General features: G+C 44.9%; 7 non-coding genes and 1 pseudogene across 7 annotated transcripts; all 8 read left to right on the top strand.

Annotated features, from left to right (window-relative positions):
- The first annotated feature begins 14,825 nt into the window (after positions 1–14,825).
- LOC133398457 (5S ribosomal RNA) lies at positions 14,826–14,944 on the top strand (annotated as a pseudogene).
- A 16,036-nt stretch (positions 14,945–30,980) lies between these two features.
- Positions 30,981–31,053, top strand: trnak-uuu (transfer RNA lysine (anticodon UUU)). The gene has a single exon. It is a non-coding gene; the product is annotated as a tRNA-Lys (tRNA).
- Positions 31,054–31,306: 253 nt separating this feature from the next.
- trnak-uuu (transfer RNA lysine (anticodon UUU)) lies at positions 31,307–31,381 on the top strand. Its single transcript has one exon. It is a non-coding gene; the product is annotated as a tRNA-Lys (tRNA).
- Positions 31,382–31,646: 265 nt separating this feature from the next.
- Positions 31,647–31,719, top strand: trnak-uuu (transfer RNA lysine (anticodon UUU)). The gene has a single exon. It is a non-coding gene; the product is annotated as a tRNA-Lys (tRNA).
- A 240-nt stretch (positions 31,720–31,959) lies between these two features.
- trnak-uuu (transfer RNA lysine (anticodon UUU)) lies at positions 31,960–32,036 on the top strand. Its single transcript has one exon. It is a non-coding gene; the product is annotated as a tRNA-Lys (tRNA).
- Positions 32,037–32,307: 271 nt separating this feature from the next.
- Positions 32,308–32,380, top strand: trnak-uuu (transfer RNA lysine (anticodon UUU)). Its single transcript has one exon. It is a non-coding gene; the product is annotated as a tRNA-Lys (tRNA).
- An 838-nt stretch (positions 32,381–33,218) lies between these two features.
- On the top strand, positions 33,219–33,291 carry trnak-uuu (transfer RNA lysine (anticodon UUU)). Its single transcript has one exon. It is a non-coding gene; the product is annotated as a tRNA-Lys (tRNA).
- A 239-nt stretch (positions 33,292–33,530) lies between these two features.
- On the top strand, positions 33,531–33,605 carry trnak-uuu (transfer RNA lysine (anticodon UUU)). Its single transcript has one exon. It is a non-coding gene; the product is annotated as a tRNA-Lys (tRNA).
- The last annotated feature ends 38,484 nt before the right edge of the window (positions 33,606–72,089 follow it).

Below are 72,089 nucleotides of genomic sequence, written 5' to 3'. Positions count from 1 at the left end.
CGGAAATGTTTCAAGCCGCCATGTGATGTTCAGGGTCATGTTTCTAAGGACAATCCACAGACCCCATCTGGCGATCCTGATTTATCTCAAGTGCCCCCCTGTTATCAGGATATTATTATTATTCCAAGTCAAAGGCAAAATCCCTTCCACCCCACAGACCTTATGACTGTGCTATTGACTTGCTGCCTGGAACCACACCCTCACGAGGGAGGTTTTTCTCTCTTTCAGGGCCGGAACACAAGGCCATGAAGGAGTACGTGGAGGAATCACTGGCAGCCGGGATCATTCGCCCATCTTCATCCCCTGCGGGAGCAGGATTTTTCTTTGTGGACAAGAAAGACAAGACCCTGCGACCCTGTATCGATTACCGGGGTCTCAACGAGATCACGGTAAAAAACAGGTACCCTCTTCCTCTCATCTCCACCGCCTTTGAGTTCCTGGAGGGAGCCAAAGTTTTCACCAAACTGGACTTAAGAAATGCATATCATCTAGTCAGGATAAGGGAGGGGGATGAATGGAAAACAGCATTGAACACACCAACAGGACATTATGAATATTTGGTAATGCCTTTTGGGCTTACTAACGCTCCAGCTGTTTTCCAGAACCTTGTCAATGATGTCCTGCGTGACATGCTGAATGTTTGTTTTTGTTTATTTGGATGACATTTTGATTTTCTCCCCGGATGAGGAGACTCACATTATTCATGTCCGCTCTGTTTTGCAGCAGTTACTGCAGAATCAACTGTATGTTAAGGCTGAGAAATGTGAGTTCCACAAGGCGTCAGTTTCTTTTCTGGGTTTTGTGCTGGCTCAAGGTGAAGTCAAAATGGACCCTTGCAAAGTCGATGCAGTAATTAATTGGCCTACTCCCACGTCACGCAAAGATGTACAAAGGTTCTTAGGGTTCGCAAACTTCTACAGAAAATTCATCAGGAATTTCAGTTCTATAGCCTCTCCTTTGCATGATCTTACCTCGCCACACAAACCTTTTGCATGGAACCCGCTTTGTCAGGCAGCGTTTCAAAAACTTAAGTCGAGCTTTACCTCCGCTCCCATCCTTACTTTGCCAGATCTCCAACAGCAGTTTGTGGTAGAAGTCGATGCGTCTGATGCCGGAATAGGAGCAGTGCTCTCCCAGAAATCTCTCAAGGATCATAAATTACATCCTTGTGCTTTTCTCTCCAAAAAACTGACCCCAGCTGAGAAAGATTATGACATTGGTGACCGTGAACTGCTGGCAGTCAAGGTGGCTTTGATGGAGTGGAGGCACTGTCTAGAGGGGGCACAGACTCCGTTTTTAGTATGGGCAGATCACAAGAACCTTGAGTATATTAAGACTGCTAAAAGATTAAATGCGAGGCAGGCTAGATGGGCTCTGTTCTTTACTAAATTTAATTTCACGCTATCCTACCGACCCGGTTCTAAAAATGGTAAGCCAGATGCTTTGTCACGCATTTTCTCCGAAGAGAATTCTTTGTCCGACCCTAAGACTATTTTGCCCAAGTCATGTTTCATTTCCGCTTTTGTTTGGGACATTGAAACAGCGGTTAAAGGGGCTCTGAAAAACACTCCTAGCCCGGACGATTGCCCTGAAAACAGGCTTTATGTGGTTCCGACCTTAAGGGGAAGAGTCATCCACTGGGCTCACACGAACCGCACTGTATGTCACCCAGGCATTGCCAAGACTCAATCAGTGGTCGAACAGCGGTTTTGGTGGCCTAATGTTAGGAGGGATGTTATCGATTACGTCAATGCTTGCCAGGTATGTGCTGCCAACAAGCCCTCTCATCAACGTCCTTCTGGGGAGTTGCGACCCCTGCCAATACCACAACGTCCTTGGTCAGACATTTCCATAGATTTTGTGACAGGATTACCGGCCTCTAAAGGCAATACCACCATTCTTACAGTTGTTGACAGGTTCTCTAAGATGGCACACTTCATTGCACTTCCAAAACTCCCCTCAGCTAAAGACACTGCCGAGCTGATGATTAATCAGGTTTTCAAGTTCCATGGTTTCCCCAAGAATGTGGTGTCTGATAGGGGTCCCCAATTTATTTCGCAATTTTGGAAGGAGTTTTGCAATCTCATAGGTGCTACCGTCAGTCTGTCATCTGGGTTTCATCCTGAAACCAACGGCCAAACCGAGAGGCTGAACCAGGACCTGGAGACTGGGCTCCGATGTCTCGCTTCACAGGATCCGCGATCCTGCTCTCAGAAATTGGTTTGGGTCGAATTCTCCCACAATTCCCTCCCCTCTGCATTCACTGGTCTATCGCCTTTTCACGTTGTGCATGGTTACCAACCATCTCTGTTTCCTGTCATAGCCCCTGAGTCCACAGTTCCAGCGGCATTAACCTTGGTGAGACGCTGCAGGAGGACCTGGGAGTGAGCCCGACAGATGCTGCTGCGCCAGGGACGGTCCTACAAAGCCGCTGCTGACAGTCGGAGGACACCGGTCCCGAACTACAAAGTGGGTCAGCGAGTTTGGCTCTCGACCAAACATATTCCACTCCGGGTGGAGTCCAAGAAGCTCGCTCCCAGGTTCGCTGGGCCCTTCCCCATCACAAAGATCATCAACCCTGTCACCGTGAAGCTGAGGCTCCCAAGGTCGATGCGGATCCACCCTGCTTTTCATGTCAGCCTACTCAAACCAGCCCGGGAGTTCCCTCTGGTCCCGTCTTCCAGGCCCCCTCCTCCCCCCCGGTTTGTGGATGGGGGCCCTGTCTTCGCTGTGAAGCGGCTGTTGTCGTCTCGTCAGAGGGGGAGGGGGTTTCAATATCTGGTGGACTGGGAGGGCTATGGGCCTGAGGAACGTTCATGGGTACCGTCTGCGTTTATCATGGATGATTCGTTCATTTGGGACTTCCACGTTGCGCATCCAGGGGCCCCAGGGCCGTCTGGGGCCGGCCATTAAAGGGGGTACTGTCATGTATGTGTGTGTTCCAGGTTATGTCTTCCCCTCCCTGTTTCACACACTCCTGCTCCTGTGAGCATCTTCACCACCTGTGCCTCGTTCACCCTAATTACCTATTGTATTTAACCTCGTGTCTCATTCCCTCTCGTTGCCAGTTCGTTGTACCTTGTCGTCACGTTTCAGCATTCCTTGTCACAGACTCACAGTAAGACTTTGACCCTGTTCCGATTATCAACCTTGCCTCTTTGCCTCATGTTCTTGGATACTGTTGCCTTTCTTGGATTGCCTGCCTGTGTACCGACCTATGCCCGTCTATTAAACCTCTCTTTTTGGAAACTGTCCATTTGTTTTGGAGTCGTGCATTTTTGAGTCCTATCCTCTGTTCCGTTCATGACAGTGACCTGAATCTCCCAATACCAATTCAGGTTTTTCTACCAATTGACAATGTTTGTCAAAATGTCCTTGCATCCATCCATCCATTTTCTGAGCCGCTTCTCCTCACTAGGGTTGCGGGAGTGCTGGAGCCTATCCCAGCTATCATCGGGCAGGAGGCGGGGTACACCTCTAACAGGGCACATACAAACAAACACCCATTCACACTCACATTCACAACTAGGGGCAATTTAGAGTTGTCAATCAACCTACCTTGCATATTTCTGGGATGTGGGAGGAAACCGGAGTGCCCAGAGAAAACCCACACAGGCACGGGGAGAACATGCAAACTCCACACAGGCGGGGCCGGGGATTGAACCCTGGTCCTCAGAACTGTGAGACAGACGCCCTAACTAGTCGTCCACCGTGCAGCAAAATTTCCTTCCATCATATAAATATGGGGAGAATTCGTAGAAAAGTGAATGTCTCAGTGACAGATATTTCAAGTGTGAGAAAGGAAGCTTCTACCACAAGTGGCGCCTTTCTCCTGGGGGTTTCCCCACACTTAATACATCTTTTTAATTCACTTCGGAATTCTCCTAACAGTTCTTTCGGCGTGTACTAAAAATGCCTGAAAGAATTTTCTACACATAAATAACACTGTATTTGTGTCGTCCGGCAAGACCTTCCCTGGTCTCTAACCAGAGGGATCCTTCACTTCTATTATTTCCCTTTTAACATTGGTAAATCTTCCCTGACCGTCGTCAGAGGGTAACCTTCCCCAGTCATCACTGGGGGATAACCTTCTCCAATCTGTCGTGATTGGAGGCTAAACTTCCACAACCTTTATTGTAGGATTTCTCTATCTCATGAGTCACACAAAACTTATGATTTAGAAAAACTTACTTGTCTCGGACTCACAAATAATTTGGTAACTGTCAATGTGCAGAATTTTGTTAAAAAGGTCTCTGCTTACCTTAGTTTGCGAGCGCTCTATTTGTGAGTCCAGGCCAAGTAGTTGATGACCAAAATTAACCTCTCCTGTCGGACAAATCACGACGCAGGGTCACCATCTGTTAAGGACGTAATATAATGTCAATGTTCAATAGATCATGGAACCTTCAATCGTCCTTGCGTGTTTGTTTTCTTTTTCCAAAGAGAGAGGAAAAAACAAGACAGCAACGTGCTGAGTCTCAGGGTGCATTCAAACAACTGCCCACCAGAGTGCAGGTTCAGTGAATGACACACCTTGTTTATTTGAGCTAACTCCTTTTATACACGTCAGAAGGTTTCGTTATGACTGTTCAGCAGAAGTTTTGATATATGTTAAGCAGAAGGTACCTCTGGCCTTGGGTGTTATCAGAAAAGGGGAGTCCCCCTAAAACCATAATTCTTCAGTAATCTACCTTGGGTGCAATAAATAAGAAAAGGGAGTCATCCTAAGATGTGGGCACCCCTCTGGCCTTGGATGTTTTGGAAATGGAACTTAATTGTTAAAGAAAGGAACATAGCTTCATGAGTACAAATTGAACAATCCAACAGTACTCCTGTTTGTGCAATTAAAAAAAGACACTTGCTTCATGAAAATAAACTATAATTTAAACTCTGGAATGTATCTTCACTAGATACATAGACCAACTTGTTTCTAATACGTTTTATAATAGAAAACGAGACGCACGTCCCATTTAAAAAAACAAACAAACAAAAAAAAGAGACCCTCGTCTTAAAAGAGTGAAGATAGTTAGATGAATCCCAAAAGATACGTCTGGGCATGGTTTTGAAAAACAAAAACACAAGTCACGTGATGACCTCATTCTTTGCAGCTCTCAGCGAAGCCCTCAAGAAGCTGTCACACCCACCATCGACGTGGGGCCCGAAGAGATCATATTCACAGGTACGATCACAAATGACCTTTTTTGTTGCCCAAATGACACTCCATGACTTCCTTTGTTCCTACAGGTGACCCCGAACATGATGTCATGTGATAAAAACGCCAGGAAACATGATCTCACTTTGTTTTCACCAGATGTGACATCATTTTGTTTTTTGTTTTTCCCGAATGTGACATCAATGGGGACAGTTGGGCCGGGAGGTGGCGTCATCGGACAGGTGCGCTGGCACGTTGCCAAGTGATGACGTCAAAGGCAATCCATCATTTTGTAACTATCCCTACACTCTCTCTCTCTCTCTCGTAAGTTGTCGCTCTGCCAACTCCTCATTTGATCTGGCTCATATTAACGCCTTACGTACACCTAATTACAGATGTGCTCATGAGTTGGCAGCATGTTACAATGCAATTGCAAGTGAACTGTTTAAGAAGTTAACGGCAAGCGGGACGAAGGTGTTGGAATGTCTGCTCGGTTTAGTTTGCATTGTTCGGTAGCACTTACCTGGGGGAAGGAGCTGGAAGAAGACAATTATATATTACTCGTGCACTCACTGTAGTAGTCTCGCCACGCACTATTTGCATATCTGTTGTTGACCAATACTGGCCACTCATGCCAGTAGCATCTGCTCCAATTGCACACTGATTGAAGAGAATCTGCAACATTTGCACAATAAACATTGTCCCAGATTATCGTACTACTCGCTTGAAGTCTCGGCGCCCTTTGCACAATGGTCATTGCACCGGACTATTGCAATATTAGTCTTTCGAACTGCTCTAAATGCTAGAGGACTCTGCATCTTTTTGCACAATTGTCAAAAAAAATGTACTGGCATTACCAGATAACTAGCAACCCTTAATTGCTCAGTGACTGTTTTTTGTCAATGTCTTTATGTCTCAAAAGTGTTCACTGTCTGTTGTCGTACTAGAGCAGCTCCAACTACCAGAGACAAATTCCTTGTGTGTTTTTTGGACATACATGGCAAATAAAGATGATTATGTTTCTGAAGAGTTGGTGACCAGGATGTGGAGGGTCCAAGAGGATTTTGCATGCTCTTGTCTGAGTTTTGGCAGCGTGCAAGTTCTCAAAAGTTCTCTTTTGAAGAAGTTTGGTTTCGGTCAAATCTTCATAGGATGGATTCAGAGGTTATATTTGAGTGCTTTTAGTAGGATTAAAGGCGGCACGGTGGCGACTGGTTAGAGCGTCAGCCTCACAGTTCTGAGGACCCGGGTTCAATCCCCGGCCCAGCCTGTGTGGAGTTTGCATGTTTTCCCCGTGCCTGTGTGGGTTTTCCGGTTTCCTCCCACATCCCAAAAACATGCATTTATTGGAGACTCGAAATTGCCCATAGGCATGACTGTGAGTGCGAATGGTTGTTTCTATGTGCCCTGCGATTGGCTGGCAACCAGTTCAGGGTGTACCCCGCCTTCTGCCCGATGACAGCTGGGATAGGCTCCAGCACGCCCGCGACCCAAGTGAGGAGAAGCGGCTCAGAAAATGGATGGATGGATGGATAGTAGGATTAAAGTCAATGGGTTGCTGACGGGCCCCGTGAGGCTGGGGAGGTCGGTGAGACAGGGATGCCCTTTGTCCTCACTGCTTTACAGTCTTGTGGCGGAACCGCTGGCTGCCCTGCTCAAGCAGAATAATGATATTAGGGGTATTCTGACACCAGCAAACAATGAAGTTAGAATTCTTCAAGATGCAGATGACATAAATTTGTTAGTCAGGGATGTAGAGAGTCTTAAACTGGCTCTCCATGAACTGAATGTTTACTGCCAGGCCTCTGGCGCAAAGATAAATACTAATAAGACGACTATGGCTGTGTTTGGTGCGTCGCAGGCAACTCCGAGCACCTGGGGTTTTCGTGAGGCCGGGAACAGCGACAAAGTTCTGGGAGTCTTGTTGGGTAAGCTTGCGGAGGTATGTAATTGGAAAACATGGGAGAACATTTTGAATAAAATAGAAAGTCAACTTAACGTATGGAGGTTGAGAAATCTAACTCTGAAAGGTAAAGTCCTAGTGATAAACGCTTTGTGTATTTCAAAGTTGGTACATGCCCTGACTTACTGATTTGCCTGGTGACATTTTGAGTAAGTTCAAGGCAATTTTCAGCCGTTTCATGTGGAAGAGAGAAAAGGTTCTGGTGAGTCATGCTACGCTGATAGGGGATCATGGAGCGGGTGGTTTGGGGTTGATTGACATAGACATGAAGAAGAAGGAAACCCACGTTAAAAAAAAAGATGGCTGCCGGGGTGCAGCCACACAGTTTGGCAGGTCCTGTGCGTTTGCTTAAAAAGTCATCCAAAGATCAAATAGGACCATGGATTATGCTATCAACGTATTCCTTTGCTGTTTGGATAACCCTCTATCTTCTGCTAAGTTCAACATGTCCAAGAAAAAGGGGCATTCTAACCTTGTATCCAGCCAGATGGAGTCAGCACATGCTATTCACAAGGGTACTGGACTATGGCCATGCTAGGCCACCCCCAGGTGAGCAGGAACAGGCTGTCACAGGCAAACCACTCCTGGGTGTTTTTAATCTCTTGCTGATACTTCTTTTGGCTGGTGATGTTGAACTAAACCCTGGGCCACTGCTAGCTGGGCCTCCACCTCTGCTACCTGGGCCAACATCACTGCCAACTGGGCCTTTACCTCGAGCAGCCGGGCTAACACCAATGCTAGATCAGCTAACATCATTGCTAGCTAGGCCTCCACCTCTACCGGCTGGGCCTCCACCTCTGCTTGCTGGGCCTCTACCACTGCCACCTGGGCCAACACCACTGCTAGTTGGGCCTCCTCCACTGCGAGCTGGGCCTCCACCATTCCCGGCTGGGCCTCCACCACTGCTAGGTGGGCCTCCACCACTGCTAGCTGGGCCTCTACCACTGCCACCTGGGCCAACACCACTGCTAGTTGGGCCTCCATCACTGCTAGCTGGGCATCCACCACTGCTGGCCGGGCCTCCACCACTGCTAGCTTGGCCTCCACCACTGCTAGCTGGGCCTCCACCACTGCTAGCTGGGCCTCCACCTCTGCTAGCTGGGCCTCCACCACTGCTAGCTGGGCTTCCGCCTCTGCTGGTTGGGCCTCTGCCTCTGCTAGCTGGGCCTCTACCACTGCCACCTGGGCCAACACCACTGCTAGTTGGGCCTCCATCACTGCTAGCTGGGCCTCCACCACTGCTGCTCGGGCCTCCACCACTGCTGGCCAGGCCTCCACCACTGCTAGCTTGGCCTCCACCACTGCTAGCTGGGCCTCCACCTCTGCTAGCTGTACCTCCACCACTGCCGGCTGGGCCTCCACCACTGCCGGCTGGGCCTCCACCACTGCCGGCTGGGCCTCCACCACTGCCGGCTGGGCCTCCACCTCTGCCGGCTGGGCCTCCACCTCTGCCGGCTGGACCTCCACCTCTGCCGGCTGGGCCTCCACCTCTGCCGGCTGGGCCTCCACCTCTGCCGGCTGGGCCTCCACCACTGCCGGCTGGGCCTCCACCACTGCCGGCTGGGCCTCCACCACTGCCGGCTGGGCCCCCACCACTGCCGGCTGATGCGGAAGCTGGCAGCGTAAAGCTATATGCAAACATTGCCAATAAAAGAAACAGGGGGCTTCCAAACCCCGCAATACTAAAGCACCGGAAATGCAGGGTGTTCCAAACCGTTAATAACTCTAAATTAATATGGGACTCAACACGTAAACCAAAAGGCATTATTTGTGCACACTTAAATATACGAAGCATTTTAACAAAAAGTGATCAGGTCAATCACCTTCTCACTGACTCAAATATTGACTTCCTCTGCCTATCTGAGACATGGCTCCATGAATCTTCGCCCTCAGCAATACTATCTGTACCTGGTTATAAAATGTTTAGAAACGACAGACAGGGTTCTAAGGGAGGAGGTGTTATGATTTATGCCAAGGACACTTTTAATTGTAATGAAATACATGTTACAGATGAGAATGGATTAGAATTTCTTGGACTAACTGTTTCTTTGTCACAGCAAATGTCTTTTATTCTTGTAGTTATTTATAGGCCTCCCTCATCAAATGCCGCTGTTTATGAAAAGCTGGAAATTTTACTGAAACAACACAATCTTGCAAAAGAGGTGATAATAATGGGTGACCTAAATGTTAATTGGGAAGTTAACAAAGTTAGGAAAACATTGAAAAGGGTTATGGATGATATGGATATGACTCAGGTAATTAATGGCCCTACGAGAATTACAAACTCCACCCGAACTCAGATTGATCTAGCTTTTACTAATAGGCCAGAAAGGATCTTGAAGCCAAACAATATGCTCACAGGATTGTCTGATCACAATCTTATAATGGTCACAAGAAAATTAAATAAAAAGCGCTTCAAACACTTGGCCACCACTGAATCCAATAGGATACCAAGACATGAACAACAAAATTTCCAAGATTCTATCCAAGAAGTAAACTGGGATGTATTACTTGCTGGTAAAAATTTAGATGAGGATTGTTCTAAATTTGCCAACAAAATACAAAAAATTATTATACAATTTACACGGATAATTAAACTAAAAGCTAGAAAGAATGGCCTTCCTTGGTTAAACACATTTATTCTGAAACTGATGAAAGAACGCGATCATTCCTTGAAATTGTCGGTCAAATCAGGATACAATAGACACCACTTTATTTCACTGAGAAATAGGGTAGTGAAAGAAATAAGAAAATCTAAAGCTGACTTTTTCATTACTGCTTTGAATAGTGCGAAGGGCAATTCAAAAATAACCTGGAATTATATTAAAAAACTATTGGGTAACACACAAAATAACAAAACAAAACTAATGCAAATTAAATTAAATGGAAACATCCTGACGGAACTTCAAGTGATGGCTGATGCTTTTAACAACTACTTCATTGAATCTGTGTCAGAAATCTCTTCTAAGTTTGCAGTAAAACAAAGGAAGGAATACCCTGCATTGTCTGCAACGCAGTTCTTTACTATTACAAATATTACTGAGACCAAAGTTATCGATTTAATTCATTCACTCAAACCATCTAAGGCAAAGGATCTTTTTGGAATGGACACGAACATGCTCAAAGATCTATGTTCAACTCTTGCTACTCCTATTGCCTCAATCATTAATCTTTCAATTTCATCTGGTCACTTTCCAAAGGCCTGGAAATCTGCTATTGATACCTCTGTCTTTAAATCCGGTGACTCAAATTGTCTGAATAACTACCGACCTATAAGCATTCTTCCGGCCATTTCCAAAGTTGCAGAAAAATGGGTGTCAGAGCAGATTGTCCATTATTTAAACAGCAGCTCCCCCTCTCTCCACGCCATGCAGTTTGGTTTCAGATCCAAGCATTCCACTGAAATGGCTACATGCCTCTTCATTGAGAAAATAAAATCTTCTCTCGACAAGGGTGGAGTTGTAGGGGCGGTGTTCTTGGACCTCAGGAAAGCTTTCGATACAGTAAATCACTCTGTTCTTCTTACCAAGCTCTCAAAATTTAACTTCTCTCACAAAGCTGTGAGCTGGATTGAATCATATCTGCATGACCGAACACAATTTGTATCAGTTAACAACTACAGATCAGAGTCTCTTAGGCTAACCTCTGGAGTCCCTCAGGGATCAATATTAGGCCCCCTTTTATTTAGTCTTTATATCAACGATTTGCCCACTGTTTGTTCTGAAGCAGAGTGCGTAATGTATGCAGACGACACGGTTTTCTTTGTTCATGGTTGCTCCAAAGATACTGTTGCTGCTAAACTCACTAATACAATGTCCTGTGTCACAACTTGGTTGCAGGAGTGCTGTCTACAGCTAAACGTTTCTACAACTGTAGGCATGTATTTCACTAAAACAAATAGAGTATCACCTGACCCCGACATACTTGTTAATGGAGAAAGAAATGCAAATTGTCAGCCAATACAAATATCTTGGGTTAATAATAGATTCACAGCTTTCCTTTAAAGCCCATATTGACAAATTGTGTAAAAATATCAAATTAAACCTCGCAAATTTTCGTGCAATTCGAAATTAAATGTCAACTGAAGCCGCAAAAATTTACTTATATTCAATGATTCTTAGTCACTTTAACTATTGCATAACCAGTTGGTCCCAGGCTGGTCAGAATGCAAAAAAACCATTGGAAGTTTTGTACAAACAAGTAATTAATTATGGATAAAAAACCAAGGCACGATCATCACTGTGCAATTTAAAAAAAATACAGTCTTTTAAACTGGGACAGTCTTCACATATTTGCAGATTTAAATTTGATTTATAAAGTACTGCATGATTTGGCTCCAGCTCCTCTGGCTGAGTTCATCAGCCAAAGAAACAGCTCTGAGCGTGTCACTCGAGGCTCTGTCAGTGGTGACTGTCTCATTCCTCTGCGCAGGAGCACTTTCAGTAAGTCAGCCTGGTCAGTGAGGAGCGCTGGTGAGTGGAACTCAGTACCTGAGGAGGTTAAACTGCTTTCAACATACAAGGCCTTCACAAAAAAACTGAAAATGTGGTTAGTTAACACCTATAGCTGCCAACACTAAAAGACAAGTATGTTATGATGTTTTTTTTTTTTTTTTTTTTTGTTATGATCAAATGATTTGTGGTTTTATTCTCTCTTAATAGTATAGTAAGTCTTTATGTATCCTGTATTATATTGTCTTGTAGATGTATTTTACTGCTTTTTTACATCATGGCCAGGGGACTACAGATGAAAACTAGCCTTCTGGCTAATTCTGGCTTTTTTAACCATGTGTATTTCATGTGTTTTATGAAATTGCATTGTCCCCTTTCAAATAAACTGATTAATAAAATCTTTACGGCTAAAAATCATCAAAAAATGTTTGGACTTGTCCTTCACAGCCCCGTGGAAGGACTTTGTGATACCCACCCTGCGGGGGTTGGGGCATTTTGGTGACTATAACTTATGTCAAATGTTGCCGAGGTCATTGTTCCCCGCCCAAGATCCTTTTGAGAGGGAGGTTCTGGAGGCATGGTGGTCGCGCAGGCCATGGGTAAGAGCAGAGCCAAAATCACTGCAACAATTGCTGAAAGTTCCGCTGAGGTTCAACCCCGATCTCATGGGTGGAGGGCCAGGGAGTGGGGAGAGCGATACATTTGAGAGGGCAGGAATAAGAACTATTGGGGATTTATTAGATGGGAGCGGGAACTCTGACATTGTCAGGGTTCGGACTCTGTCCTCTTCCGCAGAGCGGTTGTTTTGCGCTTGGCTGGAAGAATCAGGGAATCCATACTCCGGAATTGGGGGTCTTTTCTGGAGGGTTCATCCTCTGGAGGGGACCCGGGGGCGGAGCGAGATGTAGTTTTTGTGCTGGTCGACGGGACAAGGTTTTTTGGTTTGTCGGAGTGTAGCACAAAACGACTTTACAGGGTTTTAATAGCCGGAGTGTTCCGGAGACCTGCAGCGGAACGCACATGGACACGGACGTTCCCTGCACTGACCATTACATCCATCTGGGCCAACATGTTCAATTGGTATACCGCACCAAAGTTCAGTAATACTGACTTCAAATTACGACACAGAATCATATTCCCTTGCACAACACTCAATGCAATTTCTCCTAGGGTTTATAGCAGGGACTGTATGGTGTGTAAAGAGGGACCCGAGGACTACGAACATCTTGTCCTCGGGTGCAGAGCCGTCCGTGAGTTCCGTTCTAGGTTGGAGGATCTCCTCGCAAGGAGGCTGGGCATGAGGCTTCCCCCCCCCCCGGTGGCGAGTGAGGCTGGTGATCATAATGTCGGGTTTTTCCTATTTGGTTTCGTTTCATCATCTTTCTCGTCGTCATTATCATTGCAGGCCATCAATAGACCAGCGATCTGGTTACTTCTGCTCGTCACACTGTCATCGTCACGAGGAATATCGACTTGCATGACAAGGGCACCGGCAATCATTGGCCGATCTTCAAGGCTCAAGTTGAATCCCACTTTACTCTCCGACATGCCTGCTCTGCCAGCCGTTTTGTGGACTGTATAGCAAAAAACAATGGCCTTGTGGGAGTTTCGCCGACTGGTCACCTCACTTTTTGTTTTTAGGTTTTTTATTTCATGTACATATTGTAAAAAAAAGAAAGCCCGATCTGTTCCGATGATATATTACTCGTGCACTCACTGTAGGAGTCTCGTCTCGCGCGAGCCACTTCCGAGGAATACAATACAGTCAGGTGAATGGCGGTATTAGTTGAAGTAGATGAGATTGAGTAAATTAAATCAGAATCAGCAGAATCAAAATCAGAATCCTCTTTATTGGCCGAGTATGTCAGAAACATACAAGGAATTTTTCTCCGGTAGTTGGAGCCCCTCTCGTGTGACAACGGACAGCCATTTGACAGAAAATACTTTGGAGACATAATCACAGTCACTGATCAATGAAAGGTTTCCGGTAATGTGGTCATGTCGATGCAAATTTTGTGTTATTTTTTTGACAATTGTGCAAATGATGCAGAGTCCTCTAGCAATTTAGAGCAATTTGAAATGACTGATCGAGCAATAATCTGGTACAGTGACAATTGTGCAAAACGTACAGAGACTTCGAGAAATTTAAGCAGTATAAAGCGAATTGTAGTGCGATAATCTGCAACAGTGTCCATTGTGCAAATGGTGCAGATACTTCTCAAGCACATGAGTGGCCAGTATTGGTCAACAACAGATATGCAAATTGTGTAGAGTGGCGAGACTACTACAGTGAATGCACGAATAATGTATAATTGGCCCGACAGAGATGGGACAACAATCTCAAGACAAATTGGCAGCATGTTACAATGCAATTGTAAGTGAACTGTTTAAGAAGTTAACGGCAAGCGGGACGAAGGTGTTGGAATGTCTGCTAGTTTTAGATTGCATTGTTCGATAGCACTTACCTGGGGGAAGGAGCTGGAAAAAGACAATTATATATTACTCGTGCACTTTCTGTCGAGGTCTCGCCACTCTGCACTATTTGCATATCTGTTGTTGACCAATACTGGCCACTCATGCCAGTAGCATCTTCTCCAATTGCACACTGATTGAAGAGAATCTGCAACATTTGCACAATAAACATTGTCCCAGATTATCGCACCACTCGCTTGAAGTCTCGGCGTCTTTTGCACAGTGGTCATTGCACCGGACTATTGCAATATTAGTCTTTCGAACTGCTCTAAATGCTAGAGGACTCTGTATCTTTTTGCACAATTGTCAAAAATTGTTTTTACCGGCATTACCAGATAACTAGCAACTCTTAATTGCTCAGTGACTGTTTTTTGTCAATGTCTTCATGTCTCAAAAGTGTTCTCTGTCAATTGACTGTCTGTTGTCGTACTAGAGCGACTCCAACTACCAGAGACAAATTCCTTGTGTTTTTGGACATACATGGCAAATAATGTTTCTGAAGAGGTGGTGACCAGGATGTGGACGGTCCAAGAGGATTTTGCATGCTCTTGTCTGAGTTTTGGCAGCGTGCAAGTTCTCAAATTCTCTAGTGTGTTTACTTTTCAAAATCTATGATCTGGTCAGACATTTGTAGTGTTGAGAATGAATTCTTATTATCCACACAAAAAAATCCAAAATAGACCAGCCAACAATTGGAGAATAAAGATGACGCGATCCGCTCGAGATATTTTTAAGCGAAATATGATATTTTTTAAATATAAAATGTTGCTTTTCAGGTAACCATGTGACTTACGGCCAAACTACCCTGAGAACGCCCGATCTCGTCCGATCTCGGAAGTTAAGCTGGGCCGAGCCTGGTTAGTACTTGAATGGGCGACTGCCTGGGAATACCAGGTGCTGTCAGCTTTTTCACTTTAGATTCTCGTGGAATCTTTTTCTTATCGGTGGTTGACCTAAATTATAATGCAGTCATTCGCTCTCTTATGACTTACCGTCTCTTTATTAGGAGACAGAATCTTCACGTACCTTATTTAAACATCCCGTTTCTCCTTTTCCAACAGTAAAAAAAAAAAAATCTATCCACACATATATCAATATATATATAAATAAATATATATATATATATATATATATATATATATATATATATATATATATATATAGTCGTATCACTCATGCCAGTCGCATCTGCTCCAATTGCACACAGATTGAAGAGAATCTGCAACATCCCAGATTATCGCACTACTCGCTTGAAGTCTCGGCGCTCTTTGCACAAAGGTTATTGCACTGGACTATTGTAATATTAGTCTTTCGAACTGCTCTAAATGCTCGAGGACTCTGCATCTTTTTGCACAATTGTCAAAAAAAAATGTACCGGCATTACCAGATAACTAGCAACCCTTAATTGCTCAGTGACTGTTTTTTGTCAATGTCTTTATGTCTCAAAAGTGTTCTCTGTCAATTGACTGTCTGTTGTCGTACGAGAGCGGATTCTGTTCCTAACTTTATGGACCGAATTTCAAGGCGCAGCCGAGGCGTAGAAGGGGTCCGGTATTATCATTGCATCTCTGGTTTTTGCAGATGATGTGGTTCTGTTGGCTTCATCAAGCCGTGATCTCCAACTCTCAATGGAGCAGTTCACAGCGGAGTGTGAAGCGGCTGGGATGAGAATCAGCACCTCCAAATCTGAGACCATAGTCCTCAGTCGGAAAAGGTTGGCGTGCCCTCTCCAGGTCGGAGATGAGATCCTGCCTCAAGTGGTGGAGTTCAAGTATCTTGGGGTCTTGTTCACGAGTGAGGGGAGAATGGAACGGGAGATTGACAAGCAGATCGGTGCAGCGTCTACAGTGATGCGGACATTGTATCGGTCCGTTGTGGTAAAGAAGGAGCTAAGCCGAAAGGCGAAGCTCTCGATTTACCGGTCGATATACGTTCCTACCCTCACCTATGGTCAAGAGCTGTGGTTCGTGACCGAAAGAACAACATCCCGGATACAAGCGGCCAAAATTTGTTTCCTCCGCAGGGTGTCCAGGCTCTCCCTTAGAGATAGGGCGAGAAGCTCGGTCATCCGGGACTGATCTCAGAGTAGAGCCGCTGCTCCTCCACATCGAGAGGAGCCAGATGAGGTGGCCGGGGAATCTGATTCGGATGCCTCCCGGACGCCTCCCCGGTGAGGTGTTCCGGGCATGTCCCACCGGGAGGAGACCCCGGGGACGACCCAGGATACGCCGGAGAGACTACGTCTTTCGGCTGGCCTGGGAAAGCCTTGGGATCCCCCCGGAAAAGCTGGATGAAGTGGCTGGGGAGAGGGAAGTCTGGGCATCCCTGCTTAAGCTACTGGCCCCACGACCTGACCTCGGCTAAGCGGTAGAAAATGGATGGTGACATTCATTCTACAGTGGTTAGGGTTGATCCAATGTTGCAAAGTCCATCCATCCATTTTCTGAGCCGCTTCTCCTCACTAGGGTCGCGGGGGTGCTGGAGCCTATCCCAGCTGTCATCGGGCAGGAGGCGGGGTACACCCTGAACTGGTTGCCAGCCAATCGCAGTGTTGCAAAGTCACGACCCACTTTTATACAAACTGAATTTTTTTTTTTAAAACAGTCTCTAAAAACATGGACAGTATATTATATTTTTAAATGCAGTTTCAAATGGGTTTGCTGTCCCGCTAAAGTCATATTGCCTGCCATGACGTCCACCAGCCAGACTGGGCTGCTCTGTGTATTTGTTTACAGAGAACAAGGAATTAACATTCCTTGTCACTTTTCTCCTATGCTCCATGTCCAAACTTAATACACCTCTGTAGAATCAATACTGAAAGTCAGAATAACAGAGAGACCCCAGAGTTGAGAGTCACTTGTTTACCTTCTGTTCACTGCATTAAATGTAGTTCAAGTCATTGGATTGATGGCTCAATTGATATCAGAGTCACATATGGACACACCAAACAACAATTATGAAACGAATGTCAACTGTGTTGTTTTTCAATGTTTATATCGAAATAATGTTGTCAGATGCTCGTGTTCCTTGGTCACGTGGTCCACGTCAACCCAATAGAATGCGGAGATTAACGCATATCCATTAGCCGTGTATTAAGTCTTAAACAATCAAAGAAATAATGAGTTATTTGTAATAACAATCGGTTGCTGGTATAATGTTGTGGCCACAAGCTGAATAGCTGCTTGCTCAACATTTTGACGAAAAAACATCAATGGCTCTGCCTCGCTCAACTACTTCCTGTTTCTTGCTTTGCTTAACTGACAGTAGGACTCTAGCGCCGTCATCGCAGAGGAGGGGAATTACACTCCTTCCACTAATTTGGTTACACAACATTCAAATTTGTCATGTGATAAGTGTTACTAATCAAATAAAGGCACGCCAGAAACGTCAAAAGACATGAATATTTGCCATGAAACATTTCAACTTATATCTAAAAACAGTAAGCATGCTCTGCACAAGAATTAATGCAAAAAACGACAAAGTGAAAGCAAAACCAACCACTCGTAAAATATTAAACTATTTTCAATCATTATTACTGAAAAAATACAAAAAAGAAAAACATACATATTTGTAAACAAATGTAGTTTGGTTGTAATACTTAAGTATAATAATCTTAAGGAAATGTATGGCCACAAGTCGGCTCTGTGTTTCACAATTAGCTTTACCTGCTGATGTGAAGTGACATCATATCCAATTTGGCGAAAATGCAATTTTATCATCTAATTTGTTAAGCTAACCTTACTTGACCACTCGTTTTCCAAAGTGATTTTCAAGTCACCTGGGACATCTCAGTGTTCTTATGTAAAGGCTAAATTAGTGTTTCTATTGGACAATGACTTCCTTCTAAAATTATTATTTTTTAAAATATTTTTTGTGAGTCTTCATTGTTAATTAATTCATATTAAAATGTGCAAGTGCACATAATGTTTAATGAGCACTGAAGACATTCAGAAAAAATAGTTACAAATAGTGAGGAAATTAAGCAAAGAAGAAGAAGAATCACCTTTATTGTCATGATCATGCACGGAATTTGTTCTCTGCATTTTACCCATCACAGTGAACACACAAACTTGTTAGTGGAACACACTGGAGCAGGGGGCAGCTGAAACGCCCGGGGAGCAGTTTGGGGTATCACTGTCTTGCTCAAGGACACCACAGCCGTGAGCCCGGGGGATGTTGGCGGATGGTCCGGTCTTGAACCTGCATCCCCCACAATGGCAGGCGATGATCTTAACCATTGGCCCACGGTGCAGCAAAATTATTTATATAGTGCATTTCATAAAAAAAGGTAACTCAATGTATTCCCCAACCTTTGCACCGCGGACCGTTTAGGAGTCGGCATTTTACTCACGGACCGGCTGTGGTGGCGTGCATATATATATAAATATATATATATATATATATATAATTTTTTTGAATTTATTTTTTTTTCCTCGGGGCACTCCACTTTCCTCCCACATTCCAAAAATATGCAGGGTAGGTTAATTGAAGACTTTAAATTGCCTGTAGGTGTGAACGTGAGTGCGAATGGTTGTTTGTTTATATGTGCCCTGCGATTGGCTGCCAACCAGTTCAGGGTGTACCCCGCCTCTCGCCAGAAGATAGCTGGGATTGGCTCCAGCACGCCCGCGACCCGAGTGAGGATAAGCGGAACAGAAGATGAAAGAATGAATGAATATACACACACACACACAAATTGAGAATCTTCACACGCAGCCTCTCGATCCTGATTCCCACTTCACTGGCAAAACTATTCACGGTGTCCGAGCAGGAGCTCAAGATTCAAGGAGGCTACTCCAGACTTTCTGTCACCAACTTTGGCAAATCCGCTCAGTTTTTTCCCCGAGTTACTCACCGGAGCGGCGTCCGCGGTTTTTGGTGCATGGAGACGGAAACGGCGCCACAGAGGGAAGCGAGCCGCCATCCAGGTGAAACTCCGCAAGAGAGGATACGGATTGGCGTTCCCGTCGATCCACCTCGCGAATATACGCTCCCTACCCAACAAAATGGACGAGCTTAATCTTCTGTTAAAGACCAGTAAAGACTTCGGCTGTACCGCTGCCATGCGCTTCACGGAGACCTGGCTTTGCGACGCTGTACCCGATGGCGCCGTCATACTTCCCGGCTTCCATACACATCGAGCGGACCGCGACATGGAATCATCGGGGAAAACAAAGGGCGGCGGGATATGCTTCTATATCAACAAACGTCATGGAGCTCAGCACACACTGCAGCCCGCATTTGGAGTCGCAGTTTTTTAACAGTAAGCCATTCTACTCGCCACATGAATTCGCATCATTCATACTGGCTGGAGTCTACATTCCGCCTCAAGCTAACACGAACACCGCACTGCTAACGCTCGCCATTTTCTGAGCCGCTTATCCTCACAAGGGTCGCGGGCCCGCTGGAGCCTATCCCAGCTATCATCGGGCAGGAGGCGGGGTACACCCTGAACTGGTTGCCAGCCAATCACAGGGCACATAGAAACAAACAACCATTCGCACTCACAGTCACACCTACGGCCAATTTAGAGTCTCCAATTAATGGCTGTTTTTGGGATGTGGGAGGAAACCGGAGTGCCCGGAGAAAACACACGCAGGCACGGGGAGAACATGCAAACTCCACACAGGCGGGGTCAGGGATAGAACCCGGGTCCTCAGAACTGTGAGGCTGACGCTCTAACCAGTCGGCCACCGTGCCGCCAGGCGCTACCGATCAATGCAAACTCGAACTAATAGACATTCCAACAGCTTCTTTCCTCTTGCGATCAACTTCTTAAACACCTGACCTACAATTCCATTCCAACATGCTGGCAATTTTTTGACTTGAGTTCATTGTCACATTTCTGTGGGGCCAATTATGTATGACTCGTGGCCTCCCCCAGCCTGACCTGCTGTGTCCTGCCCGTCAGAAAGCTGTAAATCCACTGGCAGATGGCAGGTGAGATGCTGAGCTGGAGAAGCTTGGATGAAAGGAGTTCAGGGATGATGGTGTTGAACGCTGAGCTTAAGTCCACGAACAGGATCCTCGCGTAGGTCCCTGCACTGTCGAGGTGTTCTAGGATGAAGTGCAGTCCCATGTTGACTGCATCATCCGCAGACCTGTTCGCTTGGTAGGCAGACTGCAGGGGTCCAGCAGGGGACCTGTGACACACTTGAGGTGGTCCAGCACGAAACCTTCAAAGGACTTCATGACCACAGATGTCAAAGCGACAGGCCTGAAGTCATTCAGACCAGAGATTGCAGGTTTCTTGGGGACTGGAATGATGGTGGAGCGTTTGAAACAGGATGGAACTTCGCACAGTTCCAGAGATCTATTGAAGATCTGAGTGAAGACTGGAGCGAGCTGGTCCGCGCAGACTTTGAGGCAGGATGGGGACACATGGTCCGGGCCTGCCGCTTTGTTCATCTTTTGTTGTTTGAAGATGCGTCTCACATCCTGTTCATGGATGGTTAACGCAGAAGTCAGAGGTGTGATTGTGGTCGGGGGTGCGGCCGGGTGGGTGTAGGGTGTGAAACTGTCCTTTTCAAATCTGCAGTAGAGGGTATTCAAGTCGTTGGCTAGTGTGCTATTGTTTTCAGCTTGGGGGGATCGTCGCTTGTAATTAGTCAGCAATTGGAATGACCAGACTGATTTAGAGTCGTTTGCGCTAAACTGTTTTTCCAACTTTGCTGCATAGTTCCTCTTTGCAATGTTAATTTCTTTAGTCAGCTGGTTTCAAGCTCGATTATACAGGGCCCTGTCCCCGCTCTGATATGCATCCTCCTTACCTTGGCGAAGCTGCTTAAGTTTAGCAGTGAACCACGGCTTGTTGTAGTTGAATGTGCGAAATGATTTTGTTGGTACACACACATCTTCACAGAATCTGATATCGGATGTAACAGTGTCCGTATATTCATCCAGGCTGCCAGCTGAATTTTCAAAGACACTCCAGTCTGTGCAGTCTAAACAGCTTTGAAGTTCCATCTTGGCTTCATTGGTCCACTTTTTCACTGTTTTCACTGTAGGCTTCGCGGATTTAAGTTCTTGCCTGTACGTCGGTATTAAGTGAATTAAGCAGTGATCAGACGAGCCCAGGGCTGCACGAGGTATAGCACGGTATGCGTTTTTTACCGTAGTGTAGCAGTGGTCTAAAGTATTATTTTCCCTGGTAGGACAGTCGATGTGCTGCTTGTATTTAGGGAGTTCGTGGTTGAGTTTAGCTTTGTTAAAGTCCCTGAGAATAATGAGGGGTGAGTCCGGGTATTTTTTTTCAATTTCGTTGACTTGTTCGGCGAACGTTAGCAATGCGGTGTTCGTGTTAGTTTGAGGCGGAATGTAGACTCCAGCCAATATGAATGATGCGAACTCACGTGGCGAGTAGAATGGTTTACAGTTCAAAAACAGCAACTCCAAATGCAGGCTGCAGTGTGTGCTGAGCTCCGTGACGTCCGTACACCATTTTTCGTTGATTTCGAGGCATATCCTGCCGCCCTTTGTTTTCCCCGATGATTCCATGTCGCGGTCCGCTCGATGAATGTGGAAGCCGGGAAGCATGAAGGCGCCATCGGGTACAGCGTCGCAAAGCCAGGTCTGCATGAAGCACATGGCCGCGGAACATCCGAAGTCTTTACTGGTCTTTAACAGAAGATGAAGCTCATCCATTTTGTTGGGTTGGGAGCGAACATTCGCGAAGTGGATCAACGGGAACGCCAATCTGTGTCCTCTCTTGCGGAGTTTCACCTGAATGCCGGCTCGCTTCCCTCTGTGGCGCCGCTTCCGTCTCCATGCGCCGAAAACCGCGGACGCCGCTCCGGTGAGTAACTCGGGGAAAAAACTGAGCGGATTTGCGAAAGTTGGTGACAGAAAGTCCGGAGTAGCCTCCTTGATGGTTAGCAGGTCCCCCCTTGAGTAAGTGAGTCGTGTCAGGTCTCCAAAGACGGACGAAAATATATATAATACGAGAGAGCACGCTACCGAGGCGACCACACTGGTAGGCGCCATCTTGGTTATGACGTTCCCAGCAGACCCTCACAATACGTTTGGGCCTGCCACGTCGGACCGGCATCTTCCCCCACCATCGGAGCCAACTCACCACCAGGTGGTGATCAGTTGACAGCTCCGCCCCTCTCTTCACCCGAGTGTCCAAGACATGCGGCCGCAAGTCCGTTGACACGACCACAAAGTCAATCATCGAACTGCGACCAAGGGTGTGCTGGTGCCAAGTGTACGTGTGGACACCCTTATTCTTGAACATGGTGTTCGTTATGGACAATCCGTGACGAGCACAGAAGTCCAATAACAGAACACCGCTCTGGTTCTGATCGGGGGGGCCGTTCCTCCCAATCACGCCCTTACAGGTCTCACTGTCATTGCCCACGTGAGCATTGAAATCCCCCAGCAGAACGATAGAGTCCCCAGCGGGAGCGCTCTCCAGCACCCCCTCCAAGGACTCCAAAAAGGGTGGGTACTCTGAACTGCTGTTTGGTGCATAGGCACAAACAACAGTCAGGACCCGTCCCCCCCCCCCCCCACTCGAAGGCGGAGGGAGGCTACCCTCTCATCCACCGGGGTAAACCCCAACGTACAGGTGGCAAGCCGGGGGTCAATAAGTATACCCACACCTGCTCGGCACCTCTCTCCGTGGGCAACTCCAGAGTGGAATCCAACCCCTCTCGAGAGGACTGGTACCAGAGTCCAAGCTGTGTGTGGAGGCGAGTCCGACTATATCTAGTCGGAACTTCTCGACCTCACACACCAGCTCGGGCTCCTTCCCTGCCAGAGAAGTGACATTCCACGTCCCTAGAGCCAGCTTCTGTAGCCGGGGATCGGATCGCCAAGGTCCCTGCCACCGCCCAGCTCGCACTGCACCCGACCCCTCTGGCGCCTCCCACAGGTGGTGAGCCCACGGGAAGGTGTCACGGACGGCAATGCCGTAAGGGCAGATCCCAAAAAAGAGATGAGGTAAGAGGTCCGAACAATTTTAATTAAATGACAGAGCATGTGATGGCAAGACATACGAAACTAAAGGAACTCACAACCAGAGAGAATCAAAAAACAGATAACGCAGTGAGATACGACAAAAGGTCCGTGTGGTATAATCGTATAGAACCTAAATTTGGACAGCGTTCAGAAGGGCGGCAAACACGGGGTCAAAAACGAGTGAATATTCCGACGCCCACACACTGTCATGGTGCCCCCTAAAAAGGCTATGATTACAATGCATGACAGGTGCGTCACCGATGTCAACGCCCACCTTCGCTCACCCAGACACATGCAACACAAAGAAAAACATCTTGAAACACAGGGCCATGACAGTATCCCTCCATCAAAGGACGCCCCCTGGAGGACCACCTGGCTTCTGCGGGTGGAGAGAGTGGAAGGCCCGGAGCAGGGACGGATCTAAGATCCAAGAGTGGGGAACCCAGGAACGCTCCTCAGGGCAGTAACCCTCCCAGTCGACCAAATACTGCACACCCCTTCCCCTTCTTCTGGAATCCAATTTTTTACCCACCGTGTACACTGGCTCACCATCAACCACCCGCGGAGTAGGAGGAGGCACCACTGGAGGACACAGAGGGCTGGAGGAAACCGGTTTGAGCAAGGAGACATGGAATTCAGGGTGAACTTTCATGGCGGGAGGGAGCCGAAGTTTAACTGCCACTGGGTTAACAACAGTCAATTTCGAAAGGACCAATATACCGAGGACCCAGTTTTTTAGAACCCCGGCCAAATGCAAATCTCGTGTGGACAAACAGACCTTCTCACCAGAACGGTAGGGAGGAGCTGAGATCTGATGACGATCAGCTAACTGCTGGTTGCGAGCCTCTGTACGGGACAAGGCCGCCTTTGCATCCCGCCACACCCGATGAGCCCTTCGGAGATGGACCTATACAGACGGGACGACCACCTCCCTCTCCTGAGAAGGGAACAACGGCGGCTGATAACCGTATGCAGTCATGAACGCCGACCGTCCAGTGGCAGAGCAAACGAGGGTGTTATGCGCATATTCCACCCAAGAAAGGTGAGAAAACCATGAGGAGGGGTGCTGATGGCAAACACAGCGAAGAGCAGCCTCCACATCTTGATTCACCCTCTCAGCCTGGCCGTTGGTCTGCGGGTGGAAACCGGACGAACGACTGGAGGAAGACCCCAGCGCTTTGCAGATCAACCTCCAGACCCGAGAGACGAACTGCGGCCCCCTGTCAGACACCAGATCAGCAGGAATACCATGAACTCGGAAGACATGGTCGACAAGGAGATTAGCAGTCTCAAAGGAGGACGGCAGCTTCGGCAGAGCAACGAAATGGGCCATCTTGGAGAATCTGTCGACAACACTCAGGATGACCGAGTTCCCTCCGGACAGCGGAAGGCCCGTGATGACGTCCAATGCAACGTGGGACCAGGGGCGGGAAGGAATGGGCAGTGGACGAAGAAGACTAGCTGGAGGACGATGGGACATCTTGCTACGGGCACACACTGAGCATGCCGAAACATATTCCTTAACGTCCCTGCATAGTCCCTGCCACTAGAACCGTTGGGAAATGAGGAAAAATGTCCGACTGACCCCAGGATGGCAAGCGACTCCAGAAGTGTGTCCCTACCTCAACACCTCTGGACGTAAAACAACCGGAACAAACAGCTTGCCATCAGGAACACCTCCCGGGGCCTGGACGTCCCTCCCCGCCTCCACCACCTTCTTCTCAACCTCCCACTGAAGCACTCCCACCACCCGGTAGAATGGTCTCTACAACAGGCTGCACAGCAGACGGGCCATGCAGCCTAGATAAGGCGTCAGGTTTGTCGTTCTTCAACCCAGGGCGGTAAGTGATGATGAAATCGAAACGGGTAAGGAACAGGGCCCAACATGCTTGACGGGGGTTGAGTCTCTTAGCAGTCCGGAGGAAAGACAGGTTCTTGTGGTCGGTGAAAACTTGAAAAGGTCCCCTAGTACCCTCCAGCCAGTGACTTCACTCCTGCAGTGCCAGGACAAGGGCCAGCAGCTCTCTATTTCCCACATCGTAATTGGCCCCTGCTGGGCTCAGGCGCCTAGAGAAGAAGGCGCAGAGGTGCAGCCTCTGGTCGACCGGGAACCTCTGGGACAGGACCGCTCCCACACCTGAATCAGATGCGTCCACCTCGACAACGAAAGGAAGGTCAGGATTAGGATGATTTAACACAGGAGCCTTCACAAACATTGTTTAATATGATCAAAAGTCACATCTGCCTTAGGGGTTAATACAAATGGTATTTTATTGGAAGCAAGTCGAGTCAGAGGTCCCACCTTAAGGCTGTAATCACGTATAAATCGCCTATAAAAATTAGCAAAACCCAAAAACCTCTGCGACTGCTTCCTTGACGTTGGAGTTGGCCAATCAACCACAGCCTGGATCTTGACTGGATTGGCCCGAAGCTGGCCCTTCTCCACGATGAACCCCAAAAACTGAACCAACTCCGCATGGAACTCACACTTCTCAGCGTTGATGTCAAGACGGTTTTCCATCAAGCGCTGCAACACCATGCGGACATGTTGGCGATGTTCACGTTGATCACGGGAAAAGAATAAGATGTCGTCCAAGTACACAAAACAGAATACATTTATTATGTCCCGGAGCACATCATTAATAAGACACTGAAACAAAGCGGGTGCATTCGTGAATCCAAAAGGCATGACTAAATACTCAAAATGACCTAATGGTGTATTGAACGCAGTCTTCCACTCATCTCCCTCCTTCATCCTCACCGGGTGATAGGCATTGCGCAGATCTAATTTTGTGAACACCTTTGCAGACTGCAAAGGGGCAAACGCCGAGTCCAACAGTGGGAGAGGATACTTATTCTTTATCATGATGTCGTTGATACCCCGGAAATCGACACAGGGTCGCAGGGTCCCGTCCTTTTTATCGATAAAGAAAAATCCGGCGCCAACTGGTGACGATGAGGGACGAATCAACCCGGCAGCTCGCAAAGTCGAAATATAATTCTTTAATGCCTCTTGTTCTGGCTTGGAAATCTGATACAGCCTCGCACATGGTAGTGGAGCCTCGGGAATCAACTTTATGGAACAGTCGTATGGACGATGCGGAGGCAAAGACTGGGCGCGATCCTTACTGAACACGAGTTGCAAATCATGAAATTATTTTTTTTCACCTTTCATTTCTTTGACGCTTCTTTGCTATGTATTCACAAAAACAAACGAATACAGATAGAAATATACAATATTGGATGTAGAGGAATAAAACAAATCTGTTTAAATTTGGAAATAAAAACATGAGAAACAACCTGATCGAAACTATCATATTTTAATGACTATGCATAAGAAATAACTGTATTATATAATGCTGAATGGCTGGTAATGTTCTTTAACTCATTCACTGCCAGCTTTCCCAGTTAACATGGTTATTTGACTTCAAAAGCCGTCAATGGCAGTGAATGTTTTTTTAAACACTTGAAGTTTGGTGGTGTCACTGATGGTGTAGTGGGACACTCGCCTGACTTTGGTGCAGGCAGCGTGGGTTCAGTTCCCACTCAGTGACGGTGTGAATGTGGGTGTGAATGGTTGTCCGTGTCGATATGTGCCCTGCGACTGACTGGCGACCAGTTCAGGGTGTCGTCCGCCTTTCGCCCGAAGTCAGCTAGGGATAGGCTCCAGCGCCGCGCGACCCTAACCAGGATAAGCGGTGTTGAAAATGGATGGATGGATGGATGGATGTTTGGTGGTTACAATTGAACAAATCACAAAGAAAGGCAAAAGAACAAGCTGTCACATTCATGTATACTGCACATGAATATGCTGATGCAGTTGGCTGAGCTGGCACGAGTGAGCAAATACTTCCTGACATGACAAGTTTGAAACGGAATATATTTCAAATGACATTCAACAACATTAGTAAAGTAGCAGAGGGATTCACTTGACAGGCTGAATGCCTCGATCGATTTATTTCATGACAGGACAAGGGAAAGCTGATCATGCTGCTGCTGAAGTTATGGTTTCTCTTTAATGGTTGTGGTTTTAACGACTGCCATAGGACAAGTGATGCCGGTAACGCAGAAAAAAATAAAATAAATTCATAAAACCCACCATTATGTGTAACGAGCAAAGTAACATGTTACTTTCCTTGCGAAAGTAATTAGACTACAGTTACTACTTCTCACCAACAATAGTTACTTTTGCATCATTAATGTCTCTTGTGAAGTTTAATCTGAGGGTCCAGGGTTCAAGTCCCTGTTCAGGCGACATAATTCTTAAGAAGTTGTTCAATAAATATTATGCAGGTACTTTCACTGAGACACTTCTTCTTTTCCTTTCGGCTTGTCCTGTTCGGGGTCGCCACAGCGCGTCATCCTTTTCCATGTAAGCCTTTCTCCTGCATCCTCCTCTCGAACATCAACTTCCATCATGTCTTCCCTCACGACATCCATCAACCTTCTCTTTGGTCTTCCTCTAGCTCTCTTGCCTGGCAGCTCCATCTTCATCATCCTTCTACCAATATACTCACTATTTATCCTCTGGACGTGTCCAAACCATCGAAGAATGCTCTCTCTAACTTTGTCTCCAAAACATCGAACCTTGGCTGTCCCTCTGATGAGCTCATTTCTAATTTTATCCAACCTGGTCACTTCGAACCTCAACATCTTCATTTCTGCCACCTCCAGCTCTGCTTCATGTTGTCTCTTCAGTGCCACTGTCTCTAATCCGTACATCATGGCTGGCCTCACCACTGTTTTATAAACTTTGCCCTTCATCCTAGCAGAGACTCTTCTGTCACATAACACACCTGACACCTTCCTCCACCCGTTCCAACCTGCTTGGACCCTGTTACTTCACTTCCTGACCACACTCCCCATTGTTCTGGACGGTTGACCCCAAGTATTTAAAGTCCTCCACCCTTGCTATCTCTTCTCCCTGTAGCCTCACTCTTCCCCCACCACCCCACTCATTCATGCACATATATTCTGTCTTACTTCGGCTAATCTTCATTCCTCTTCTTTCCAGTGCATGCCTCCATCTTTCTAACTGTTCCTCCAGCTGCTCACTGCTTTCACTGCAGATCACAATGTCATCTGCAAACATCATGGTCCACGGGGATTCCAGTCTAACCTCATCTGTCAGCCTATCCATCACCACTGCAAAAAGGAAGGGGCTCAGGGCTGATCCCTGATGCAGTCCCAGGTCCACCTTAAATTCATCTGTCACACCTACCGCACACCTCACCGCTGTTCTGCTGCCCTCATACATGTCCTGTATTATTCTAACATACTTCTCTGCCACGCCAGACTTCCGCATGCAGTACCACAGTTCCTCTCTGGGTACTCTGTCATAGGCTTTCTCTAGTTCGAGAAAGACACAATGTATCTCCTTCTGACCTTCTCTGTACTTTTCCATCAACATCCTCAAGGCAAATAATGCATCTGTGGTACTCATTCTAGGCATGAAACCATACTGTTGCTCGCAAATACTCACTTTTGTCCTGAGTCTAGCCTCCACTACTCTTTTCCATAACTTCATTGTGTGGCTCATCAACTTTATTCCTCTATAGTTCCCACAGCTCTGCACATCACCTTTGTTCTTAAAAATTGGCACCATCACACTTTTCCTCCATTCCTGAGGCATCTTCTCACACGCTAGAATTCTATTGAACAAGCTGGTCAAAAACTCCACAGCCACCTCTCCTAGATGCTTCCATACCTCCACAGGAATGTCATAAGGACCAACTGCCTTTCCATTTTTCATCCTCTTTAATGCCTTTCTAACTTCCCCCTTACTCATCATTGCCACTTCCTGGTCCACCACACTTGCCTCTTCTACTCTCCCTTCTCCCTCATTTTCCTCATTCATCAACTCCTCGAAGTATTCTTTCCATCTAGCTAGCACACTGCTGGCACCAGTCAACACATTTCCATCTCTATCCTGAATCACCCTAACCTGCTGCACATCCTTCCCATCTCTGTCCCTCTGTCTGGCCAGCCTGTATAGATTATTTTCTCCTTCTTTAGTGTCCAACCTGGCATACATGTCATCATATGCCTCTTGTTTGGCCTTTGCCACCTCTACCTTTGCCCTGTGTCGCATCTCAATGTATTCCTTTCGCCTCTTCTCGGTCCTCTCAGTGTCCTACTTCTTCTTAGCTAACCTTTTTCCTTGTATGATTTCCTGTACTGTGTGGTTCCACCACCAAGTATCCTTCTCTCCTTTCCTGCCAGAAGATACACCAAGTACTCTCCTGCCTGCCTCTCTGATCACCTTGGGTGTAGTGGTCCAGTCTTCTGCAAGCTCCTCCCGTCCACCGAGAGCCTGTCTCACCTCTTCCTGAAAAGCTGCACAACACTTGTCCTGTCTCAGCTTCCACCACATGGTTCTCTTCTCTGCCTTTGTCTTCCTAATCTTCCTCCCCACCACCAGAGTCATCTTACACACCACCATCCTATGCTGTCTAGCCACACTCTCCCCTACCACTACCTTACAGTTGGGAACCTCCTTCAGATTATATCGTCTGCACAAGATGTAATCCACCTGCATGCTTCTACCTCCGCTCTTGTAGGTCACCCTATGTTCATGCCTCTTCGTGTTCACTCACTACAGCCATTTGCATCCTTGTTGCAAAGTCTACCACCATCTGTCCCTCCAAGTTCCTTTCCTGGATGCCGTACTTACCCATCACTTCTTCATCAGCCCTATTTCCTTCACCAACATGTCCATTACAATCTGCACCAATTACGACTCTTTCTCTGTCTGGGATGCTCAGAACTACTTCGTCTAGCTCCTTCCAGAATTTCTCTTTCACCTCTAGGTCACATCCTACCTGTGGGGCATAGCCACTAATCACATTACACACAGCACCCTCAATTTCAAGTTTCAGCCTCATCACTCGATCTGATACTCTTTTCACCTCCAAGACATTCTTAGCCAACTCTTCTTTTAAAATAATCCCGACCCCATTTCTCTCCCCATCTCCACCATGGTAAAATAATTTAAACCCTGCCCCGAAGCTTCTAGCCTTACTGCCTTTCCACCTGGTCTCCTGGACACACAACACATCAAACTTTCTCCTAATAATCATGTCAATTAACTCCCGAGATTTTCCTGTCATAGTCCCAACATTCAAAATCCCCACATTCAGTTGGAGGCTCTGTGCTTTCCTCTTCTCTTTCTGCCGAAGAACCCGCTTTCCAACTCGACTTCGACCCACAGTCGCTGAATTTCCAACGGCGCCCTGCAGGTTGACGGCACCGGTGGCGGACGGTGTTAACCCGGGACACGACCGATCCGGTATGAAATTCTTTGGATGAACGCTCATATTTGTTTGGCAAAGTTTTAAGCCGGATGCCCTTCCTGACGGAACCCTCTGCATTTATCCGGGCTTGGGACCGGCCTACAGTTTGCACTGACTTGTGCCCCCCATATGGCTCCATTTTCGCTCAGACACTTGAACACTTCAAAACACCCAACACGTTCATCTATGCACCACACACTCTCGCTTTGTCCTTGGGTATCTCGGTCATTCGCATACCAGGCTTTTAATCTGATGTTCTGTCTTGCGAGTACCTGTTCAGTCCGTGTCAAATTTGCTTGCGCTTAATTTGCACCTCGTCTCCTCAGCTCACTCCCTCATTTACTCTACCTCCTGGATAGCTCAGTCGGTTGAGCATTATATTTTTAATCTGAGGGTCCAGGGTTCAAGTCCCTGTTTGAGTTACCTGTTCAGGTGAGATAATTCTTAAGCAGTTGTTCACTCAATATCACGCAGGTACTTTGACTCAGACACTTGAAAACTTCAAAACACCCACCACATGTTCATCGATGCACCACACACTCTCACTTTGACCTTGGGTATCTCGGTCAGTAAAATACCAGGCTTTTAATCTAATGTTCTGTCTTTCGAGAACCAGTTTAGTCAGTCGCTTCTTGTGCTTAATTTGCACCTATGATCCTAACCTCACTGCCTCCCTCATTGACTGTGGAGCCTGGATAGCTCAGTCGGTAGAGCATCAGATTTTTAATCTGAGGGTCCAGGGTTCAAGTCCCTGTTCAGGTGACATAATTCTTCAGAAGTTGTTCACTAAATATTACGCAGGTACTTTCACTCAGACACTTGAACACTTCAAAACACCCGACACGTTCATCTGTACACCACACTCTCTCACTTTGACCTTGGGTGTCTCGGTCATTCGCATCCCAGGCTTTTAATCTGATGTTCTGTCTTGCAAGTACCTGTTTAGCCAGTGTCAAATTTGCTTGCGCTGAATTTGCACCTCGTCTCCTCAGCTCACTCCCTCCTTTACTCTATCTCCTGGATAGCTCAGTCGGTTGAGCATTAGACTTTTAATCTGAGGGTCCAGGGTTCAAGTCCCTGTTTTAGTGACCTGTTCAGGTGAGGTAATTCTTAAGCAGTTGTTCACTAAATATCACACAGGTGCTTTCACTCAGACACTTGAACACTTCAAAACACCCACCACATGTTCATAGATGCACCACACAATCTCACTTTGACCTAGGGTATCTCGGTCAGTAGAATACCAGGCTTTTAATCTAATGTTCTGTCTTTCGAGAACCAGTTTAGTCAGTCGCTTCTTGTGCTTAATTTGCACCTATGATCCTAACCTCACTGCCTCCCTCATTGACTGTGGAGCCTGGATAGCTCAGTCGGTAGAGCATCAGACTTTTAATCTGAGGGTCCAGGGTTCAAGTCCCTGTTCAGGCGACATACATTTTCAGAGGTTGTTCACAAAATATCACTCAGACACTTGAACGCTTCAAAACACCCAACACATGTTCATCGATGCACCTCTCACTTTCTGACTTTGACCTTGGGTATCTCAGTCAGAAGCATACCTGTTTTTTAATCTGATGTTCTGTCTTTCAAGTACCTGTTTATTCAGTGTCGGGTCGCTTGCGCTTAATTTGAACCTCGTCTCCTCAGTTCACTCCCTCATTTATTCTAACTTCCTGGATAGCTCAGTCGGTTGAGCATTAGCATTTTTAATCTAAGGGTCCAGGGTTCAAGTCCCTGTTTGAGTTACCTGTTCAGGTGAGATAATTCTTAAGCAGTTGTTCACTCAATACCACACAGGTACTTTGACTCAGACACTTGAAAACTTCGAAACACCCACCATATGTTCATCAATGCACCACACACTCTCACTTTGACCTTGGGTATCTCGGTCAGTAGGATACCAGGCTTTTAATCTGATGTTCTGTCTTTCGAGTACCTGTTTCGTCAGTTCCAAATTTCTAGCTTGCGCTTAATTTGCACCTCGTCTCCTCACCTCACTCCCTCATTGACTGTAGAACCTGGATAGCTCAGTCGGTAGAGCATCAGACTTTTAATCTGAGGGTCCAGGCTTCAAGTCCCTGTTCAGGCGACATAATTCTTAAGAAGTTGTTCACTAAATATTACGCAGGTACTTTCACTCAGACACTTGAACACTTCAAAACACCCAACACGTTCATCTATGCACCACACTCTCTCACTTTGGCCTTGGGTATCTCGGTCATTCGCATACCAGGCTTTTAATCTGATGTTCTGTCTTGCAAGTACCTGTTTAGCCAGTGTCAAATTTGCTTGCGCTGAATTTGCACCTCGTCTCCTCAGCTCACTCTCTCCTTTACTCAAGTGAGATAATTCTTAAGCAGTTGTTCACTCAATACCACGCAGGTTCTTTGACTCAGACACTTGAAAACTTCAAAACACCCACCTCGTGTCCATCGATGCACCACATACTCTCACTTTGACCTTGGGTATCTCGGTCAGTAGGATACCAGGCTTTTAATCTGATGTTCTGTCTTGTGAGTGCCTGTTTCATCAGTGTCAAATTTGCTTGTGCTTAATTTGCCCCTCGTCTCCTCAGCTCACTCCCTCATTTACTCTATCTCCTGCATACCTCAGTCGGTTGAGCATTACACTTTTAATCTGAGGGTCCAGGGTTCAAGTCCCTGTTCAGGCGAGATAATTCTTAAGAAGTTTTTCACTAAATATTACGCAGGTACTTTCACTCAGACACTTGAACAATTCAAAACACCCCACACGTTCATCTCTGCACCACACACTCTCACTTTGACCTTGGGTATCTCGGTCATTCGTGTACCAGGCTTTTAAGATGATGTTCTGTCTTGCGAGTACCTGTTTCGTCAGTGTCAAATTTCTTGCTTGCGCTTAATTTGAACCTCGTCTCCTCACCTCACTCACTCATTGACTGGAGAGCCTGCATAGCTCAGTCGGTAGAGCATCAGACTTTTAATCTGAGGGTCCAGGGTTCAAGTCCCTGTTCAGGCGACATACTTTTTAAGAGGTTGTTCACTTAATATCACTCAGACACTTGAACACTTCAAAACACCCGACACGTTCATCTATGCACCACACTCTCTCACTTTGACCTTGGGTATCTCGGTCATTCGCATACCAGGCTTTTAATCTGATGTTCTGTCTTGCAAGTACCTGTTTAGCCAGTGTCAAATTTGCTTGCGCTGAATTTGCACCTCGTCTCCTCAGCTCACTCCCTCCTTTACTCTATCTCCTGGATAGCTCAGTCGGTTGAGCATTAGACTTTTAATCTGAGGGTCCAGGGTTCAAGTCCCTGTTTTAGTGACCTGTTCAGGTGAGGTAATTCTTAAGCAGTTGTTCACTAAATATCACACAGGTGCTTTCACTCAGACACTTGAACACTTCAAAACACCCACCACATGTTCATAGATGCACCACACAATCTCACTTTGACCTAGGGTATCTCGGTCAGTAAAATACCAGGCTTTTAATCTGATGTTCTGTCTTTCGAGTACCTGTTTATTCAGTCACTTCTTGTGCTTAATTTGTACCTTGTATCCTCACCTCGCTGCCTCCCTCATTCACTGTAGCGCCTGGATAGCTCAGTCGGTAGAGCATTACACTTTTAATCTGAGGGTCCAGGTTTTAAGTACCTGTTCAGGTGAGATAATTCTTAAAAAGTTGTTCACTAAATATCACGCAGGTACTTTTACTTGAACACTTCAAAACAACCACCAGATGTTCATCGATACACCACACACCCTCACTTTGACCTTGAGTATCTCGGTCAGTAGCATAACAGGTTTTTAATCTGATTTTCTGTCTTTCGAGTACATTTCGTTAGTTTTGTTTGAGCTTAATTGGAACCTCGTCTCCTCACCTCACTTCCTCGTTAACTACGGTAAAGCATCAGACTTTAATGTGATGGTCCACGGTTCAAGTCACCTGGTCAGGCCACATGTTTGCACATTATCGCTAGAGGAGATAGGAACAGACCGAGGAGAGAGATAGGGAGGAGAGGAGAGAGTGATTAATTTGTTTGGTTTGTTTTAACCTCGAAACTTTTGACTCAAATGCTTCAATGCACACATTTTCCCTCGACACAACTTACTCGTTCTCAGAAATGCGGCCATGTCAGATGTTCCTGTTCTTTTTTCTTCAATGAAGTCATATCTTGCTCATTTCATGACTTTTCCACTTTTTGCAAAGTCACTCCAACGCTAAAAGGCACGGCTCTCTGCCTTGTTGCAAAAGTGCATTGTGAGCTGTTCAATGGACTTGATACTTTTCAATAGTTCACCAACTATGTCGAAAGCAAACAAATTGTCATGAGCTGTGCCCTGCAGTTCCCTTGTTGGAGCTCGGGTGGCGCCCCTCTCGCCCTGTTTCTCGTCCCAGTAATCAGCACCACCTCGGCCGCGCACTTCTTGTCAATCAGCCTTCGTCATCACCTGCATTGAAGCCTGCCAGATCCAAGACTCCACTGCCAGAGTATTAACGTTCACCCGTGGTACACCGGCTCGCAACTTACATGTAAGCTACACCGGTCCTCGCAATATTTCTGACCTCCCTCCGTGTTCTTCCTTGTCCTCAGTGCTCTTTCCGTGTTCCCCGCCTTGCTGACCTCTTCCACCACGCCGCCAAGCCATCCACCAGATCACGCCACCACCTACCGCACGCTCCCTGTCTCGACGACCCGCCGGTACACCTCAAGGATCCCCCTTTGAATCTCTTCTCAATCCACTGTTCGCCACAAACTTCTTCAGCCTCCGCCTGCTTCTGCCTCCAGTTGAAATGAACACCGTCGTATCGTGACACAAATATACAACCCCAATTCCAATGAAGTTGGGAAGTTGTGTTGAACAGAAATAAAAACAGAATATAATGATTTGCAAATCATGTTCAACCTATATTTAATTGAATACACTACAAAGACAAGATATTTAATGTTCAAACTGATAAACTTTATTGTTTTGCAGCAAATAATCATTCACTGAATTTTATGGAAGCAACACATTCTAAAAAAGCTGGGACAGGTGGCAAAAAAGACTGAGAAAGTTGAGGAATGCTCATCAAACCCTGTTTGGAACATCCCACAGGTGAACAGGCTAATGGGGAACAGGTGGGTGCCATGATTTAGCTTCCCTGAATTGTTCAGTCATTCACAAGCAAAGATGGGGTGAGGTTAACCTCTTTGTGAACAAGTGCTTGAGAAAATAGTTTAAGAACAATGTTCCTCAACGTACAATTGCAAGGAATTTAGGGAATTCATCATCAACGGTCCAAAATATCATCAAAAGGTTCAGAGAATCTGGAGAAATCACTGTATGTAAGCGGCAAGACCGAAAACCAACATTGAATGCCCGTGACCTTCAATCCCTCAGGCGGCATTGCATCAAAAACCGACATCAATGTGTGAAGGATATCACCACATGGGCTCAGGAACACTTCAGAAAACCAATGTCAGTACAACAATTCAGCGTGACATCCATAAGTGCAACTTAAAACTCTACTATGCAAAGCAAAAGCCATTTCTCAACAACACCCAGAAACGCCGCCGGCTTCTCTGGGCCCGAGCTTCATCTAAGATGGACTGATGAAAAGTGGAAAAGTGTTCTGTGGTCCGACGAGTCCACATTTCAAATTGTTTTTGGAAATTGTAGACGTCGTGTTCTCCGGTCCAAAGAGGAAAAGAACCATCCGGACTGTTATGGACGCAAAGTTCGAAAGCCAGCATCTGTGATGGTATGGGGCTGTGTTAGTGCCAATGGCATGGGTAACTTATACATCTGTGAAAGCACCATTAATGCTGAAAGGTACATTCAGGTTTTGGAGAAATATATGCTGCCATCCAAGCAACGTCTTTTTCATGGACGTCCCTGCTTATTTCAGCAAGACATTCTGCACGTGTTACAACAGTGTGGCTTCCTAGTAAAAGAGTGCGGGTACTAGACTGGCCTGCCTGCAGTCCAGACCTGTCTCCCATTGAAAATGTGTGGCGCATTAAAATATGACAACGGAGAACCCGGACTGTTGAACAGCTGAAGCTGTACATCAAGCAAGAATGGGAAATAATTCCACCTACAAAGCTTCAACAATTAGTGTCCTCAGTTCGAAAATGTTTATTGAATGTTGTTAAAAGAAAAGGTGATGTAACACAGTGGTAAACATGACCCTGTCCCAGTTGTTTTGGAACGTGTTGCAGCCATAAAATTCTAAGTTCATGATTATTTCCTAAAAACAATCACGTTTATCAGTTTGAAAATTAAATATCTTCTCTTTGTAGTGTATTCAATTATATATAGGTCGAACACTTACAAATCATTGTATTCTGTTTTTATTTATGTTTAACACACATCCCAACAAAGTCACTGGTGGTTGAGTGGTACACTCACCTGACTTTGATGCGGGCAGCGTGGGTTCAGTTCCCACTCAGTGACGGTGTTAATGTGAGTGTGAATGGTTGTCCGTGTCTATATGTGACCTGCGACTGACTGGGGACCAGTTCATGGTGTAGTCCGCCTTTCGCCTGAAGTCAGCTGGGATAGGCTCCTGTTGTCACGTTCGTGGTTTGGGCGAAGGTGAGGAACGCAAGTCAAGAACATGGTGGACCCAATTGCAGGGAAGCAGTGAGGCAAGGCAGGAGTGCGGGAGTCTCAAAAAAATAATATTTAATCTTTCAAAAAGGGCAAACAAGGATATTGGATAAAGCAAAGCTACACAAAGCCCCACGACAGATAACAACCAAACCAAAGTAACAAAGAAACACTTGAATATCTAAAACCGGAAACAAACTATGACCTGTGATTAAGACGTGGAACAGATAGGGACAATGACACCTGACAATGACATACTTCCACCGGAATGTCATTGGGACCAACTGCCTTTCCATTTTTCATCCTCTGTAATGCCTTTCTAACTTCCCCCTTACTAATCATTGCCACTTCCTGGTCCACCACACTTGCATCTTCTCCTCTCCATTCTCTCTCATTTTCCTCATCCATCAACTCCTCGAAGTATTCTTTCCATCTATCTAGCACACTACTGGCACCAGTCAGCACATTTACATCTCTATCCTAAATCACCCTATCCTGCTGCACATCCTTCTTATCTCTGTCCCTCTGTCTGGCCAACCTGTAGAGATCCTTTTCTCCTTCTTTAGTGTCCAACGTGGCATACATGTCATCATTTGCATCTTGTTTGGCGTTTGCCACCTCTACCTTTGCCCTATGTCACATCTCAATGTATTCCTTTCGCCTCTCCTCGGTCCTCTCAGTGTCCCACTTCTTAGCTAACCTTTTTCCTTGTATGATTTTCTGTACTGTGAGGTTCCACCACCAAGTCTCCTTCTCTCCTTTCCTGCCAGAAGATACACAAATTACTCTCCTGCCTGCCTCTCTGATCACCTTGGCTGCAGTGGTCCAGTCTTCTGGTAGCTCCTCCTGTCCACCGAGAGCCTGTCTCACCTCTTCCCGAAAAGCTGCACAACACTCGTTCTGTCTCATCTTCCACCACATGGTTCACTGCTCTGCCTTTGTCTTTCGTAATCTTCCTCCCCACCACCAGTCGTCTTACACACCACCATCCAATGCTGTCTAGCATAGGATGGCGGTCTCCCATCCAAGTACTAGTCTCCCCGACTACTACCTTACAGTCGTTAACCTCCTTCAGATTACATTGTCTGCAGAAGATGTAATTCACCTGCGCGCTTCTCCCTCTGCTCTTGTAGGTCACCCTATGTTCCTGCCTCTTCTGGAAAAAAGTGTTCACTCCAGCCATTTGCATCCTTTTTGCAAAGTCTACCACCATCTGTCCCTCCAAGTTCCTTACCTGGATGCCGTACTTACCCATCACGTCTTCATCAGCCCTATTTCCTTCACCAACATGTCCATTACAATCTGCACCAATCGCGTCTCTCTCTCTGTCTGGGATGCTCAGAACTACTACATCTACCTCCTTCCAGAATTTCTCTTTCACCTCTAGGTCACATCCTACCTGTGGGGCATAGCCACTAATCACATTATACATAACACCCTCAATTTCAAGTTTCAGCCTCATCACTCGATCTGATATGCTATTCACCTCCAAGACATTCTTAGCCAACTCTTCTTTTAAAATAACCCTGACTCCATTTCTCTTCCTATCTACACCATGGTAAAATAATTAAATAACCCTGCCCCGAAACTTCTAGCCTTACTGCCTTTCCACCTGGTCTCCTGGACACACAATATATCAACCTTTCTCCTAATCATCTTGTCAACCAACTCCCGAGATTTTCCTGTCATAGTCCCAACCTTCAAAGTCCCCACATTCAGTTCTAGGCCCTGTGCTTTCGTCTTCTCTTTCTGCCGAAGAACCCGCTTTCCACCTCTTCTTCTTCGACTTCGACCCACAGTAGCTGAATTTCCACCGGCGCCCTGCAGGTTGACGGAGCCGGTGGCGGACGTTGTTAACCCGGGCCACGACCAATCCGGTATGGAATTCTTTGGATGAACGCCCATATTTGTTTGGCAACGTTTTAAACCGGATGGCCTTCATGACGCAACCCTCTGCATTTATCCGGGCTTGGGACCGGCCTACAGTTTGCGCTGGCTTATGCCCCCGTAGGGCTGCATTAGTTTGTGGTACATTGATGGTTTGTATTCTTATCATAAGCACTCCTAAACACATTTAGGGGCGTCATGGGTTTACTGTACAGCAAAAAGTGAATTGCATTTAATATTTCAGTAAAGCAACTGAGCTCCCAAGCAGAACATTTCCTCCGCACATTCCATGCTTATTATTCATCATCCAAGATAAGGTTCACTACTTTTTTTTTGTTTTTTTTTTTACATCAGATTTGTTCATTAACAGTGGTTAATGTCTATATACAGAAATACACAAAATGTGACTTCAAAAATTGCCCGTAGAGTTCATCAAGTTTTCCAAACACTGGAACATATTTTTTCCAGTTCTTGAATCAGAAGCCTCACCATTGTAACCATCCTGGTTGATGTCTCCCAGATTTTCCGCAGCCAGGCCAAACATGGAGTCCTTCTGTCCGTCTATCCTGGTGGGGATGACCTTGTCCCATTTTCCGGCTTTGTTGACGTCGACATACGTAGAGCCTCAGATTTCGCTGTCCTTCTTAATGTACTGAGGCGCTCCCACCACAATATCCTCGCAGTTCTCAAACAACAGGTAGCTGTAGTTTCCTGGAATGTGAATTTTTCGGATGACTTTTTACATCTACCTTACTGTACTTTACTTATTTATCTTTCTGACGACTTTGACTTGACTGTTACTTAAAAGTCATTCACTGCCAGCCTTCCGAGTTAACATGGATATTAGACATCTAAAGCAGTCAATGGCAGTGAAATTTGGAGATTTTTCAGGTATTTGTATATTACTTGAGTATTTAGTTCATGACGACATTTTACTTTTACTCCCTACATTTAAAAAAAAGAAGCAGATCAAAAAGATATCTGTACTTTCTACTACTTGCTTCTTTTCAGTATGAGCACTCTGTAAGCCAATAAGAGGTCAACTATTTTGTGTGCAAAGACAGGCAAAATGTATTTGGACCTTTCAATGAAGTACATTTTCATAGTCTGTACTCTTTGACTTTGACTTAAGTACAGGAGTTGAATGAGTACTTCTAAGTTTCTGGATTTTGACTTAAGTACAGAGTGATGCGTGAGTGCTTCACCGAGGTAGCTGCTGGCAGGAGCGGGGACGAGATCAAGGTTCTTCTCATTTTCATCCCCTGCCTCGAAAGGCCCGTCATCGTAAATGCCCATCTCGAGGCATTCTCGCTCCACATTCTGAATTTCTTTGAACTTTTATCCTTAACTGAGTTTGCTGTAACGCCCCATCAAATTTAAAGCTTAACATCGATCTCTCAGCATTAAATGTAACAAGCAATCACGTATTCATAAGGGTCACCTTTCCAGTTGTATGCTCCAGGAGCCCCAAAGAAGAAGTAATGGTAGTCTTTGTCAAAAGTGGCGGAGAGGCCCTGCTGGCAGGAGCAGAACATCTCGTGACTTCTCGGCCTGCTGTCACAGAAATGCCAGCCTCCTCCGTCCTCGCTGGAGTAAGGATCGATTTTCAAATCCCACGTAGCAGCAGCCGATGTCCCGGGATTCGATCGGGGTCTTCACATTGGTCCTGTGCTGATATGGATGGGCACGGGTCTACGTGTGGGATCAAAGCAAAATGTATGTACTGTGATCCCCCCGCTATATCGCAGGTTTCGAAGTGATCATTTTTATGGGTTTTTACAGTTGAACTACTTAATGTAATGCCCTAGCCTGTGGGAAAGGAAAGGCGCAGTTGCATATGCACTTTTTGTCATGGCCCTGTGTTTCAAGTTGTTTTTCTTTGTGTTGCAGTGTCTGGGTGGGCGTGGACATCGGTGACGAACCTGTCATGCATTGTAATCATCAGCATTTTTAGGGGGCACCGTGACAGTGTGTGGGCGTCGGAATATTCACTCGTTTTTGCCCCGTGTTTGCCGCCGTTCTGACCGCTGTCCAAATTTAGGCTCAATACGATTATACCACACGGACCGTTTGTCGTGTCTCCCTGTGTTATCTGTTTTTGATTCTCTCTGGTTGTGAGTTCCTTTAGTTTCGTATGTCTCGCCATCACATGCTCTGCCATTTAATTAAAATTGTTCGGACCTCTGACCTGGAGTCTATTTTTTGGGATCTGCCCTTACGGCATTGCCGATCGTGACACTTTTCAACTGTTCATTTATGTGTTCAAACACATTCGTAATGTGTTTCAACAGGGTTTTTAATAAGATTAAGTGCTTTTAAATGAGTTCGAATGTGTTTAAAACCCCTGGAAAACTGTGGAAAATAAATGTTTATATGGTCTCTCAATACTGCAGTTTCACCTATTGTAGGTGGGTCTGGAAGGTATCCGGGAATTCACTGTACAGAGAATTCCACCAGTTTGTGTCCATAGCATAGCAATGGAAGATAATATATATAGATATAGATATATTATTATTATGATCTGATTCATCACTTTTGATCACTTGTTATGTATTAGCGAGAAAAAAGATTTTAGATTTTGTGCTTTGAACTCCGGTCATTTCATTAGGGACACCAGAAAACTCGAAGAAGTTGTATTTTAAGATCTGTATTTACAAAAATCTTGTCACGAATGGAGAGGAGCTGGACCCAAGAGCAGGGGGAGGCAGATTATGATGAACAGTTTATTAGGGAAAGTAATGGAGGTGGTCCTTGGTGCGTTGGCGGGCAGTGGAGGAAGGGACGTGCAGCAGGCAGAGGCGAGGACAGGCGGCGGGGTGTGTTAAGGACGTAGCAATTATAAATGTAATTACAAGGTGTTTCCATTTTCCAAACCATGCCGTAGCCCAATCTTCCAGGGGGTTGGAAACGCCTGTTGAATCTGTCATTTCACCAGCCAAAGTTTTTAACCCATGTCGGGCTCTCGTTACTTTTCCATCTGGGCTGTGTTGTTGGGAATAAAAGTACAACATTTTGGACCAAACATTGCACAAACACCATTCTTTTCGGCAAGGATCATGTCAACGGCCATGCGGTTTTGAATTGCCATTTGGGATGCGGGGGCCAATTGTTCAGCTGAGCCTTCAATGGCATCACTGGTTAAGTTTACTGCTCTTTGCCTGTTGAATCATAATTTGGTATTTTATTCTATTCATAATTGCATTATGGTTTTTCTGGCCCTTAATGCCTTTGTCCACCATTTTTTGTGGGGTCCACCTGCCGGTAAAATGGGTGGTTTGTCCCCATGTCTGACACCATGTGTGACTATATGGCAAATTCTGCGCGCATCGGGTCTCTACCGTCTGGTCGAAACATAAGTAGATGTCTGTTCCTCTATACGAGCTGTTATAGCCTCCACAGTTAATCACTTCGCATATGTCGAAAACATAAGCATTGTTTGTTCCTTCCTTGTGATTAATTGTAATTTGGAATGGTATTCCACATTTGCTTGGTACCCTTTCTTCTACTACATGAATTGTTGGTCTACTAAATTCCCCGTTTGCCGAATGCAACTTGAGGCAATAAATGCAACACGAATGAAACAATCAAAGTGGTTTGGCAACACGACATTGTGACCTGTGGAACCAGGTAGTCTCTTTTCCTTCAAGTTGGTAGGCTTGTGAAGTCCTCGCAGTCACGGTGAACGATCCCTTCCACCTTGGTTCAGACCACTTCCTCTTTATCACACCAAACAGATGCAGGTGGATTATCACCGTCCGACTGGATGCCAGCAAAGCTGGACAGAACACCTCTTAATTGATCAAAGTTAGACAGTCGCGACAAGGAAGAAGGTGATTCAAAAGATGAGCCAAAACTGGACCAGGAAAAGAAAAGCCATGGTATATATATATATTTCGAAAGGGCTGAGTTTGTGTGTACTATTTACAGACGCTGGACATGAGCACTATTGGGAGAGCTCTCAACCACGACGTATTTGACTGTGCACAGCATTTAGCCAATTAATGTTTTAAAGTTGCATTCATACGTTCAACGACTCCTTTTGTTCGCTACGAGTTCAATTACAGCCCATCCAGCCACTAGTTCCCCATTGTTTTTCCTATAGCAACAACCATCCGTAAACAACTTTCTCCCTTCCTTCAACGGTTCCGACAATAAATCTGAACGACATGCTTTGTCTTTTCTAGCCTTCTCCTCACACTAATGCAGTCCTTCAGTTACACCGTCGGCCATGTTAGTATTGACAGGTGTAAACTGAATATGCGGTTGTTCCAACAATGATAATATTTTATTTTTCGCTTGTTTGAAAACGTAAATAGTCGTGAGTTGATGAAAGCGGTTGTGGAGTGTGTGGTGTACGCAGAGCGGGTGTATAAGCACCACGTGCGCATTTTTCGATACGAGCCGCAGCTGCCGCTGCATACCTCTCGCAGTCAGATGCATGTGCGACTATTGGTTCTAACAAAACATTCATGTGTAGCAGTACCTTTCTTTCGCCCCGTAATAGTTGGTACAAAACTGCAGCGGCAGGATGAATTTTGTTAGAGATGTCCAAATGAAACGGTAGTTTATAGTTAGGAAGTGCCAAAGCAATGTGAGGTGCAGAAAATGGCATTTTGAACCAAGGTAATAAATTCGATGTCAGGTGAACCACTGCTGCAACACCTTTTCGTCCCACAACCATTCTATCAGTTGGTAAAATACCATGACTGTCTGATAGTTTTTCAAAAATTATTGTTGATAAATCAAATCGTGTTCTCTATCATAGAACAAGGTACAATGTGGAGGGTCAGGGGGTGGCGGGAATGGCCACAAGGACACAACCCACGGCTTCCACTCCGCAAATGCCTGCAGCACGCTGTTATTTATTTGACACGTGTCAAGCAGTCCCCAATAGATGTCAGCAACAGGAGTCACAGTGTTTTGTTGGACAGATGCCAGCACATGTGTACGCAGGTCTCCTTTTGCCGGAAGCATGGTTCCATCTGGAAACACAATGTCAGGTCCGTATACTGCACAGACAATGGCAGCATTACATTTCTGTAAAATGTCTCTTCCAAGTAGGTTCACAGGACAAGTCTGATGCATCAGGACCTCATGCATAAATACTTGATCAGCAAGGTTCACTGGTACAGGGGCAGAAAAAGGTACACATTTCCCCTGCCTCGTCTTGTTGTTTCACCACGTCCTCTGGGCAGCAGGTTGGGACAACAGTTGGCAGTGTCTCCCTTTTGTCCACAGGCGTAACAACTGTAGTTACTCTGTGCTTCAGCAGTGCCTCGACAGACACGTGCAACGTGTCCAGTTTTTCCACATGCAAAGCATCTTATGGAGATCGTGCCGTGGGACTGACCCCTGAAACCTCCTCTGACTCCCCCTCTAGTCTGCTGCTGTAGTAGCAAAGTGGACCACGTCGGGTCCTGCGACAGTAGCTGAGGTGCCATGACAGATAGTGCCTGTTTTTTTGTTTGTTTTTTTCTGACACATTGTTAAATAAATTGGAGAAGTTGATTTGCTTAGCTTGCATTAGTATTATGGACGATTTTGATGGTTGCTTGCTGACCGTGAGAGAAAGGAAGATGTCTCGCCTTCAAGAAGATAACTCAGCAGGAATCATCACAGAGAAGGGCGCCTTGACCAAGGACGTGGCCGGGAGTTGGTCTCATGTCTTCACCTTGAAACCCTCCCCTTAGTGTGTTGTGTCTTGTAGCTTAGTATGTTATGTCTTGTAACTTAGATACCTCCCTATTTCAAGTAAATACAGGAGCAACGGGAGAGATTGTTTAGAGCGTGATGGGAGGCTGTAATCTGAACAATCTCCCATACGTCCTCCTTATGAGCAAAAGAAACCAGCGTCTTCATTCCCGTGTGTCTATTTTTTTTGTAGGTGTTGGGTGTCAGCAGTTTTGATTGTCCGTTGCAGTCGGAGTTTGTCCTTTTTTGTAGCAGCACCAAACCAGACTGTGATGGAAGAACACAGGACGGATTCGATGACCGCTGTGTAGAACTGTCTCAGCAGCTTCGGTGGCAGGCCGTGCTTTCTCAGAAGCCGCAGGAAGTACATCCTCTGCTGGGCCTTTTTGAGGACGGAGTTGATGTTGGTCGCCCACTTCAGGTCCTGAGAGATTGTAATTCCCAGGAACTTGAAGGTCTCGACGGTTGACACAAGGCAGCTCGGACAAAGTGAGGGGCAGCTGTGGCGAAGGATGCCTCCTGAGGTCCACGATCATCTCTACAGTCTTGAGCGTGTTCAGCTCCAGGTTGTGTCGGCCAAACCACAGCTCCAGCTGCTCCGCTTCCTGTCGATATGCAGACTCGTCACCATCCTTGATGAGGCTGATGACAGTGGTGTCATCTACAAACTTCAGGAGCTTGACAGACTTGCACGCTGCCAGAACTAAGACAAGGGCGTGCAAAATCCTCTCGGACCGTCTGCACCCCGGTCACCAGCTCTTCCAGCTCCTTCCCTCAGGTAGGCGCTACCGATCAACGCAAACTAGAACTAGTAGACATTCCAACAGCTTCTTCCCTCTTGCGATCAACTTCTTAAACACCTAACCTATAATTCCATTACAACAAGCTGGAAATTTTTTGACTTGAGTTCGTTGTCACATTTCTGTGGGGCCAATTATGTATTACTCGTGCACTCACTGTAGTTGTCTCGCCATGCTGCACTATTTGCATATACTGGCCACTCATGCCAGAGTTGCATCTGCTCCATTTGCACACTGATTGAGGAGTATCTGTAACATTTGCACAACCAACATTGTCCCAGATGATCGCACTACTCGTCACTTTAAACCGCATACACTCCTTGAAGTCTCAGCGCCCTTTGCACAATGGTCATTGCACCGGACTATTGCAATATTAGTCATTCGAACTGCTCTAAGTGCTAGAGGACTCTGCATCTTTGCATTTTGTCAATGTCTTTATGTCTCCAAAGTGTTCTGTAAATTGACTGTCTGTTGTACTAGAGCGGCTCCAACTACCGGAGACAAATTCCTTGTGTGTTTTGGACATACTTGGCAAATAAAGATGATTCTGATTCTGATTAAATTGGTCCTTCGAGACGGATGTCAACACACCCGAGGATTCCAGTTGTGGAGCCGACTTCCAGTTAAGAGACCGTGGCCACGACAAGTAAGACCCTTTACGGGACTGGTCTTCGTTCTCCTCAACTGGGATCTGAAGGTTGACGACAATCCACAGGATTGAAGACGACTATGGTAAAAAAAAAATTTTTTTAAAAAAAATGGGATTAAAGAGTGAGTGAATTGCATGACAAAGAAGTCTGCGGAAGAATAAACCTTGTGTTATACTAGTCACTGGCAAGTAAAAGAGGGACGACGGAGTCCAAGAAATTCCGCGAGGAAGGCGGAGTCCTGTACGTACTTAAATTCCGTGTTTCCGTGTGTTTGTAAAAACGTTACTAGTATCGTGTGAATGTGTAAAAGTATGAATGTATAAGACAGGATTGTAAGTGACAACTGGGTTTGGAAGCAGATGCAAGAATCCTCCTCCCCGTATGGGTAGAAGCTTGAGGATTACCAAAACCCAGAAATTCATTGTCACCCTGTCATTTTGAATAAAGTCAGTATTTAGGTCACTCTAGGTGCAAATAAACTGACTTCCAAATTCACAAAATGGGAAAAAATAACAGTAAAACGGATTCAAAAGAACGCTTAACGTGTAAAGACTGGAAATATGTTCAACTCCAAAACCCTTCCAATATAAAACATTTAAACACGTGGATAACCAAATACGGTTTCGCTGGCCTGCTAAATTCGCAAAAATGGGTTCAACTTCGAGACGAAATAAAATGTCGACACAAAAATAATATATCAAAAATATAAAAAGAGGGATATGACGACTTATTCTTCTGGCTAAACATGGCGTCCAAAAGAGAAAAAGGAAGTAAGAAAAAGAAGGACTTAGAAAGTGAACAGAAAAGGCAGACAGGTAGGGATAAAGATATGTTGTTTCAAAGACAGGAAGATGACGAGACAGGACCAGTGGTAAGAGTAAAGCAAGAAATAGATGGTTCACAAAAAGTGTGAAAAGAATGAGGAAACAAAGGCATCAGCACACTTGTACACGTTTTTGCCACCTCATGAACTTCCTCCAACTCATGAGTCAGAACCTCAACGAGTTTTACGATCAGGAGGGTAAAAAATGAATTGGTCTAAAACTATGGGAGGAACATTGTCTCCCATTCCCAAAATAACAAATATAACCACAGACGAGGGAGACATGGATTTATATCCAATGATTGAGGTGGCAAATCCAAACTTCCAAGAGGACCACAAAGAAACTATTTTGGTCAATAGGACCTGGACTAATGAGGATGTGAAAAAGGCCGTAGCCGGCATCACACCCTACAAAGTAGACATTGTCCAGTTTGTTGAGGAAATGGAAAATCTTAGACAGTCCTATCATTTAAATGGAACAGAAACTCAACAAATTTGGATGACTGCAATGGGGCTTGATTGGCACCTTTGCCGAGGAGATTGGGACCCAAAACACCATGGTGTTGTAATTCCACATAATGACAGAGAATTACAACATCGAGTTAGGGCTTTAATAGAAAGAACCACAGCCAGGTTCCGCAAAAGGGCAAATTACACGGAAATTAGTAGGGTGAAACAAAAAGACGAAGAACCTTTTGAAGTGTATAGGGTTAGAATGACCGCTTGTTTTAAAGCAAACAGCGGCTTGAATGAGGTTGCCAATCCTCAGGGCCCTTATCAACAACAGTTAAAAAATGCTTTACATGCGAATTCGAAAGAACACATAAAAAGATGGGTAGATAAACATTGGATAAACCGAGCAACTGGCCCTTTGGAGGAATATGTTAATCATGCCCTCCACGCAGAGAGAGTGTTAGGACTCAAAAAGAAGAAGATATATGTCGTCCTCAACGAAGAAACAGAAATACACTAAATTAGACCCAAAACAGAATATAGACTATGCATTCGTCAATATCCATTAAAACCAGATGCACGTGAAGGAATCAAACCGGTAATTGAAGCACTGATGAAAGCAGGAGTTATAGTGGAGTATCCAGATTCACCATGTAACACTCCCATTTTCCCCGTAAAAAAGAATGGTACTTAGACTTACAGGCAGTAAATTCTGCAGTAATACAGAGAGCAGCATGCGTACCAGATCCACACACATTGTTAAATTCATTAAGACCAGACGCTACTGTGTTCATAGTGGTGGACATAAGTAATGCATTCTTTTCTGTACCAGTCGAAATTTTGGTTTGCATTCAAATTTGAGGGCAAAAAATATACATTTACTAGATTACCACAAGGTTACTGTGAAAATCCAACCATTTATTCACAAGTAATGACAACAAGCATGTCTAAATTCACTCCCCCAGGAGGGAGCCAAATTTTACTATATGTAGATGATGTTCTCCTGGCATCTCCAGATGGAGAGACATGCATCAAAGATTCATTAGCCTTACTGCATCATCTAGCAGAAGCGGGACATAAAGTTAGCAAAAATAAATTACAATTGTGTAAAAGGCAAGTCAAATATCTCGGCCATAATTAAGTGTAGGAGGAAGGACTATATTAGAAGACAGAAAAGCTATAGTCTTAAAAGCCCCTAAACCACAGACGAATAAACATATGATGTCATTTTTAGGTCTGACAAATTATTGTAGAGCATGGATTCCAAACTATGCAGAAATTGTTGCACCATTGTCAAAATTAATGTATGAAGACAACCTTAAAATGACATCACCTGTTCAATTGAATACAGAGGCAGACAAGGCATTCTGTGACATTAAACAACATTTGGTATCCAGTACTGCGCTGGCCCTTCCAAATTATGATAAACCATTCATTCAAATGGTAGATTGTAAAAGCTATTACATGACCTCCGTACTTACACAACAATACTGTGATAAACTAAGACCAATAGCTTATTTTTCGACTAAATTGGACAGCGTGACGTGTGCATTACCGCATTGTGTCTGAGCAGTTGTGGCAGCCTCGATGGCAGTGGAGAGCAGTTCCCAGTTGTGTTGTTTTCATTCATTAACTCTTAAGGTCCCACATACAGTGTCTGCTCTCCTATTGCAAACAAATATGGTGTTTTTATCACCTGCAAGACATTTATCTTGCATGGCCATCTTGCTGTCACAACCACATTTGACTGTTGAGTGATGCACAATCTTAAATCCAGCCACACTAATACCCTTACCTGATGAAGGCACGCAGCATGATTGTCAGGAATTGGCTGAACAAGCTGCTGAATTAGTAGCATTAACCGAGGCATGCAAAAAGATGTTACAATCTATACTTATAGCTGTTAAATATATTGTAGAAGTTATCATTTATTTGCTAAACTAGTAGTATTTTGCTAAACTAGTAGTATTATGGACGATTTTGATAAAGGAAGATGTCTCGCCATCAAGAAGATGACTCAGCAGGAATCATCAGAGAGAAGGGCGCCTTGACCAAGGACGTGGCCGGGGACATGGCAGGTGTTGGTCTCATGTCTTCACCTTGAAACCCTCCACTTAGTGTGTTGTGTCTTGTAAGCTTAGTACATTATGTCTTGTAACTTAGATACCTCCCTATTTCAAATAAATACAGGAGCGACGGGAGAGATTGTTCAGAGCGTGATGAGAGGCTGTAATCTGAACAATCTCCCATATGGCCTCCTCATGAGCAAAAGAAACCGGCGTCTTCATTCCTTTTGTGCATTTTTATAGGTGTTGGGTGAGATAGATCCAACAATAGCCAATATGCGTATTCCACAACAAGAACGCAATTATTGGGAAAAACACTTGCAAAACTACAAAATGAAATTTACATTAGCACAGAAGGGAAACAAATACTTCCAAAAAAAATATATTCAAATGGGCTGCTATATTGAGCCATGGTGTGTCACGTCTCAACCGGAGGAATGGTGGCACAGATACATCGACACTTTACAGCCCTAAAAAATAGCAGAAAGAAACACGTGGGTTCATTTAACACACTGTAAAAGAGTTATTTCAGCTGAGTACTCAAATAGGGAAGGTGAGCAAAAGTCTGATAACGGAGCGGGAGCAGATGTGTAGATTCTGAAAACGCTTGCTGGTCAGTGAAGAAAAAAGACACCAACCCGTTTAGTGAGAACTCAGCAGAAAGGCACACCCGCGTTGGTTACGAGATTCGATAGGTTGTTACGTAGCAACTTTGGCTACTATGGTGTTGGTTTTGTTGATGTGGTATATGGGACGTCTCACCCTGAATGATACCAACTGAGAGGTGTAAATCATGGGATCCTATATATCCCGTAACAAAAGCAGACAAACACAAACCAATGTTTTCTACTTTAGTAGCACCGAGTAATTTTACTTGTATCAACATGATTAGTAAAGGCAAGAAATTAGGACCACTGAATGACACACAATGTAAAGTAACCTTAAAAGTAGGACCAAAGTTTATGCCAGTATCACAGAGCGACATCTGGTGGTGGTGTGGTGATGATAAACTATTTGATAGATAACCTAAAAATTTATCTGGATTGTGCGCTATTATCACTTTGATATTGCATGTGTCAGTATACCCTATGCCTCTTCAAGATTTCATGGAAAAAGCACCGATATTGTTGTCAAATCTAGAACATAGACAAAAAAGAGATTTATCCTGGCAGGGGCAAAATAATACAACATACATCAACACCATAGGTGTTCCTCGTGGGGTTCCTAATCAATACAAATTAGCTGACCAAGTTGCAGGAGCATTTGAGTCCCTCATATGCTGGTGGTGTACGATCAATAAAAATGTTGATGGGATGAACTATATGCACTTCAATGTACAGAGATTAGGAAATTGGACTCAGAGTGGGTTGGAAGCTGTGCATGAGCAGCTCAAGGCTACCTCTTTAATGACGTTCCAAAACCGCATAGCTGTCGACATGCTCCTCGCAAGAGAGGGAGGTGTTTGCGGTATGTTTGGAGAACAATGTTGTACATACATTCCAAACAATACTGCTTCAGATGGCAGCTTGACCAGAGCCATCGATGGTCTACGGACCCTATGAAGGAACACTCTGGTGTAGACACCTCCTTGTGGGACAGCTGGATGGACGTTTTTGGTAAATACAAAACCCTCATTTCATCAATATTGATATCAATTGCTGTTCTTACAGCCATTCTGACATTGTGTGGATGTTGTTGTATCCCCCATGCATTCGGGCTTTAATCAGTAGATTAATCAGCACAGCAATTACCCCCATGGATAACCGTATGGAGCAGATGTATCCTTTACTGGTTGTTGATAATGACAACGATGATGATGATGTTGTTTTACCTGATTTCTTTCCTAATCCAGGTGATTTCAATGTTTAAACTACAACATTCATGTATGACAAGTTTACTCTGAGTGTAAATGTATTTGTTTCATAAAAATGATTTCACAGTTAAAAATCAAAATGAAGTGACTGTAAAATGATATGAGAATTTGTGCAAATACATGATAAACAGGAGGGAAATGTTCAATATATTGTAGAGGTTTTCATTTATTTGCTTAGCTTGCATTAGTATTATGGACGATTTTGATGGTGTCTTGCTGACCGTGAGAGAAAGGAAGATGTCTCACCTTCAAGAAGATGACTCAGCAGGAATCATCCGATAGAAGGGCGCCTTGACCAAGGACGTGGCTGGTGTTGGTCTCATGTCTTCACCTTGAAACCCTCCCCTTAGTGTGTTATGTCTTGTAACTTAGAAACCTCCCTATTTCAAATAAATACAGGAGCGACAGGAGAGATTGTTGAGAGCGTGATGGGTGGCTGTAATCTGAACAATATCCCATACGTCCTCCTCATGAGCAAAAGAAACCAGCGTCTTCATTCCTGTGTGTCTATTTTTTATAGGTGTTGGGTGAGATAGATCCAGCACACATTTTCTCTGGCAGCGCCTCCTTGCAGTTTTAGCAAGGTTTTCTGCATTTGTTCTATCTCACTATTTTCAGAAGTCTTTTTGTCTATCCATCTTTTCATAAAGTGAAGTACTGTTAGTTCTGAGTAAAGTGAGGAAGTTTATGGTGCCTGCGCATATGGTGTTTTTTTTTTTTTTTTTTTTTCAATTTAATCCTCCTTTCTTTCAGTTTTTTCCTTTTGTAATGCCATAATCATAGGATCATCTTTTGGTTCAATCATCCCCACCGATGCAAGTACATTCATCACTGGACACAGATCTTGTTCTTTTTCAACGATTTTAGAGTTGACTGCGGATTTCTGAAAGACGGACATTTTATTGTTTTTTAAAAGTTTTACTTCTACAACTCGTCTGTCTTTTAGACGGTGTAACTCAGGAAGCAAAGGCTCAGTCTTTCTGATTTGTCCTTCCTCTTTTTCAACCAAACACTTACTTATTTTCTCTCTTTCCTTTTTCTGTTTCTTCTCCCCTACATACCTTAGTCCCGTATAGTGTAACAGTAACTTTGTGAATTGCCACCGATTCCATCCTTTTCCCCCTTCGTGATCTGAATCTCCCAATACCAATTCGGGGTTTCCTACCAATTGACAATGTTTCCTTCCATCATATAAATATGGGGAGAATTCGTAGAAAAGTGAATGAAGAAAGAATGTAGAAAAGTGACAGATATTTCAAGTGTGAGAAAGGAAGCTTCTACCACAAGTGGCGCCTTTCTCCTTTCCCCACACTTAATACATCTTTTTAATGCACTTCGGAATTCTCCTAACAGTTCTTTCGGTGTGTACTAAAAATGTCTGAAATAATTTTATACACATAATGACACTATTAATCTTGTCCTGCAAGACCTTCCCTGATCTTTCTACCAGAGGGATGCTTCACTTCAAATAACCTTTCCCAACCTTTGTTGGAGGATTTCTCTATGTCGCGGGTCACACAAAACTTATGATTAGAAAAAAGTCCTTGTCTCGGACTCACAAATAATTTGGTAACTATCAATGTGCAGAATTTTGTAAAAAAGGTCTCTGCTTACCTTAGTTTATAAGCGCGCTGTTTGTGAGTCCAGGCCAAGTTGGTGATGACCAAAATGAACCTCTCCTATCACGACGCGGGGTCACCATCTGTTAAGGATGTAATATAATGTCAATGTTCAATAGATCATGGAACCTTCAATCGTCCTTGCATGTTCGTTTTCTTTGTCCAAAAAGAGAGGAAAAAATAAAGACACCAGAGGGCTGAGTCTCAGGGTTCATTCAATCAACTGTACACCAGAGTGCAAGTCCACTGAATGAGACACCTCGTTTACTGAGCTAACTCCTCTTATACACATCAGAAGGTTTCGTGATGACTGTTTGGCAGAAGGTATCTCTGGCCTTGGGTGTTATCACAAAATGGGGGAGTCATATTAAAACCACCATACCTCAGTAATCTAAACTCCTCCATAATTTCAAGGATAATAAAACTTAATCATGTATCACCCTAGTGTTTTGGAAACAAAACTTAATTGTCAGATAATGGAACATAGCTTCATGAGTATGAAATATAACAATCCAACAAAACTCGCTGTCTTTTCCCTGCAATCAGCAATCCACAATGCCAATGCAGCTACCATTTTCACTATTCTCTTATTATGCGGAGTTACCACACGTGTCGCTTGCTTATTGAAGCAGTTTAGCGGATGTTTGCTTCCTTTTTCCTTATGTACCGCACTGTAGATTCATTCACGTCGTAATGGCGTGCCACAGATGCATAACTTCTGCCCTCTTTGATCAAATCTAAAAGTTTCACTTTTTCGCTGATGGTCATCATCTTCTTCTTCCTCTTGGGCGCTTTCGCAGGGGCACAGCGCTTCGGCGGCATTGTAAGGGCTTGCTTAACTAATCAAAAAAATTAGCGCTTCAACAAAAAAAGTTATTGCAAACACAACAGCGTGGACGAGACTGGCGAGACACAACAAGGGAAGATGCTGGGTGAGGCTGTAATGATGCGCAGCCAATCAGCTCACGGGATAAATCCACTCGTGCTCTCGTTGGTCGATGTCGCGCCGGGAACCAATCACGCGCCTTTTATGAGTGCCCGTACAGTACAGGCATGTACAAAGCTTCTGAGTCAACTCATCTCTTTGTTTGGCATGCAAGGAAACCTCTCGCACGCATCAACATGAAAACAACGCGTCTCTACAATATGGCTGCCGATATAACTGTATTTATTTATTTTTAATTATTTTTATTTATTTATTTTTTGAATGAATATTTTGGAAAAACCCGCAAAGCACTGTTAGCTGCAAAACATGAAGCGCAAAGTGGCGAGGGAACACTGTAACCCCAAATTAAGTCACCCATACTGTTTTAAGAGATGTATTTTATGAAGGATCACAAATACATTTGACAGTTTACCACCAAAAGTCAAAGTTTCTTTACAGTCTTATTTCAATCAATAATTCACTTCTTGATATTGACGTCATGAAAACTTTGGACCAAATGCATGCATTGCTCAAAGGAAGTATGGGTCTTAATGGCCCATATTTCACAAACAAGTTTGTTTTATGTATTTTGGCAGTCATTTCCAATAATAATTATTTTTGGAGCAATTGGGAAAGAACTAATTCGCTTTTGAATACTACTTTCCGCCAAAATCTAAAATTGAAAAGCACTGGCATTGCTGGTGTGGGAAAAGGAATGTACTATACTATGAAGTGGAAGTAATTAGTCAAATGTTATATATCATAGCTGTCAGATGGATCCCCTCACCTTCAAAGTGACAACTTTTCAGGAAAAAAACAAAAACAGCTCGCTTGAGTTTCCAAACACCGGTTTGTTCAAGCTGGTATTACAATACTTCCACACCTAAATGTCCTCCAACACGCACCTTGATCGACAATTCTCTTCCTAAGGTCCCGGGACCCACAAAAGGATGTTTCCAATCTTAAAAGAGTTCATCTGCACCAGACCGAACGCATGAACATAAAAAAAATCAGGCGTTTGATCATTTCTGTCATGTTGTGTGTGGTGTGTGCTGATAATCTCAAACAACTGCAATAACACTGCGATATAGCGGGGTGTTTCTGTACTTGGTTACAATCAAAGGTCACATTGCAATCACATTTTCAGACTGAAGACTGATTTCACTTGGCATGAACAAATGTTTCCTCAACCAGCCTACAAGACACAAAAACTCTCCTTCTCTCTTTTGGTCCACAAAGTTCCTCCTCATAGTCTGCTGTCCTTCTTGCACACTTTTTCATACGACGATCACAACATTTTATGACGTGTTATGTATTATTATATGTTGAACTTATAACACAATAAATAATATGATGAACTTTTATCATTAGTTATTAACTTTAGGGGTTTCCATTATGTTAGATGCTGGAATGGAAAGACCTGACCGTGTTGCGTGAGTTAGTGTTACGCAAATGTTTCAGGTGAACGTAACAAATACTGTTCTGAATTGGGTTTAATAGCACATGCAAAACTGTGAACAAGCTAGCCAGGAGTTGAACCTAGAACCTTCTGATCCGTAGTCAGATGCATTATCCATTGCGCCACTAGCCCACGATGCTGTTGGGACCTCTGAAAGCCCTTGTGGATTATTTTCACTGTCCCACGCAACCTATTCAAACAGCAGCACGAAAGAAAGTTATTTCTGGGATTCGTTCCTGCCATGACCCACATTTGAACCGGGGTTGCTGCGACCACAACACAGAGTACTAACTACTATACGATCACGGCTTGGGTTGGTTGAACCTGGCACGAAAGTTGTCTGTCTAAAAGTGTTGGCTGCAGGAAGGCTGAAGGGAACCTGCAGGACGCTGAGCCAGGACGACAGTGAAACAATGTGAAAGGCATGATAGGCATTAAACTATTGATCAAGTGAATCATCTCAACATTTTACTGTATTGATAAGAATATCAATCAACATTTCATACAGATTACCATTTCAACCGCTTTAATGCTCACATCGTGTCTGGTGATGAAATGCGCATGTCACTCTCCACTTTATCATATTTGTTTTACGTCATAAAATAAACATTGAATCCATAATTTATTAACAATTAGACAGAATCATGATTATGTTTGCAATTTAACATTATGCAGAATCATTTTCATCCTATGACATAATAGATTGAAATAGCTTTCCCGCGTTATGTTCTTGACAAAATTAAAAAAATACAGCAATTCAGACAAATTTGGACAAACTGTTTTTTTTCGCGCACTGAAGCTCATGACCTCAACCCCTGATGCTGCTAATCATAACAAAACAATAATAATCATAGCAAGAGTTTTGTTATTCATACATAAAGGCAATCCATCCATCCATCCATTTTCTGAGCAGCTTCTCCTCACTCGGGTCGCGGGCGTGCTGGAGCCTATCCCAGCTATCATCGGGCAGGAGGCAGGGTACACCCTGAACTGGTTACCAGCCAATCGCAGGGCACATACAAACAAACAACCATTCGCACTCACATTCACATTCACACCTACGGCAATTTAGAGTCTCCAATTCATGCATGTTTTTGGGACGTGGGAGGAAACCGGAGTGCCTGTAGAAACTCCGGTTTCCTCCCACATCCCAAAAACATGCATAAATTGGAGACTCTAAATTGCCCATAGGTGTGACTGTGAGTGCGAATGGTTGTCTGTCTGTTTGTATGTGCCCTGCGATTGTCTGGCAACCAGTTCAGTTCCTCCTGCCCGATGACAGCTGGGATAGGCTCCAGCACGCCCGCGACCCGAGTGAGGATAAGCGGCTCAGAAAATGGATGGATGGATGGACGTTTCATCCTGAAGAGTTCAACTTCCAGGTTTCACTTTTTAAATAAAGTATCCAGTGAATTATACATAAAAGAAAAACAAGCTTAACCCAGGAATGAAAGAAGTGTATAAATGAAGTATGCAGTGCTGTCCATTAAGGACTATAACACTGAAACTGGAAATGGAAGCAATTTTATTTTGAAATGATTCTCCTTCGTTCCGGGCCTGACGGTGGAGTTTGAGGTCTGCAGGATGGTAGCTGGTAATCGTGACTTTGTTCCTTTTGTCCTTGTCTCTGTTTTTTGTTTTAGGGTTTTCAGGTGTTTTAGGGTTTTCAGGTGTCTATCCAGCACAAAATTGTGTCTCGTGAAAATGGTGAGTGGCTAATAACTCTGCGAAGCCACTAGCCGCAGTGGCTGGTGAGCAAAAAGTTCATGTCAAGCCCTGGACCTGATGAAAGAGAATATTCTCATTGGCATGATGTTTCATCGTAAAACAAATGACTATGGCTCCGATTTGAAATCTATATTCAGTATACCTTCAAAAAGGCTTCTTGTTAACAAATGTTGAAAATTAGCACTCGTGCTAAAAAACTGCTTTGTACAATGTTTTTGTGATGTTCATTTCAAACAAGCAAATGATTCATTGAAATACTGTGAGGAAACTTTTAACTCTTTGGGTAAAATGGGAAACTGCATACTATGTAATCCTGAATAAAATGGACATACGTTTTGTCATGTACTTTATTATGTAACTATATCACACTGTACAGTTTCTCATTTATGTATTTGTATTTGTTTTTATTTTGCTTTGTTTTACTATTTTGTCTCCTCCCAGGTCAGCCTTGCAAAAGAGAATCTGTTCTCCTTTACCTTGCCTGGATGAATAAAGATTAAATTCAAATTTAAACAAATTAAATACTGGATACCTTTCAAACAGTGATCGTAACCTCAGGAGCTTCCAAGATTTTGAGAAGGTCGTCGATCATATTAGGACTCAGGAAGGAGCTGACCGCATGACGGCGTGAGAAGAAGGCATGGTGTCCCTCCAGATTTGGGAGCCACCAATATTATACCAACAGAGTCATCTTACAAACCACCATCCTATGCTGTCTAGCCACACTCTCCCCTACCACTACCTTACAGTTGGTAACCTCCTTCAGATTACATCGTCTGCACAAGATGTAATCCACCTGTGTGCTTCTACCTCCGCTCTTGTAGGTCACCCTATGTTCGTGCCTCTTCTGGAAAAAAGTGTTCACTACAGCCATTTGCATCCTTGTTGCAAAGTCTACCACCATCTGTCCCTCCAAGTTCCTTTCCTGGATGCCGTACTTACCCATCACTTCTTCATCACCCCTATAACCTTCACCAACATGTCCATTACAATCTGCAACAATTACGACTCTCTCTCTGTCTGGGATGCTCAGAATGACATCATTTAGCTCCTTCCAGAATTTATCTTTCACCTCAAGGTCACATCCTACCTGTGGGGCATAGCCACTAATCACATTACACATAACACCCTCAATTTCAAATTTCAGCCTCATCACTCGATCTGATACTCTTTTCACCTCGGAGACATTCTTAGCCAACACTTCTTTTAAAATAACCCTGACTCCATTTCTCTTCCCATCTACACCATGGTAAAATAATTTAAACCCTGCCCCTAAACTTCTAGCCTTACTGCCTTTCCACCTGGTCTCCTGGACACACAATATATCAACCTTTCTCCTAATCATCATGTCAACCAACTCCCGAGATTTTCATGTCATAGTCCCATAGGACCCCCTCTTGTGTGACAACGGACAGCCATTTGACAGAAAATACTTTGGAGACATAATCACATAAGACCAAAGTACGGAGAGTCACTGAGCATTGAAAGGTTACCGGTAATGTGGTCATGTCGATGCAAATTTTTTGTTATTTTTTTGACAATTGTGCAAATGATGCAGAGTCCTCTAGCAATTTACAGCAATTTGAAATGACTGATCGAGCAATAATCTGATACAGTGACAATTGTGCAAAACGTGCAGAGACTTCGAGAAATTTAAGCAGTATAAAGCGAATTGTAGTGCGATAATCTGGAACAGTGTCCATTGTGCAAATGGTGCAGATACTTCTCAAGCACATGAGTGGCCAGTATTGGTCAACAACAGATATGCAAATTGTGCAGAGTGGCGAGACTACTTCAGTGAATGCACGAATAATGTATAATTGGCCCGACAGAGATGGGACAACAATCTCAAGACAAATTGGCAGCATGTTACAATGCAATTGTAAGTGAACTGTTTGAGAAGTTAACGGCAAGCGGGACGAAGGTGTTGGAATGTCTGCTAGTTTTAGTTTGCATTGTTCGATAGCATTTACCTGGGGGAAGGAGCTGGAAGAAGACAATTATATATTACTCGTGCACTCACTGTAGTAGTCTCGCCACGCTGCACTATTTGCATATCTGTTGTTGACCAATACTGGCCACGCATGCAAGTAGCATCTGCTCCAATTGCACACTGATTGAAGAGAATCTGCAACATTTGCACAATAAACATTGCTTTTCAGATAACCATGTGGCTTACGGCCATACAACCCTGAGAAGGCTCGTTGTGTGGTCGAGTGGATGCAGGCGTGGAGGTTTGGGACAGCTGCACTCGTTTGTGGAGCATGAGCAGTACAGGCAGGAGGAGCTCTGTGCTCCTCTGGCTTCCTGTTACTTGTGTTTTTTGATTGTTTTTTTGGTTTTTGCTTTTTGTTTCGGGTTTTTTTTTTTTTCTTTGTGACTTTTTTCCTACTTCCAGCTTCCTGCTGTGGAGGAGTGTTTTGTCTTAATAGTTTTTCACCCCTTCAGGTCGAATGGACGGATTGGTTGTTGGTCAGGACAGGCTTGGAGACATGAGGCAGGTGAACAAGATGGATTTGGGGCGAGGAGAAGGTTTGACGGGTTGCAGTGGTGTGGTGAATAAGAATGTCGTGACAAAAAGGTATGAGAAAGATTTAACATTGATTCTTGAAATTGACAATGGTGATGCCATTACTCCAATAATATTATTTAGGGGAACGGCTGAAGTATGTGGGAGCATTACAGCATGCAGGGTTATTGCAAACGATAAATATGAAGTGACTGTTAATTCTGTTAATGCGAAGGAGAAATTGGTCGTTGGTTTTTGTGTTGGGAGTGCCAGAATTCATGGCAGGGAAGTTGCCGCTGATGAGCTGGTTGTTTCTTTGATGGGGCTGCCAGCTTATATCGAGGATGATGCTATCCTGGAGAAACTCCAGGCTTGGGGAGTCTCAGCAGTCTCTGAGGTGAGGAGGAGAATGTGGCCGGGAACGGACATCGCGGACGGCACAAGGTTTGTAAAGGTGAAATTCACCACCACTGTACAGTCTCTGCCTTACTCGGCTTGGTTTGTCACAGGGGCAGGTTCCGGAGTACTTTTGTGTTATTCACGATCGACAGGTTAAAGTTTGTCGAGGGTGTCTTTCTCCCAGCCATGTGTACAGGGACTGTCCCGAGTTTCTGTGTAGGAAGTGTGGAGTCCAGGGGCATTGTACCCGCAAGTGTCAGGTGCCCAATTCGCAAAGGTGTGCTACATGCAGGCAATATTTTCCTCTCTGTGTTTGTGAAAAGGGGAAATTAGATGGGGGGATCCCTTGTGCCCGGGCTGCTGATGCCAAGTCCTCCATCCTCGCTGTTTCATCTGGATTGCTGGCTGCTGGTCTGGGGGAATCAACTATGACATGTTTGCTGGTGGAGGCGCCTGTGACGGTGGGGGCTGGAGGTATTGTTCCTTGCCCTACTCCTGAACGGGGGGGGGGAGGGGAAGAAATCCCTATCCCTGATGCCAGGGTGGCAGAGGCTGAACCTGAGATGGCGATGAGTGCTGGGCCGTCTCCACTCTCTGCCCCTGAACAGGAGGAGGCGACTGTTGAATTTAGGCGTACTCCTAGGCCGACGATTAAAAGTCATAAGCGGAGAAAAGAGCAAATACAGTCTGTGTCTTCTATTCAGAAGGGAGGCAGCTCACAGAACAGTGAGGGGAGGCATCAGACTGGGCTCTCAGGAGGGGATGTTTCGATTGAGCGGCTGGCGCGTGTTCCCGTGTCACAGCTATTGCCCCCTCGTATCACCTGTTCTTCCTTTTCTGCCACCTTAGAACCAGTCCTGGACTCAGATGAGGGCATGGAGGTTGATGTGATGGAGCGGAAGAAACGGAAATGTGAAGGCACTGGAAAGGGCGGGCTTAAAAAAATTAAGTAGACTGCCTGTGGTCTTCGTAGTGACCATAAAATTCACAACATTATGTGCCACACCAAGTGGGATATTTTGTGCTTGCAAGAAACTTGGTGGGAGGGCGAGCACCTTAAGAAAATAGAAAATATGAAATTTGGTTTGCTTCACGTGGCATTAGGCACATCAAGATCTTGTGGGGTTGCCATTTTGACCAAATCCGGCCCCTTAGGTTATCCCACCCTAGTGCATGCTGACAATCAGGGGAGATTCATTGTGGTAGAATATGATGGACCGTTGAAGTTCCGGTTGATAAACATTCACGCTCCCAATGTGGAGTTAGATAGGAGGGACTTTTTCCTGCATGTATTCTCCTTTGTGACTGATAGAACCTTGTTGATTGGTGATTTCAATACATATCTCAGTAAACTGGATGTCAGTGTAAATAATGTTTTTAGGACTGATGTTAGCAGGAATTGTCTTTTAGATCTGATGACCGGTAGTAATATGGTAGAAATCTGGAGGACTTTAAATCTAAGTCGGCCAGTTTTCTCCAGGGCGCAGGTTGTCCAAAATGAACTGAAGCAATCACGCATCGATCTCTGTTTAACATCAGCCTCTCTTTTGCAGAATCTGGACAGGCCACTGTACACATGGTCGAGTCAGAGTGACCACGCGTTGCTCTCCGTTGAACTGGTACTTGGGGGAAGTCGGAGGACCGGCGGGCTTTGGGTGCTAAACAACTCCCTTCTGAAGGATGATTGCTACGTTTCCAGGGTGAGCGGGCTCCTTGGCTTGGCTGAGATGGAGCTTGAATGTGTTGACAACGTTATAGACTGGTGGGAGAGTTTTAAAACGAGGGTTAAAAAGATAACTCTAAGCTACTGTAAGAAGAAAAACTGGTTAGAGAAATTGGAGGAGAGGGCCGTAAGAAATCGGTTACTGGAAATTACGACAGCTGCCGCACATCGGCAAGCAGCAGTAAACTAATGGATGCTAATGGATGTAGGGGACATTTTGGAGGAAGTAGAGCATTTCTACGGAGATTTATTTGCGTCACAACGCACTTCAAGTAATAACGCTCTGGAGGCAGTTGGTGCTTTCAATAAGGCTTTGATCCACGAGGATATGGAATGGTGTGATGCTCCCATCTCTGAAGCAGAAGTTTTTAGCGCGATATTGTCATTGAATAATAAAAAAAGCCCGGGGAGGGATGGAATAACTGCTGAATTTTACAAAACGTTTGTAAGCCAACTCACGCCCATATTGCATAGGGTTTTTACAAGTATGCAGACATTCGATCGGGTTGCCCCGTACAAATCTTGGTTGTTGCAGGCCCATTAGTTTGTTGAACAGTGACTTCAAGGTCCTCGCGAAAGTTTTAGTGAATAGGCTTAAAGTGGTGATAGGCAATATTATTTCAGAAACACTAACATATGGTATACCACACAGGGAAATTGCTGACACAATTTTGACTGAAATATTTGATCAAATAGATGAATGACACGCGTGGGATCCATGTATGCATTGATTTTGAGAAAGCAGTTGAGCATGATTTCTTATGGTTGGTTTTGAAGAAGTTTGGTTTCGGTCAAATCTTCATTGGATGGATTCAGAGGTTATATTTGAGTGCTTTTAGTAGGATTAAAGTGAATGGGTTGCTGACGGGCCCTGTGAGACTGGGGAGGTCGGTGAGACAGGGATGCCCTTTGTCCTCACTGCTTTACAGCCTTGTGGTGGAACCGCTGGCTGCCATGCTCAAGCAGAATAATGATATTAGGGGTATTCTGACACCAGCAAACAATGAAGTTAGAATTCTTCAATATACAGATGACACAAATTTGTTAGTCAGGGATGTAGAGAGTCTTAAAATGGCTCTCCATGAACTGAATGTTTCCTGCCAGGCCTCTGGCGCAAAGATAAATACTAATAAGATGACTATGGCTGTGTTTGGTGCGTCACAGGCTACTACAAGCACCTGGGGTTTTCGTGAGGCCGGGAACAGCTACAAAGAGTGGTTTTGCGAAATTAAGGTTCGGACGCTTTTGTTTGGCTCATAAGCAAGTCTCTTTGAAGTATGAGAAATAAAGGTATATTCTGGATCCACAAAAAAAAAGTACTTAAAAAAAAAAAAAACAGCTGTAAAATGGAAGGGTAATTCAATCGAGAATTGGAATGGTTCGACTTGCGTGTCATTCCAGACCATGGTCAAAAAATACTGTGAAGTGAGCAAGTAAAAAATGCATGTAAAGTATGTGTGGGAGGATTGTCTAAGAAAGATAGACAGGGAAAGAAAGAACAACTGTATAAATGGATGAATGAATGCTGTGAGGATGGCTGGTTTCCTGCATTATCAACTGCTGCTTGTTTAGTTTCACTGATGAAGGAAGTCGAGAGAGTGTGTTCAAAAAGAAAAAATCAGTTCGAGAAGGAAATAGAGAAGACGAGTAAATTGTCCACTAAAGGCAGGAAGGTAAGAGAAAATCACAAAAAGACAGAAAAAGTAATGGCAAAAGCTAGAATGCTGGCAATGGGATGTGCATTAAAACAGTCAAGAAAAGAAGTAAAATACAGTGGGGTGGGTGTGACTCAGCCGTTGTCCGCACCGCCGCCGTATTGTGGCAAATTGGAAATAAATGATACAAAAGGGCCAGTGAACCCATTCACTGAGTCACCATATGCAGATGCGAGACAGACGCTGCAAAACATACAAGCCCCTATTTTATCTGTAAATAGAGGAACTCTAGATGTGGATTGGAATGGCAGTACTGACTCGGTGGGATCGAAACAACGTGAACCCCTGATTCAGCACGCAGCAGAAAATTTAGCCACAGGCGTAACAGACTCAGTTAAAATGCTCGAGGAAAGACTGGAAAAAGTGTCAGACATGCGCGGAGAAAGTTAAACCAAATAGGAGCGTTTACGGTGGACTTAAATAGACACCCTGAAGTGTCACAAAAGGTAAGAGAGCAGCTTTTAGCACGTGCCTCCCGTTTTGAGAAAACTGAAATAACAGAACAAATACAACGTGATAAAGCGGAACGAGATAAAATATTCAGACAAAGGGAACAGGAGATAGCAGCAGAGGAAGCTCAGAAGGGACTTCCCCATGCGGTAGCAAATACTTATCACATCGCACATTTGCAAAATCAGGTGGCTGACTTAAAGTGCCAAGTGCAGACTTTGTCAGGAGCACACCCGGACTCCCTGTTACAACAGACACAAGAAAATAGAAGTGCGCCCCCTTTTGCTGAATCCACTCCACTGCGACCAATGACACGCTCTCAAACTGTTATCCAAGCTCCAATGCTGGCCAAGGTTGATCCGGCTACTGGAGCCACTGCCATGTTTTATAAACCTCTTTCTCCTTCTGATCTAAGTGTTTTGATGCAGAAACTTCCGCCAATGCAGAATGGAGGAGAGAACTGGCTGAGATCGGTACAAAGGGCTGTCACAGGACAAATTTTAACAGCAGGAGACATGCGCGCATTGTTGACACATGCGTGTCCTCTCTCCCAACTGGAAACACTCATGAACACCCCGCCTCCTGCCCGATGACAGCTGGGATGGGCTCCAGCACGCCCGCGACCCTAGTGAGGAGAAGCGGCTCAGAAAATGGATGAGTGCTTAAAAGAGCACTTGAAGTGAGGGTGCACCAAATGGTTTATGACAGGACACAGGTGTCCTCAGCTGGGGGATGGGGGCAGGTTTATGACAGGCGTGTGTGAGTTTTACGGGTTTATGGTATTGCAAAGGCCAGGGAGATTTACAATAGGATCGTTTAATTAATGATATGGATAGAAGCCTGGTCTGTAGTGGTTTAGGTGTTATGGTTCAACCAATAAGTGTGCTGTGTTCAGTTTTGTCTGTGTGGTGTATGTGAGAGGACATTCACTCCTGGGTCCAGGTTAATGTTATTGTCTGTGAAGTCTCGCTTGTCGTGTCATGTTAATTGTTTCTGTTTTCTGTTTAGTGTTTGTGTCATCTTAATTAAAAGCAGAAATGGAGCACTACTGAGCTGGCTGACAGGAGTAGTGAAGGATGTGATCACGTGAAAGAGACTATAGACCTTTAGTTACCAAAGGACCGGGTGACTGACGAGGGAATGCGGTCTACAGACTGTTGAATGACTGATTTGTTGAAATAACATTATTTTACAGGACGCCCAGGAGGATGGAGCTTGATAGTGTTATTGTTGTATTGCAGGATGTTGGTGTGCTGACTTAACGCTGATTTTATGTGATTCTTGGTTTAATGACATTTACACTTTTGTGAGACAAATTAACAATTGGTTGGGGAATAATATCAATGTTGGGTGACAATTGCCGACTTGTCCCGTCTCTGGAGTATGTATACAGGAATTATGTAGTCAATTGGCACGGGTATCGTTTGCAGAGTAGTGATTAATTTAATGTTTGCAGGTCTGGTCAGGGGCCTTTCCGACGGAAGGAGACGACCTGCTGATTTGTGTATGGGGTTGTGTGTCGATACTGTGTTTTGGTGTTAAATTAGTCATTTAACATAGGGGGAAATATGTACATCTTGTATGTCTGGTCAAAGGTTATAATCATGACTCTGGTGATCTCCCTGATTATAGTTACAGGAATCTATTTTGGAATGCCTTCAATACAAGGAGAACGAGTAACAAAGAGGGCCGTGAAGCCAACAGGGGTCCTAGAATTACACATTGGGGGAAAAGACGGTATACCAATTTGAATTGTGTAAGGTGGTAAATTGTGCACGCTGGGGCGACCCGGCGGGATACGATATTTACTTGTGCGCTTTGAGTACAGGACATGCGGGAGCTGGCCGGTATCCGGTGAACCATAGGTTCAAAGCGAACCAGCAGGTGGATTTGTGTTACAGTTGCAAGCAGGTGATTATCCACTCGAAACCGGGATACTGGGAGCCGACGAAGAATAGAAATTGGCGGTGGAAGGACAGGATCAAATTGAAAAGAGGTAGTATGCACTCGGTTACCCCGGGGGACAGACATCCCGTACTGTTGACCTTGGGTATAGATGTCTCAGGGGCCGATCCCCTAGGACAGATTATTATTAATTGGCTACGTCCGACACAAAGTTCATCTTGTCCGATAATGAGAAAATTTGCGAAAGTACCAGTATAAAAAAAAAATGCAGATCCGGTGGTTTTTCGAACCTCCAAAGTGACGGGATATGACCTGAATAATGAAATAATATAGGTTATTTTTGGCTTAAGGAAATTACTGTGGAAGGTAGGGACGCAGTCAAAATCTATCAAAAAGACTGTCTTGTTTGTGCTACGATGAATAACCTCAATTGGATTGCATCTTTCAAAATAAGAGTAAGATAACTTTGGGTCCCAATAACAAAACTTTCCCGATCAATTGGCCACCTTGGATCCACAGTTTTGAAAATTCACACTTTTTATTGATTATCAGGATGCGGCCCGATTAAGTAAGATGAGGTCTGATTTGTGGTGGATGTGTGGAGATGGTCTGTTGTGGGACTTCCTGCCCGGGGAATGGACAGGCACTTGTGCATTGGTCTCTATGATAGCTCCCACAGGAAATCACTCAAATGGCGGATTTCACATGGGAGCGTGACTGGTGGGGTAGCTTGAACCGTTTCCGCCGTATGGTCAGTGGCTTCAATGTGGGCGGAAATGCTTGGGAAGAAGGTAAGGACCCCACCTACCTGGATGCCATTGGAATTCCCAGAGGTGTCCCGGATGAGTGTAAAGCTCGCTGCCAAATTTCCGCAGGTCTTGAGTGTATTTTTATATGGGTAACTCCGAATAAAAATGTTGATTTCATAAATTACCACCATTACCAAATTCAAAGATTGGTGAATTTCACCTCCCAACTAGCGGAGGGCATCCATGAGCAACTATCAGCTACATCTCTCATGGCATTCCAAAATAGGTGGGTCCTGGATAGTATGTTAGCGGAAGAAGGGGGTGCCTGCTCTCGAATTAAAGGACATTGCTGTACAATTATCCCCAATAACACGGCGCCGAACGGAAAGATCACCAGAGCCATGAAAGGTTTGCAAACCATGTCTGTTAAACTTAAATCAATGTCTGGAGTGGAGGACAACCCCTTCTACAGCCTGCTTAGTAAGATGTTTGGTAAATGGAGAGGTCTCATACTGACGTTGGCAACGAGAATCATAATTGTCATGGCTGTGCTTGCTATTTGTGGATGTTGTATTATCCCTTGTCTCAGGAACCTGGTTCTCAGAATTGTCCTCATGGCCTTTGTGGGTAAGGACCCCTACGGCCAATATCAGCTGCTGTCCCTGGACAAGGACAGGGTGGCCATGGAATCGCTCGCTCCATTGAACGATACCAGTATATCCTCTCTTTAAATTGTTTAATTTTGATGTGCTTTGAATAGAATAATGAGTATTGTAGTGAAATGGTTAGTAGGTATAGGGGTTGTTGATCTTCTGATTATCAGAAGATCAACTTGGGGGATTGAAGGGAATATAGAATACTTTATATTCTAATATGTAATTCTAACTAGTTTGGAAGAGAATGTGTATTGGCGTATCGGAGTATATTGCAGGAAGGCCCCCATCGGGGGGTATGTGGCCCCATCAGGGGGTATTTGGAGACAGATGGCAAAGAAGAAAGGAACTGCGGGGAGCCACAATAAACATTGAATGCAGGAGACATCGACAGGCGACGTCTGGACCCAGATCAGATAGTCATCATTTGGCCAAACAACGATGATGTCAGATTACGGACCAATCAGACGACAGCGATTCCACACCGGCCTGTTTGAAACATTGTATAAGTCTGGGGTAGAGTCAGATAGTTTAGTTCGACTACTGTATCTGCTAAGGATAAGATAGGGTAGTTACGAACCCAGAGCTCTGCAAAATGTATAGACTCCTCTGTCAGGAATAAATTGGTTGTTTTTTATATATTGTTGTGAACGAAGTTCTTTCACGAAAACGAGCACGCTTGGAACCACGGAAGTTAGGAGATTTTAAACCATAGGTTCCTTCACTACGAACATATTGTCCTCGGGCGCAGAGCCGTCCGTGAGTTCCGTTCTTGGTTGGAGGATCTCCTCGCAAGGAGGCTGGACCTGAGGCTTCCCCCCCCCGGTGGCACGTGAGGCTGGTGATCCCCCCCCCCACCGGTGGCACGTGAGGCTGGTGATCATAATGTCGGGTTTTTCCTTTTTGGTTTGGTCATCCTTCTCGTCGTCATGATCATTGCAGGCCATCAATAGACCAGCGATCCGGTTACTTCTGTCCATTGCTCGTCACACGGTCATCGTCACGAGGAATATCTACTTGCATGACAAGGGCACCGGCAAGCATTGGGCGATCTTCAAGGCTCAAGTTGAATCCCACTTCACATGCCTGCTCTGCCAGCCGTTTTGTGGACTGTATAGCAAAAAACAATGGCCTTGTGAGAGTTTCGCTGACTGGTCACCTCACTTTTTTTTTTTAGGGTTTTGATTACATGTACATATTGTAAATAATGAATTTTTTGAGAATAAAAAAAAAAAAAAAAAAAAAAAAAAAACCCCCGATCTCGTCCGATCTTGGAAGCTAAGCAGGGGCGGGCCTGGTTAGTACTTGGATGGGAGACCGCCTGGGAATACCAGGTTCTGAAATATTTTTCACTTGAGATTCTCGTGGAATCGTTTTCTTACCGGTGGTTGACCTCAATTATAATGCAGTCATTCTCTCTAAGATCCAAGATGGCGCCTACCAGTGTGGTCGCTTCGGTAACGCGCTCTCAAGTATTGTTTTTGTTTTTGTGTTTTTCGTCCGTCTTTGGAGACCTTACACGAGTCACTTACACAAGGGGAGACCTGCTAACCATCAAGGAGGCTACTCCGGACTTTCTTTCACCAACTTTCGCAAATCCGCTCAGTTTTATACCCGAGTTACTGGAGATGGAAGCGGCGCCACAGAGGGAAACGGGCCGGCATTCAGGTGAAACTCCGCAAGAGAGGACACAGATTGGCATTCCCGTCGATCCACCTCACGACTGTACGCTCCATACCCAACAAAATGGACGAGCTTCCTCTTCTGTTGAAGACCAGTCAAGACTTCGGACGTTCCGCGGCCATGTGCTTTATGGAGACCTGGCTTTGCGACGCTGTACCCGATGGCGCCGTCATGCTTCCCGGCTTTCATATTCATCGAGCGGACCGCGACATGGAATCATCGGAGAAAACCAAGGGCGACGGGATATGCCTTATATCAACGAAAAATGGTGTACGGACGTCACGGAGCTCAGCACACACTGCAGCCTGCATTTGGAGTCGCTGTTTTTGAACTGTAAACCTTTCTGTGAGTTTGCATCATTCATATTGGCTGGAGTCTACATTCCGCCTCAAACTAACACGAACACCGCATTGCTAACGCTCGCCGAACAAGTCAACGAAATTGAAAAAAAAAACACCCGGACTCACCCCTCATTATTCTCGGGGACTTTAACAAAGCTAAACTCAACCACGAACTCCCTAAATACAAGCAGCACATCGGCTGTCCTACCAGGGAAAATAATACTTTAGACCACTGCTACACTACGGTAAAAAACGCATACCGTGCTATACCTCGTGCAACCCTGGGCTCATCTGATCACTGCTTAATTCATTTAATACCGACGTACAGGCAAGAACTTAAATGCGCGAAGCCTACAGTGAAAACAGTGAAAAAGTGGACCAATGAAGCCAAGATGGAACTTCAAAGCTGTTTAGACTGCACAGACTGGAGTGTCTTTGAAAATACAGCTGGCAGCCTGGATGAATGTACGGACACTGTCACATCCTGTATCAGTTTCTGTGAAGAGGTTTGTGTACCAACAAAATCATTTCGCACATTCAACAACAAGCCGTGGTTCACTGCTAAACTTAAGCAGCTTCGCCAAGCTAAGGAGGACGCATATTAGACCGGGGACAGGGCCCTGTATAATCGAGCTAGAAACCAGCTGACTAAAGAAATTAACATTGCAAAGAGGAACTATGCAGCAAAGTTGGAAAAACAGTTGAGCGCAAACGACTCTAAATCAGTCTGGCATCCATTCCAATCGCTGACTAATTACAAGCGACGATCCGCCCAAGCTGAGAACAACAGCACACTAGCCAACGACTTGAATACCTTCTACTGCAGATTTGAAAAGGACAGTTTCACACCACACACCCACCCGGCCGCTCCCGCAACCACAATCACACACCTGACTTCTGCTTTAACCATCCAGGAACACGATGTGAGACGCATCTTCAAACAACAAAAGATGAACAAACCGACAGGCCCGGACCATGTGTCCCCATCCTGCCTCAAAGTCTGCGCGGACCAGCTCGCTCCAGTCTTCACTCAGATCTTCAATAGATCTCTGGAACTGTGCGAAGTTCCATCCTGTTTCAAACGCTCCACCATCATTCCAATCCCCAAGAAACCTGCAATCTCGGGTCTGAATGACTACAGGCCTGTCGCTTTGACATCTGTGGTCATGAAGTCCTTGGAACGTCTCGTGCTGGACCACCTCAAGAGTGTCACACAACCTGGAGCTGAACACGCTCAAGACTGTAGAGATGATCGTGGACTTCAGGAGGCATCCTTCGCCACAGCTGCCCCTCACGTTGTCCAGCTGCCTTGTGTCAACCGTCGAGACCTTCAAGTTCCTGGGAATTACAATCTCTCAGGACCTGAAGTGGGCGACCAACATCAACTCCGTCCTCAAAAAGGTCCAGCAGAGGATGTACTTCCTGCGGCTTCTGAGAAAGCACGGCCTGCCACCAGAGCTGCTGAGACAGCTCTTCACAGCGGTCATCGAATCAGTCCTGTGTTCTTCCATCACAGTCTGGTTTGGTGCTGCTACAAAAAAGGACAAACTCCGACTGCAACGGACAATCAAAACTGCTGAAAGAATTGTTGGTACCCCCCTACCCACCATTGAGGACTTGCACGCTGCCAGAACTAAGACAAGGGTGTGCAAAATCCTCTCGGACCCTCCGCACCCCGGTCACCAGCTCTTCCAGCTCCTTCCCTCAGGTAGGCGCTACCGATCAATGCAAACTCAACATTCCAACAGCTCCTTCCCTCTTGCGATCAACTTCTTAAACACCGAACCTATCATTCCATTTCAACAAGCTGGCAATTTTTTGACTTGAGTTTGTTGTCACATTTCTGTGGGGCCAATTATGTATGACTCGTGCACTCAGTGGAGTTGTCTCGCCATGCTGCACTATTTGCATATCTGTTGTTGACCAACACTGCCCACTCATGCTAGTAGCATCTGCTCCAATTGCACTCTGATTGAAGAGAATCTACAACATTTGCACAATAAACATTGTCCCAGATTATCGCACGACTCGCTTGAAGTCTCGGCGCCCTTTGCACAATGGTCATTTCACTGGACAATTGCAATATTAGTTGTTCAAAACTGCTCTAAATGCTCGAGGACTCTGCATCTTTTGCACAATTGTCAAAAAAAAATGTACTGGCATTACCAGATAACTAGCAACCCTTAATTGCTCAGCGACTGTTTTTTGTCAATGTCTTTATGTCTCAAAAGTGTTATCTGTCAATTGACTGTCTGTTGTTGTACGAGAGCGGCTCCAACTACCAGAGACAAATTCCTTGTGTGTTTTTTGGAAATTCATGGCAAATAAAGATGATTATGTTTCTGAAGAGTTGGTGACCAGGATGTTGAGGGTCCAAGAGGATTTTGCATGCTCTTGTCTGAGTTTTGGCAGCGTGCAAGTTCTCAAATTCTCGAGTGTGTTTACTTTTCAAAATCTATGATCTGATCACACATTTGTAGTGTTGAGAATGAGTTCGCATCATCCACACAAAAAAAATCCAAAATAGACCAGCCAACAATTCGAGAATAAAGATGACGCGATCCACTCGATATTTTTAAGCGAAATATGATATTTTTTAAATATAAAATGCTGCTTTTCAGGTGACCATGTGGCTTACGGCCATACTACCCTGAGAACACCTGACCTCGTCCGATCTCGGAAGCTCTGGTTAGTACTTGGATGGGAAACTGCCTGGGAATACCAGGTGCTGGAAGCTTTTTCACTTTAGATTCTCGTGGAATCGTTTTCTTATCGGTGGTTGACCTAAATTATAATGCAGTCATTCTCTCTCTTGTGACTTACCGTCTCTTTATTAGGAGACAGAATCTTCACGTACCTTTTTTAAACATCCCGTTTCTCCTTTTCCGACAGTAAAAAATAAATAAAATCTATACACACATATATCTCTATATCTTGTTCTTCTTCTTTTCCTTTCGGCTTGTCCCGTTAGGGGTCGCCACAGCGCGTCATCCTTTTCCATGTAAGCCTATCTCCTGCATCCTCCTCTCGAATACCAACTGCCATCATGTCTTCCCTCACGACATCCATCAACCTTCTCTTTGGTCTTACTCGAGCTCTCTTGCCTGGCAGCT

Source organism: Phycodurus eques, unplaced genomic scaffold (genome assembly GCF_024500275.1).
Source record: "Phycodurus eques isolate BA_2022a unplaced genomic scaffold, UOR_Pequ_1.1 contig_180, whole genome shotgun sequence".
Taxonomy (NCBI): Eukaryota; Metazoa; Chordata; class Actinopteri; order Syngnathiformes; family Syngnathidae; genus Phycodurus; species Phycodurus eques.
The sequence above is the reverse complement of the archived record's forward strand: the minus strand, read 5'-3'. Positions and strand labels throughout refer to the sequence as shown.